Below are 71,937 nucleotides of genomic sequence, written 5' to 3'. Positions count from 1 at the left end.
CGGGAAGCGAGAACGACTTCTATTTTGGGACAGAGGGGGTATAGTATGGATTTAGTTAGTTGATTAATTTTCTCCTTAGACTCCTAGGCAAGCTAATCATCCCCCCACCAATTCTTATAAAAGGTAATCTCCCTGAAGAATTGTTTTGTTAATTACACCAGCTATTAATTAAACTTCGCATATTCTTTGCCCAAAGACATATATAATAGTTTAAGATCAATACGGTTTTCTATAGAACTGAATCTTCATTCTAACTGAATCCAAATTAATGTAGGCAACAATTTTTTTTTGACGAATCTGGAGGGGCCAAGGCCCCTACAGTGATTTATTAAGGAGACAAAAAGTACAGATTATAGGAAACCCAAAAAAAAAACAAAGCACACAAGGTACCCAAGCAGACAGTCTAGGAAACAAAGAAAGAAACGAAGAAAATGGAGGCTAAAACGCTGATCATTCTAGGCTCTGAATCCATGAGAAAAACTGAATCTGTTGACTTACTCTTATCCTGTGCTTGAGAAGCTTTAGCTCGCTGAAAAGAGCTCTTCTACAATCAGCAAGGTTTAGTCTGTTTCCCCTGAAAATGAGTTCATTTCTTGCCGACCAAATGGTCCAACACGTTATGATGATAGCTTCCATAAAGAATTGGGTATTCAATTGTATCTTGATCTGGGAAGATAACTCAGGGAAGCTGCCAGACAGTGGAATATCCACATTTAAAATATCCCAACACATTCTCGCAAAGGAGCAATCAACAAAGAGATGGTGGACTGATTCCTCAATCACCTGATTGCCCAGAGCACAATTGTAGGAATCAAGATGCTTATTTCTTCTTCTTAAAAGGTTTCTAGTGCTCAGTCTATCTTTTATGAGGAGCCAAAAAATATTTTATGTTTAGGCTGGCATTGGCTTTTCCAGAGCCATTTATATGAGGAATGAACTTCTTCATGACCCACTTGGCATTTGCAGTAATTTTATTTGATCAATATATTTGGATATTATTGTTTCTTGGGAATTGGTGATGATAGTATCTAATTTTGTATACGATAGTAATTTAGCGCCGACCAATTATTTGTGCTCAGTGAGACCATTACATTAAAAAACCATTATCACTAGCTAGTTAATAGTAATAATCAATCATAACACATTTTTCTAGCTATTGCTCGAATCTATTTATGATATTTGCTATATATGCTTTGAACTATTCAGTGCAGTTTCTTAGCATGATGTCAGTCCAGGGTTGTACCGCCAAAAATGAGAAAGAAGAAACAAAATGTTAAAACCTGAATATCCACAAAAAGCTCATTTTGTAAATAGTCCAGTGCACTTCTGCAAGAAGCAAACGAGAGCATTTTCACAAGCCTTTCCACTCTCCCACAGTTGCTTTTTCCTAAAGTGCTAGTCATTGGATCTGAAGAGGAAAAAGTGCTTGCAAAGCTGGTCCTAAGATGACTTTTTGTTTGTGTGTCTGGTCCCCTTCCAGTCTAGCCTTTATCTAATCAACCAAATTCAATCCCCTAATATATACCATGTAGTTTCTCTCATTACAATAAGTTATCTGGCTATAGCTAGAATATCATTTAACTTTTAGGATAATTTTTTTCATTTAGTGACATAAATATGATATTTGTGTGTCTGTTATTTATTTATTTAATTTAAGGAAGGTATAACATATATCAGATGATATATATACTAATATAAGCTTAAGGATCAACCAGTACATTTCATGTGGGTCCTGTATATTGGCTCTTGTGCCCCCGTGCATTAGAGATAATGACGTGCATCCTAAGAGTAGGGCTAATAATACAGCGGGATGCTGCCTGTATGAATCTTTGCAGTTTACCTTTCAGTCCATCTATATAGTAGTTACGGTCTTCACTATTAATACATGATTCACTTGTATATCTCACAAAGTTTCTTAGTTCCTGTGTCAAGCCGGTTGTAAGCTTATAGCACGCTTCTTCTCTCTCCTTCCTTCTCTCCTCTCCATGAGTATTTTGCAACTCTTTATTATACCTGCTCTAACAAGTAGTAGTAGCAGTAGTAGGTTGAATACTCGTTGCACCATCTAACCCACTAACGTCCACTCGTCCATGCCTAGTACTGTAGCTAGGCAACAGCGACTGCAAGTATGGAAATTACATTTTGTTGAGAGTGCAAGTACATTTAAATAAAAAAAATATTTATTGCAGTTATTCTAAAAATAAATCACTTGTTGCTTAGGAGTAGACACGTAGTTATAGTCAGCCCGTGTTTAGTTCCAAAAATTTTTCTCAAAAAGTGCTACAGTACCCATCACATCGAATCTTATGATACGTGCATGGAGCATTAAATGTAGACGAAAAAAAAACTAATTGCACAGTTTGATTGAAAGTTACGAGACGAACGTTTTGAGCCTAATTAGTCCATGATTAAACACTAATTGTTAAATAAAAACGAAAGTGCTACAGTAGCCTAAATTCCAAAATTCAGCCAACTAAACACGCGCTCACAAGTAGTAGTTGGAAGTTAGTCACAAGAAGTAGAGATGACATGGCAATATATATGACATGATCTATCTCTTCTCCGTGACCAGAACGACCCAGCTGATCCAAATGATGAAACCACCACGTACACGTACCTAGAAGCGTGTGTCGTGTGTATGCGTGTGAATCCGATCGATCCCTGAATGGCTATCATGGCAGGCAACGCCAAGCATTGACCCACCCAGCACCCACACGCTGCAGCAGACATGAGCCCAGCATCCAGTCCAATCTGATTAGCCATCTGCAATGATATGCCACTAAGGCATGTTTAGTTTCCAAATTTTTTTGCGTAGTACCCGTTACATCGAATCTTGCGGCATATGCATAGAGTACTAAATGTAGACAAAAAAAAAACTAATTGCATAGTTGGGTGAGAAATCGCGAGACGAAACTTTCAAACCTAATTAGTCCATAATTAGACACTAATTACCAAATACAAACAAATGGGCTACAGTACCTAAAACCAAAAAATTTTGGCTTCTAAACGGGGCCTAAGAAATATAACCCTCCTCCCCTACCTCTGGTGTCTGAATCACACCATACCCATGCCCTTTTCTTCCAATCAGTTGGCTAATCTTGGCAATCATCCATCTTTTCCTCTTTTTATTATTGTTTTTTTTAAGAATACTTACCGAGAGCAAAGCAACTAATCAAAAAAGAGCATACATAAACATAAATAATGGATTACGACACACCGTAAAATTGTGAAATAATATATAACCTGTAGTTTTTTTTACAAAAAAGGAAAATGTTACCATCTATATTAATTAGGGTATGTTTGGAACGTAGGAATTACACAGAAATCAGTTCAATTTTACGGGAAAAATAGAGAAAAAATCCCGCATTCCAAAGAGACCCTTAATTAGTTTCTCCCATGTGGGATGGGATATGTATCTGCTTTGAAGTTTGAAGTGGCTGGCCGTTCTTGGTAGGAGAGAATCTTTACTGTTTGGTAAAGGGCAAGATGATGATGAAAAGGTGGGTTTGAGCTTTGCAAATTGGGCCCAAGTTTTTTTTTTGTTCTTGTAATTATTACCGCATCTTTATCAATCTACTACTATGGCCCTTAGGCTGAGTGAAATGATGCTACCTGGGTATGTAGCCCCAGAATATTATTATTACTCACTCAGTATCTCTACATTTTCCTTGTTGATGTGTCAGGCCATGATTGAGATTTCCAATCGGTGTACTTTTACCACCCACTAGTACTACATAGGAGTACCTCTGTATTATATTGCTAGTTATTACATAATGACAATTAGATAGATACTAGTAAAAGTGGTAAGTGCAAATTAAAATATAGAGCAGTACTAGCTAGTTGTAGAGTTGTGGTAGTGAACAAACTATTAACACGACTAGTCTACAGTCTACACTAGCCTGTCTACTGTCGTTGTGCCGTGTCCCATGTGTATAGCAAAGTTAACAGTGCTCAAAGCAAATATCCATGAGAGCTCCTTTTTCACTCTTTCAACCATGGTTAGGTTAGGTCAATTATACTATCTACTACGGTCCGGTTCGCTTGTCTTAAAAATGGCTTGTTCGGCTTCTTTTTTCAGTTAGAACAGTGTTTTTCTCTCACAACAATTCACAACAATTCAGCCGGAACAGTGTTTTTCAGTCAGTTTCAGCCAAGTTTCAGACCAGCGAACGGGGCCTACATGTCCAGAATTTTCCAATATCAAAAATCATGGTGATGATAAGAGATAAATTGGCCTAATAATAGAGCTACGCCTAGGCTGAGGCTCAAGTCTGCTTGGCAGGGAACCAAACAGCCCTCTCACGTCATTAGCAGCAAAATAAACGACTAATCAACCACCGTACCATCAGTTGATCTATCTATATAAATGTATAATTGATGCACCGTTCCATCAGTTGATCTATCTATATAAATGTATAATTGATTTGCATCTATTTTACTAAAGTGACTAGCTACTATACAAGAGAGATGTATAACCTGAATTAATTAGTGGCGATCGATATATATTTACGATGTGATGCATGCAGGAGCTACTACCGGTGCACGCAGGACAACTGCCGGGTGAAGAAGCGGGTGGAGCGGCTAGCTGAGGACCCCCGCATGGTCATCACCACATACGAGGGTCGCCACGTCCACTCCCCGTCCCGCGACGATGAAGACGACGCCGCGCGCGCCAACGCCGAGATGAACTTCATCTGGTAGCCCGCAGATCCGGCCGGCCATCTCAACGTCGTCGTCGTCGCCGTCGCCGTCGTCGGTCAAGTCATTTCGCCAGCCACTAGCAGACGCTGAATCCTGAATTATATTTATCATGCACTACCCTAGATCTGGACATAACTGCCGGCTCAAAAACCCACTTCACTGTCGGATTTTGAACCGACAGTGGCATACCGACAGTAATGGAGGTTGACATCACTGCCGGTCCTTAAAAACCGACACTGATCTATAGGAAACAGTGTCGGTTCCTGGCTCCGCCCGACAGTGTCCAGTTGAAAAACACTGCCGGTTTGTAGTGTCAACTGACAGTGGCGGTTGCTTTAAGAGTGTCGGTTCTTGGCTCAAGTCAGCAGTGTTGAGCAAGCCTGCACTGTCGGTTCATGGATCAAACCGGCAGTGTTGTAGTAAATATCAGTGTCGGTTCATGGATCAAACCGACAATGTTCTTGTAACTATCAGTGTCGGTTCATGGTTCAAGCCGGTAGTGTTGAGCAAGACAATACTGTCGGTTTGTTTCTAACCGGCAGTGATGGTTACGACAACACTGCCGATTTATTACTAACCGACGGTGATGGCCCGTTCGTATTTTATTATTTTATAATTTATTTTAATTTATATACATTACAAATGTTACGATTATAATTCAAATGTTCTTATCCACATCTCGATCCTTCAAAATAAAAAAAAATATTCTTGGACTTCACACATGCTTCTCGGACTTCTTACAATAATCTGACGAGCCGCTCTGGGCCATACTGGTCCTTGTACTTCACGAATTATGCAATGGAAAATACTTCATATTTTTCCAATACCTCGGCTAAGATGAATTTTGCCAGCCCCGATCGTAGCGCGACGATCTCCATGTCTAGCAGCCTTTTGTGCTTATATTTCTTGCACTATCGTTCAAAAAAGATGATATCTAAAGAGGAACAGTAAATCATTTTGTTGAATTATTAACATACATAAATAAAATGGGGATTATACACACCAATTTATCGGCTTCTTCCGATTTCCCGCCGATGTAGCGAAGCATTATCCGCATTACATAAAACCCGCATTCATTGTTTCCCGCCGACTGTGATAGGTACTTCCCCTCCATTTCGATAACCTTGAATGGGACCGACGTCCCACCGATATGTCTTCTTCGGACACTGAGCAACATTAAAAAAGAGAAATATTAGAAAGCGGTATGTATGATTAGAAAATAATAGTTATTAGGATCGTTTACTAATTCAGCACTGCCACCAATGCATCGAGATGATGAAATGGTTTTTTCTTCGAGTCCCACACCTCGAGCAGATTTTTAGTAAGATTAACACAAATAAAGACGAAATGGTTGCTGCAATCATAGAATCCTAATTATCGAATAATCTTAACAAAAAAAGAAGCATAAAATTAAAAGCCGAGAACACATACTCGCAGTTGTAGGCTAGAAGTATGTGGGTTTTCTTTTTTATCGTGAATTCGTCGAAAACAATAATCAATCTCTGTTTCAGGTCTTCCATGTCACATCCATAGAGGCCTAGACATGTCCTCTCATTAACTCGCATGGACCATAGTAGGCCGGTTGCCTATGGTTTGCAAGGTAGGCTGGATGACTATAATAGGTTCTCAAAGCTTCAGCTTCTGTGTTGTATTTTTTGTGCAAATTACTAGGGTAGCGATTGACTTGAGCATAACAATCTTCTCAGGTTCGATAAATCCCAGGCATGTGACCAACATGCACCACATACTATGTCATGGTTGCCTATATATTTAAGTAAATTAGGCATGTGGTAAGTGATAATGGTAACTCACTGAACAAGAGTTATTATTCAAGTTATATGGCCAAACTAAATCTATTTAATGTTTTTTATCCTTGACATGATAAAAAAATAACCTTAATAATTGGACAGTCTATTCTTCGGAGATCAATGTGGTTTAGTAATCATACTTGCTGCTGCTGTCGAGCCAATTTTAAAAGTTATTTTTAACTTTGTTTTTTCTAGAACAAACATCTATAGATGCCTTTTTAAGCATGCTATACATTTCATCAAAATCAATTAACACTCTACCTATAGCGATTATATATGTACACATTTGACAAGAATCCATCGATTAACACTCTACCTATAGCTAAACCAAAGAGTAACAGCATGTAACTCAATCGAATAGGAATCGGCTGCTATTGGGAAGACAATAACTATGGGGCATTTCATCGAACACTTAGCGGGTAGTGAGCCACGCACTCACCGTGGGGGTGGGAAAGTAGCTGTCCGCGCACGCTCCTAAAGGCCTCGGTGGTGCTCTGGCGTCTGGCGGTGGACGGCGTGGGGAGTGCTTCGGCGTGGGGCGGTGCACGGGCGTCGACGTCGAAGAAGAGGAGCGCGGGGCTAGGAACGGCGGCGTGGGGGCGGTGGACGGTTGCTCTGGTGTGGGGCGGTGCACGGGCCTCGACGTTGAAGAAGAGGAGCGTGGGGCTGGGAACGGTGGCGCGGGGGCGATGGACGGGTGCTCCGGCTTAGGGCGGTGCACGGGCGTCGGCGTCGAAGAAGAGGAGCGCGGGGTTACGAACGGTTGGCGCGGGGTTGAAATTTTTCAACCCAAGGCAACCTTTTATACCATACCTCATCACTTCCGGTTCTAGTTAGAAACCGACAGTGATGGGGGTACATCACTACCGGTTGTAAGTAGAAACCGACAGTGATGGGGGTACATCACTGCCGGGCCATTCTTTAAACCGACAGTGATTGCCGTGTAGCGGTTACAGCATAAGTAACTTATCTTTTCCACACTTTTCGAATACCTCCTACTGGCTCAACGGTTAAAACCCCACAACTCAACCCCCGATACCCGTGTTCAAATCCTGGGCGGTCCAATTTTTTTGGTTTAATTTTATAATTTATTAAGCATATATATTCCTATGTCGAAATGGCTTGAAATTTTTTTAGTTAAGTGTATGAACTCTATAGCCCGAGAACCGAGCTCAAACCCGAGGGCTAGCACAATTTTTTTTAATTTTTTATATATCACTGTCGATTTTTAAAATAAACCAACAGTGATAACAAGCATCACTGTCGGTTTCTTCTCATCACTGTCGGGTTTTTTAAACCGACAATGATGTTTATATATATTAAAAAAATTCTTTTATATACTGAATAAATAGACGCATATGTATTCCTATGTCGAAATAGCTTGAATTTTTTTTGGCAAGCTTGTACACCCAAATTAAGATCTCACATAGGATCTTAGGTTTTTCTAATTATTTTTTTATTAATTATATTTTTTTATGTGCTGAATGAGACAAAAGATGGTGAATTTCATCTTAGACCCAATAGATTTTTTTATCCACCTCCACAAAATTCTTATCCCTAGGGCACATTAGAACCTATGTAAAAGTTTAGCATCATTCCGGATCTTTTCGTGGGTAGACTCAGTTCAACCTATAATTAAACTGTCTCATCACGTGGAAATTCAATTAAACCTCAGAAAGTAGCAAACCATCTCTAGAAAATCCCAAACTTGGTGTTTCATTCACACGTGGCACGTGCAATCCTAAGAAAAAGTTTGAGACCACTACAACACCAGAATGCCTATGAACCACAGAAACCTTGATAACCTATGCGTATAGTCATGGTTCGATAAAAGGGCACATGTACCTCTATGAAGCAGTAAACTCCGCCTATGTCAAAATGGCTTGAAATTTTTTGGCAAGCATGTACACCAAAATTAAGACCCCACACAGGATCTTAGGTTTTTCTGATCATTTTTTTATTTATTATATTTTTCTCTGTGCCAAATAAGATAAAAGAGGATGAATTTCATCTTGGATACAATAGATTTTTTCATCCACCTCCATAAAATTCTTATCCCTAGGGCATATTAGAGCATATGTAAAAGTTTGGCACCATTTTAGATCTTTTCGTGGGTAGACTCAGTTCAACCTATAATTAAACGGTCTCGTCGTGCGAAAATTCAATTAAACCTCAGAAAGTAGCAAACCATCTTCGGAAAATCTCAAACTTGGTGTTTCCTTCACATGTGGCATGTGCAAGCCTGAGAATAATTTTGAGACCAATACGACATCGGAATATGTATTTCTAATTGTCCAACAAATGTTACACGAATTACATGCATGACAATAATTAAACACACAAAGCCGTACATATTAAAATTAGAACCTAATTAAACTACGACCTTGAAGACCTAGCTAAATAAACATTAATTACTATCGGAATCGATCGGGCCACGCACACTAACATGCCTCTGTAGCCATATATGGTAGTTGATGTCACTGATTATGTATCCGCTTGTATCGATAAAGTCCAATGCCCGTATGAGTGCACTCTCTTGTGCCTCACAATACCGAAAGAATGGTCGGCCATAGATGTAACCTACTGAACGACCACTGCCCCTGTTAGTAATCCTTATGCAGTACCGGTGTCCTTCTATAGTGAACTGGCTGAGGTTTCCATTGCAGAAGTCTCAATCGTACCCGAGTTGCTCTGTAGCTTAGTCTAGAACGGCCCACAAGCCACAGCAGCATAGGTAAGGTCCTGTGGCGCAATCTGCATGCGGAGAAAAAGAAAAAAATTAGAGAATGTTATTACAATAATAAACAATAAATAACCATGATTCAGGTATAAGTGACTATTTTACCACATCCGCATGGTTATAGCTTGCAAACCATTCGCTTGCTTGCGGGACGGGGATATCACCAGCATTCAAAGCAAGTGCCTTGAAGTACGAGAAATCAGGCACATCAGGCACATCATAGCAAATACGTCAAAGTGCCTCTAAACAGATGCACACATCACTTAATTGGACGTTTATCACGTACGGGCTCTATATTCCCGTTCCATGGATATGGTTCCGATGATTTGAACCCCTCATAAAGATGAAAAAACTGAGTTCACGCGTCCATAGCCGACCACTTGCATTAGATGTCGTGTTCTCGACGATGTCCGAGATAAAGAACCAGCTAAGTGTTGTTCGTAGCCAATCTATTGGGGATATAGTCTGCGACATATATGCATGCAATAATGATATTAAACTAATTACACTTATTTGTTAGCATCAAAAAAATAAAAGATGTTGGAAAATATTTAATACAATAGTTGGAACAAAGAATCGTGGAATGACCATATTAGGAGCGAATGGCTCATCGCTAGGGTGGAAACCTGGTTCTTGTGGTGGGGGAGGTCCGTTGTTCATACCACCTGATCGATAAAATGCAAAAAAAATATGAACATAAAATATATGCACAAAAAAATTCTTCCAAGTAAAATGTGGTAACATAATTAAATATTGATCGAATGCAAGGAATAAGAATATATATAAATATAGAATGCAAAGAAACATGAATATAAATATAGATCAAATGAATAAGATACAATATTGGAGAAGACAACATATCAATACCATTGAAAAATGCAGGAGCCATGACCAAATCACGTAGAGAGAGAGTGGATGTCTTAAGAAGTGAGAGTGAAACATGAGAAACGAGACTAAGAGAGTTCGTGGGTGGGTGGGATCGATGTATGTGGCCGGTAGTTTGTTTTATATAGGGGGGCATTGACATTACTACTGGTTTTTAAATAGAACCGACAGTGAAGGTGGTAATCACTGTCGGTTTCTAAATAGAACCGACAGTGAAGGTGGCTATCACTGTCGGTTTCTAAATAGAACCGACAGTGAAGGTGCATATATGTAAATGATATATTTATTTAGATACTACAATGGGAAAGTTTTAACAAGAATGATATATTTATTTAGATAGTAGTGAAATACATCAAAAAATTACAAAAAATTGTGTAGGAACCTATGGTATCCCATATAAACTATCTTTGAGTTATTTGGCAGATTTACCGAATCGATGTCGTCCAAGCACTCGACACATCCAGTATAGCCTTTTGTCTTCTCTCCGGACAACGAACCTCGACCTGACAGGTCGGTGATTGTAGCGATAAGTACTCCCTTGATCGTGACATGTTCCTTTTTGTACTCGTCCCAAACATCTGGCACACCCTTTTCAAACATCTCCACTAGTTCATCGATCACTGGTTCCAGAAACACATCGATGTCATTCCCAGGAATAATTAGCTAGGAATTAAAAATTGTAGTAAAAAACAATTATTGCATAATATTGAAGAACAACTATTCTATTCTACTTCTAAGAACTAATTATAGCATCACATACTAACAATGATGATCTTGACCACCATGGAATAATTAGCTAGGAATTTAAATGTGTTCATAGACACCAACCTTTTGGATGATGGATTCACCACAATTTGAGCCTAGCACAAATGTCCAATTGGAAAAGTACTCTCTAGAATGGAGAAAGAACTAGAATGAGAATCACACTACTACATAAATCAATTTACGCAGCGTGGCCAAAATGAGCTCCGTGGCGGGCACCTCTTTTGCCCGCCATGGTTAACCGATGGCCAGCCAGCGAGGCCGGCCACCGAGGCACCCGCTGCGGGAAAAGGGTTTACCGCGGCAGGCCACCTTACTTGCCCGCCGCAGAAAATCGTTATTTACTGTGGCGGGCGCCTTAAGGCGCCCGCCACGGTAAATCGATTTACCGCGGCGGGCATCATTTAAGGCCCGCCATGGAAAATCAGAGGCCCAATAGGCCCAAAGCGAGGCCCACTATTTCCGTCGTCATATATATACACAGACTAGGGTTTCACTCGCACTCCTAGCAGCCGTGTCTCCCTCTCTCATCTCACTCTCTACGCCGTGACTCCCTCCCCTCCCCGACTCCCTCTCTCTCTCCACCTCCCCACTCTCTACGTCGCGAGGCTCTCATCTCATTCTCCCCCTCCGCGCCTCCCTCCCCGCTCTCCACATCGTGAGGCAGAGCGCGGCATGTGACAAGATGATGAGAGGTGGCATGCGCGGCGATGCACTGGGCGATGGTGTGCGTGGGGCAATGGTGGCGCGCTGGGCGATGGCACGTGCGGAGCAACGGCGGCGCGCGGGGAGACGGCGCGTGCGGGATGATGGCATGCGGGTCGACGGCGTGGGGCTAGGGTTTCAGATCCGATGGGCCAGCGACGCGGAGGACGTCGATCCGAGGTAGGTGAGTGCATCTCCCTCTTCCTCTCCATCTCCCTCTTCTTCTCTCCATCTCCCTCACTCCTCCCTCTTCCTCTCTCTAGATCCAGCGGTGGCAACTTCATCCTCCATGGATCGTGGGACGGCAACGACGAGCCCATCCTGAGGCAGATCTGGCCGGTGGCGGCGCGAGGTGACCGGATCCGGCCGGTGACAACGTCCCGAGGCGGATCTAGCCAGTGGCGGCGCGTGGTGACCAGATCCGGTAGGTGACGGCGTCCCAAGGTGGATCTGGTCGGTGGTAGCGCACGGTGGCTGGATCCAGCGGGCGAGGATGGTTCGGCGCGGCGGCCTCCCTCCACCACAGTAGGATCTCCACCACAGTGGGAAGCCTGGATCCGTCGCCAGTGGGCTCAAGAACGGGCTCGCCGACAGGCTCCTAGTTTTTTTTTGTTTTTTTAATGATTAACCGCAGTGGGCATCCTAACGTGCCTACCATGGTAAAAGTATATTTACCGTGGCAGGCATGTTACACTGCCCGCCATGGTAAATCGGTTAACCGCGGCGGGCAAGGCCGCCGGCCACGGTTAAGCCATGATTTACCGTGGCCTCTAGGCCGCGGCGGACGGCTTTGCCCGCCGCAGAAAACCAAAAACGCCCGCCTCCAGTAAAGTTTGTGTAGTAGTGTCAAGCAATGTAGCCATCAAAACAAAGCTAATTAAGCAACAAAATCAAAGGAGTCGATGTTTGTTACTGAAAGTGCATTTGTCCCCTATGTAGGTTTTGGTGTATTAATGATAACTAAATTAAGGACTAATGTGATCTTAATGAGATATGTCGTAGCTATTAGTCCCATGAAAGACTCAAAGAGTTGATAAAGATGAAATGATATCCCTCAATTCTTGAAGCTATAAAGGCGGACGAACTCAAAACGCTCTCCAAAGGTTTTAATTTTGTTTTTGTGTTTAGGATCTGCCGTACTATAAAGAGGGATGTAACCTTAGTTGGTCTGAGGAAGATAGAGTGCTCATGCATTAAAATCAAATCAAAAGAGAGACACTCTAGCACTTCACGAGCACATAGAATAATTTTCTGTGACTGTCGATGTCGAAAGTCTCGACGTAAGCTGAAACTCCCGATAGTCAGAAGTCACGACTCTCGTCGAAAGTTCGTACTCCCAGTCACTTAGTCTACGCGGTGACTATGGATGTCGGAAGTCCCGATGTGAGTCAGAACTCCCGACTGTCGAAAGTCCCAACCCAAGCCAGGAGTCTCGGCATCGGTGGTTCTACTGGCCTATTGTCTGTGCTCGTCAGAACTCCCGACGTACTTCGGAAGTTCCGATCATCAAAAATTCTGACCGTCAGAAGTCCCGACCCATGTCGGGAGTCCTAATACTTATTGCGGGTTGGTCGAGTGTTTAACTGTGCACGTCGGAAGTCTCGATGTTCGTTGAAAGTTCCAACCATCGGAAGTCCTGATGTTTGCTAGGAGTTCTGACACTGACCTACACACGTGATCTTCTGACTCTTTATGAATAGTTTTTCTGTTAACGTCAGAAGTCTCGAGTTCTGCATTGGAATTTCTGACGTAGATCTGAATGGTTAGATTTTTACTTGGAGTATAAATACCCCTCTCTTCAATTCTAACCATTACGGACTCATTAACAGCTGACCCACTTTGTGCTCAATAGCTCCCAAGCAACTAAAGCACCCCTCACATTTCCCCTTTGCTCCAATCTTTGATTCCCTTAGGGTTTGAGTGAAAGAAGAGTGGATTAAGTGAGAGCATCACTTTGGATAGCTTGAGCACTTTATTTCTTCATGAAGCCAGTTGATTTTGCATTTATTACTCTTGGGGCTTTGCCCCTAGCCAGCTAGGCGTTGCCCAAGAGCTTCCATCTTGTGGAAGAGCCTTAGGAAGTTTGTATCATCCTTTGATTTCTTAGTGGAAAGCTCAAGTGACCTTTGTGGTCGCTTTGAGAGAGGCAAGGAGGTGGAAAAGACTCCGACCTTGGTGGTCACCTCAACAACGAGGACGTAGGAGCTCCTTAATGGGGTTGCTGAACCTCAGGATAAATTCTTGTGTCCCATGTGCTTGTTGTTGTGATTGTTAGAAATTACTTGTATGTGTTTGTCTCCTTGTCTCCCAACTTTCTATTTTAGGGTTTGGATTCGATCTATGGTTTGGAGGCATTACGGCGTCAAGGGAGTGACCCAACATCTTCACCAAACCACTAGGAAGTGAGGTTGTAAGATCATTTATCCACAAAGTTAAATTTAGCACTTCTTTTGTAGTTCACGTAGGCATCGGAACTGCTGATGTTTGCGCCAAAACTTCTGACAACGTCGGGAGTTCCAACCCAAACGTTGGGACATCTGACAGTGACTGACAGATTTGAACTTAGCATTTGTAGTAAATTTTTAGATACGCCTATTCACCCCCCCTTCTAGGCATTGTTAGATCCTTTCAGTTACTAACCTTAAAGTAAAAAGATCAAGCCATTCTTCAAAATTCAAGCACTATCTTCATGGTGAATAGCAGCCGCAACAATGGAGGGAAGGGTCCAAACACACACCTCTGTTCTCGGGATGGAAGAGAGGAGGAAGAAGAGGACGGCTGTAGCCTTTTTGTGTTGTAGGCTTATCACCATCGGTTCTTGGCTAGAACAGAGAGTGATAGAGCCCAATCACTGTCGGCTCTTGGCTTAAACCGGCAGTGATGAGTGACAGCCCAAACACTACCGGTTCAAGTTATAAATCGGCAGTGATGTGGTCCTTCACTGCCAGCCCCAATCATTTTTTTCATTTTCAAGCTCATAACTGGTAGTGAAGGTACATCATTGTCGGTTCTCACAAATCCGGCAGTGATGATGCTGGCAGTGATGTGCAAATCTGGCGTAGTGATGCATCGATGAACTCATCGTGTGTGTCTCTAGGCATTGCAATATCCGATCGATCTTTATATATACATGAATGATGTCCGTCGCTGGTATGTAGGATATGTGAATAGCATGCTCCTACTGTTGTAGTTAATTAGCTAAGTAGTGTGCATCTAGGTTATATGGACTAAATAATATACTATATAGCTAGCTGAAACATGTTCTAGAATTAGCAATGTTTATTGCACTTCCTAGTAATACTTGGTACTTTAAATTAAAAAGGTTAATAAATTTGTTGACGATACGATGCTAGGTTGTTCTTCCACCTCCACTAGCTAGCTTAAGGTGTCATCAGTAGATAGGGGTATGTCTGTTGTGAGCAACTTGTGGAATCTTCTGTGTAGAGGATATGGACCTCTTTGATCATATATAATGATGTGTATGAATGTATATAATGCCATGATGTAACATCCTTTTTTACCTTCGATCTGATATGCATATGTAATTCTTTGGAATTTGGCAAATAATATATTATTAGTTTGTGTGTTTTTGATAATTTAGTGGTGAGGATGATGATCTTCTATGGGGGTTTTTATTCAATTTATCTAACTAGCATCCACAACTGATTTTCATGCACAACCTAGGAAAAGCTAGCTATGGGTTTTTTATGTTTGGTTGTTTGTATTAGCCTGTATTCATGTTTATGTAGTTCAATTTACTCATGTTTTAGTTGTGCACATAGGCTCCTATACTGTTTAAAGCAAGCCCAGTACAATACTAGTTAGTTAATATACCATATTTAGTCATATTAGATAATATAGATTTGCATAGTCATATTAGATAATACAGATTTGCACAAGCCGGGCACGCAAAAATGAAAACTTCTCACTTCCCTCACCTCTACTAGAATATGTGACCTCTACTAGAATATGGAGGTGGCTAAATGAAACACAATAAAAACAACCAAACCAAATGCAACTTGTATAATGCAGGACAACCAAATATCAAGACATTGCATATATGATGGGCTAGTAGCCACTTCAACAAGAGGCGGAAGGGGCATGGAGCGAAGACCTGCCTTCTGGCAGGCTCCCCAGCGCAACCACTGCTGTAGACGTCGGCCGCCTCCTAGGCGCCGGCACCCGCCGCTCCCTTGCCAGCTCCCCCTCCCCTTCCCCATCCCCTCCTCCTTCTCCCATGCGACCCTCCTTCACTCAGCCATCCATGGGATGCCTCGCATCCCCGTCGATGGCACCACCGACGGCGGTTGCCACGCCGTCTCCCCCACCGATGGGTGTAGCAGCGCCAATGGCTTTGGCCTCTAGCATCTTATGCCTGCCCCCACAACCTCCGGTGATGTGGAAGTCAGCCTAGATCTAGGGTTGTGCCACCACTGCCAGAGCCTGTCACCATCCAGGCACCGAAGACAGTTGTCCTAGCTACAGATGCGTCGAAGATGATGGCTTTAACGCCCGGCTCACCACCAGTGCACACCCGTCGCCCATAGGTCTCCACCACCACCCCATCCTCACTAACAACGATGCCAGGCTACGCTGTAGTGGCCACCACCGGTGTCGGTCTCACCCACGTGGGGTCCATGGCGTCAGGCACTCCATCGCCTCCGTGGGACCTCGGACGCCTGGTGTTGGGGACCAATACTAGGGTACCCGAAGAGGAGGAGCTAATGACTATCAACATTGACTCATACGAGCAATCAAGAGCATGACTACAGCTCCAACCGACCCCCCCAGTGTGCAAGCTCTGCTTCGTCCGGCCTCTAGGTCTGCGCTCCGCCTCATCTGACCTTTGGGTCTACGCTCCACCTCACCCGACCCTTGGGTTTGCACTCTACCTTGCCTGGCCTCTGGGGGAGGACTCTGCCTCGCTTGACCCTTGGGTCTACACAACACCTCGCCCGAACCTTGGGTCTATGCTCTGACTCGCTTAACCCCAAGGTCACGGGCCCTGCCTCGCCCGACCCTGAGGTCGTGGGCTCCACTTGGCCCAACCTCAAGGCCACGGGCTCTGCCTCGCCCGGCCTCTGGGAGAGGACTCCACCTCACCCGACCCTTGGGTCCACGCTCTGCCTCGCCTGACCCTTGGGTTTGCACTCCACCTTGCCTAGCCTCTAGGGGAGGACTCTGTCTCGCTCGATAGAGACCCATACCACCGCCAACCACTCTAGGTCCAAGCGTATAGGCCTGAGTCAAAGCTTTGACACTAGGGAAGAGACTAGCATGCCTCGATATAACCCATGGCCTTGATAGGCCATATCAGAGGATTCACGTCAAGAATAGCATTGGGCGTACCGGTGCTATTTTGCCTAACCCCCATACGAACACTGACGGGCGTGTTAGTTCACCATGACATTCGCTAGGACAGAGTTGAGCGCCATGACCAGATTATGATGCTTATGCATGGCGCCAGTGATGGACAGGATCGTAATGCGAAGCCATCCCTATTGACATCTACAGGGTCGACAGGACCCACATGAAGGCCCCGACGATCCTAAAGGCCTTTGGCTCTCTCTCGATCTTCTTTTTCCTCTGTTGTAACCCATGCTTTCCCTTGGCCTAGAAAAGAGAAAGCAAGGCATCCCATAAGGGGCATCACAACACATCATATCGATTCAGGCTAGATCCGATTGAACCATCATGAACCCATCAAACTCTGAACACACGGCCGAGTAGCAACCGAGCTCTCTCAGCACCCGTTCACTCCTTTCACCAGAGACTTGGGACATGTCCCTCTCTCACCCATTTGTAACCCCTACTATGAACTTTCAATACCAGTAACATGAGCAATAGTAGCAAACTAGACATAGGGATATTCTGCTTGAACCAGTATAAACCTTGTGTCCTATAAGCACACCATCCGAGCTAGATGCACAATATTAGAAATTTACTTATCGGTGGCAACTCAAAACACCGACACCGGGAGCCACCACCGTGACCACCACCGTCTGTAGTAGCAGCCCCATGCCTATCCCCATGGGATCCGAAGCTCTAACCCCTCCATGGCCCTCCATGCCACTACCAACGCCGAGGCCAAGCTAGCTCCGCCATCGCCCTATCCCCGCCAGCGACGACATCGGCCCTCACTGTCATGGGCAACACCAATGTTGACCCCATCCATGTGGGAGGATCTCTATAGATCCCTTCCCCATCCCCAATGCTGCCTACACTAGGATCCACACTCTCACCGACTGTGGTTCCATTCTACCCATCTTTGGGAGGACGTGTGAAGCGCCATTGGTGGGCAGACGATGATGGCGAGGAGTCCGACGATGATCACCCTACAACATACCTCGATGCTATCCGTCAACCAATTTTGTCCCCGTTGCACACCCAAATTCATTCAATCGTGGTTCTAGGACATGGTAGAGCGGACGCCGAACAATAGGAACATGGGCGACGCCGATAGAATCACAGACGACCGTGGCCCTAGTTGGTGCATGGCCTACCAACTTGGCTAATGGAGGGACATGTCCTAGCCAACCAACATCTTGGCTGGTGCGGATGGGTCTCCTCTCCCAACGCAGATGGGTGGCGACAGATCCTCCCTTGACTAGGACGCGACCTGTGGCCGCCTTGGTGGAGCCTCACCAAGAGCAGCTCATGCTGGCCTAGAGGATCCCCATAGAGCTTCACGATAGATGTTTCAACTGTCTCTCCTACTTGCACATAGCAGTGACTTGCTGGTTGCCATGGCGCTGTCTGCGTTGCCACGGCTTCGGTCACCTTGTTAGGGACTACAAGTGGATCAGTTATGTCACGATGATGAAGGTGAAGGGTGGCATTGCTCGTGGAGATGAGCCACCGCCCCCAGCACACGCCCCACTGAAAGGTCCTAAATGGCTAGAAGGGGATGAATAACCTATAAAAATTCTCTACAAATTCACTAGAGCAAGTGGTTAGTAAACTAAATGGTGAAATGCACTTTTGCTCTAGCTCTACAAGGGTTGCAAGCCACCTATACCAACAATTCTAGTGGATATGATCTCTAGGTTCACACAAAGGCTAAGTCATAACTCTCTAAGCTAGTGAGCTCTCAAAGACTAACTAAAGAGCCTCACTAACCAAACTAAGAAGCTCTCAAAGACTAACTACACTAAAGAGATTGACTAGGCAAGAATGCAAATAATGTAAATACAAGAGAGTGTGTTGGAAGATTATACCGCCGTGGCAATAAAGATTAACCAATCAATGAATGCCCAATCCATCACGAGGAGAAATCCAAGAGACAAGTGACACACAATTTTTCTCTCGAAGTTCATGTGCTTACTAGCACGCTAGTCCTCGTTGTGTCGACAAACACTTGGTGGTTTGGTGGCTAATAGGTATCACACACCTAGCCAACACTTGGCGCCGTAAGAACCTACCCACAAGTGAGGTAACTCAATAACACGAGCAATTTACTAGAGTTACCTTTTGGCTCTCCGCTGGAGAAGGTACAAGACCTCTCACAATCACCAAGAGATGGCTATGAACAATCACCAACTCATGCCAATGCTCCTCCACTGCTCCAAGCCATCTAGGTGACGGCAACCACCAAGAGTAACAAAAAACCCACAACCACAACGATCCTCAAGTGCCACTAGATGCAATCACTCAAGCAAATGCACTAGGAATCACTCCCAATCTCACTATGATGATGAATTAATGATGTAGATAAGTGTGAGGTGTTTGTTTAGGATCAAAAGGATGTAAAGTGTGTCAAAGTGCCAAGAGAGTGAGCACCAAGCTGGCCAAGAGCCTTAAATAGGTGCCCTAAGAAAATAGAACCATTGCTCAGTTGGGGGCCGACCGAACTCGTATGACCGGACATACCCCAGCGTCCGATCACCAGCGTCCAGTCAATAGATGGCGTCCACGTGGCTCCCATTTGAATCTCATACGTTAGATCTCAATGGTAAAAAAATGTTTCACTCGCGTAGTCAAAGAATGACCAGATGTATAGCTAGAATGACTAGATGCACAACCATGTGGTGTTTGATCATTTCTAGTAAGCATTCAGAGAGCGTTTATCATGAACAGACGCGTCAGGTCACAAGTGATCAGACATGCCCCAGAGTCCGGTCCTCACAAACCTCACACATAGAGGTTACGTCAGTGACAACCTGATGCACCCCCTGCGCATCTAGTCTCACACCGCCGCCACGCATGACACCATCTCTAGATAGCATGACCAGATGCATGACCTACGTCTGATGCAGCATCCGGCTAGGCCACCCATGCGGACTGAGAGCAAGGGTTTAGCACCGGACGCGACCGATCATCCTGAGACCAGCGTCCGGTCATCACCCTTCGCCTCCTTTTCTTTTTCTAACTCCTCTAACACTTCACCCTTGCTTCCTAGTTGCTAACCATAAAGTGTAGAACTTGTGTGCTTGTGTGTTAGCATTTTTTCAAGTATTTTTCAAGGGTCAATTGTTAGCACACTACGTCCCTAAATGCATATGCAAGAATCATGTCACCTAGTGGCACTCAATAACCGCTTAGCCAAAGATTTCTCATTTGATGACATAGGTTAGTACTTAGGTTTCATCAATTATCCAAAACCAAACTAGGACTTTCAATCTCCCCCTTTTTGGTAACTGATGATAACTATTTCACAAAGATATTTAATGAAATCTTTTTAGATTCATGTTGCTTGCCTAAGGATTTTACCATATGTAAAGGATATGAACAAGTTTCATAAACCAGAATTGGTAGCATTAGCTCCCCCCTACATATGTGCTAAGAGTTTGGATTTGAAAGCTTGCACATATGCATGAATTTGGAAGAGTGGGGAAGTAATGTCTACCAAATGATGATAAGGTGTAAAGAAAGGACCTTTGAAGCGTGATACCAATCGGAGTTGCCATTTGAACACCCCATTGGGAGGAAGATGTGGGCGGGTAGGCATCCATGAAGTTGCTCTGAACCCCTAAGATCTGGTTTCATTTGATTGATAGGGTACGCATCTACTTATCCATGAGCTCACGAATGCCCACAGTCTATATGCATTCATGAAGTTGCTCTGAACCCCTGAGATCCAGTGAAGTCGGGCAAGTGCAACATGATCTCTAGCCATGAGGTGACTGCGGAAAACAAGTAGAAAGCAACATTATTTAGTTATACATACAAGCATGTACAAATGAAACTGCCAACAACACTCACAGATGTGCACCGAACCAGATAAAAGGTAAAATATGTCTAGTGTAAGCCAGAATTTATTTGCATTTTTTGCACTCCATAACTGTAGAAAAGAAAATTCCAAGATGCCATTTAAAACACTAACAAGTTATCCAATCACACACTCTACCACAAACTTATATACGCCTGAAGGAACCAACTCTCATGTACACAAGCAATTGCACCTTTTACATAGAATTTGCTAATTAACGCACCAAAGAAAAATCTACAGGTGTTTCAAAAAAATTCAGGTAGCTAGCACCCGTTTCTGCATAGGAACAATGTAATGGTATTGATTTTGAAAATAGAAAAAAATAATATTTTACAGCTCGCATGGCACTAATTCAACAACAACCATGACAATGCTATAGGTGATTGCACACATTTGTTTTGCATAGAGTAGGGCATGTTTCTTACACCAAACAAATAGTCGAACACAAACCAAGAAAATATATAATTTACCAAAGTTCAATATAGGGCAAACCAAAAAAATATAGAACGAGATAAAAGTTCCCTAGTCTTATCATCCCTGTATAAAATATATAAGAAAAATAAGGGTCGGTGAACTTGAGGCAACGGTTAGATATATCTATATTTATCAAAGTAAACCAAAGAGCAAATGTCATGCTATTTAAACTATAAACTTTTGCTCTGCAGCGGTCTGCAAGCTTGTGTTTCACATCACTACATCAACATCAGACAACAAAGAGCACACGTTACCCAATGTAGCATGGTGAAAGGTCGAGATGGCGAACTAGAGGGGGAGGTGAATAGTCCTTTCTAAATTTAATCGCGTCGGCTAACCGAAATAAATACAGAATTAAAACAATCGGTCTCGCCAAAACTATACCCCTCTATCGAAGTTCACGAGCACCTTGTAAACACCCTAATTAGGCAACAAACGTGCCGGACTGTAACACCCTCGGTGTTACACTGTATAGTCTTTTGCTAAAATATTGCATGAGCATCATATTCATGTGTGAGTGTATGAAATATAGGGTGTAAAGCAATATACATAACTTGAAACGTTCATTAGAAATGTGAAACGAATGTTATATTTCATATCGCGTTATGTCACTTAGGGTTCCAAATGAATTTTTATTGAACGAGAATGCTATAGAATGCCTATACAAAACTTTAGTAAAGTTTGTAGTACAAACTTCGTAGGTGACAATGAAATACTTGCGGTCGAGAACGGGATTCACTAGCTAGTGTATCGAATAGCTTGGAAATCAAATTCGACGCGAAACCGATCAAGGCTTGGTCAAATTTCTTAAGTTAGAAAACGGTGTGACGAGGCAAAGTTTAGGATTTTTTATAGGAGAATCGGGTTCGGTAGTGGTATGGTCTTAGGGCTTGTTTTAGTGGCCTAACATGCCATCTCGAGTGTTAAATAGTTGCCTTAGCAATTGAAGCATTGAGATGGGTTTTTGGGATGCTTTAAAAAACGTGCAAGACACGTTTCCAAACAGTTGCAACGTCTGGTCGCGGTCACCGTGACTTTGCCGGTGTCGTCGCAAGCAAACGTGCACTGCCACCTAGGCCGCACCACCGTTGTCGCGCCCTGGCACGCAACTCGTGCGCACACGCGCATGCTGGGGCCCAGCGAGCCTGGCCACTCTGCCCGTCCTCACGTCCGCCTGAGCCACTCTGCTCGCCTGAGCCGTCGCGTCCCCGGTCGCGCTGCGCTCCTATAACACCCTAAAATTTCAATTTCTATAAATGGACCTAAAAATATTTTATTTGGAATTTTTGTGCACATGAAATATAGGGAAATAAAAAAAATCATTAAATTAAAATTCACCATAAGGCAACAACATGTTTGAGTATGCATGCCGTTGCATTTGATTTATTTGGTTGAGTGGTTTTGATTGAAAAATCAAAATGGTTAAAATTGCTTTTGCAGATGAAATTAAAAATAGCTTTGAAATATAAAAAAGAAAATTAGAAAATAAAAGAATTTAAAAGTTGATTGCACACATTTGTTTTGCATAGAGTAGGGCATGTTTCTTACACCAAACGAACAGTCGAACACAAACCAAAAAAATATATAATTTACCAAAGTTCAATATAGGGCAAACCAAAAATATATAGAACGACATAAAAGTTCCCTAGTCTTATCATCCCTGTATAAAATATATAAGAAAAATAAGGGCCGGTGAACTTGAGGCAACTGTTAGATATATCTATATTTACCAAAGTAAACCAAAGAACAAATATCATGCTATTTAAACTACAAACTTTTGCTCTGCAGCGGTATGCGAGCTTGTGTTTCACATCACTACATCAGCATCAGGCAACAAAGAGCACATGTTACCCAATGTAGCATGGTGAAAGGTCGAGATAGCAAACTAGAGGGGGAGGTGAATAGTCCTTTCTAAATTTAATCACGCCAACTAACCGAAATAAATGCAGAATTAAAACAATCGGTCTAGCCAAAACTACATCCCTCTATCGAAGTTCACAAGCACCTTGTAAAGATCCTAATTAGGCAACAAAGGTACCAGGCTGTAACACCATCAGTGTTACACTGTACAGTCTTTTGCTAAAACATTGCATGAGCATCATATTCATATGTGAGTGTATGAAATATAGGGTGTAAAGCAATATAAGTAACTTAAAATGTTCATTAGAAACGCAAAACGAATGTTATATTTCATGTCGCGTTATGTCACTTAGGGTTCCAAATGAATTTTTATTGAACGAGAATGCTATAGAATGCTTATACGAAACTTTAGTAAAGTTTATAGTACAAACTTCGTAGGTGACAATGAAATACTTGCGGTTGAGAATGGGATTCGCTAGCTAGTGTATCGAATAACTTGGAAATCAAATTCGACGCGAAACCGATCAAGGCTTGGTCAAATTTCTTAAGTTAGAAAACGGTGTGACGAGGCAAAGTTTAGGAATTTTTATAGGAGAATCGTGTTTGGTAGTGGTATGGTCTTAGGGCTTGTTTTAGTGGCCTAACATGCCATCTCGAGTGTTAAATAGTTGCTTTAGCAATTGAAGCATTGAGATGGGTTTTTGGGACGCTTTAAAAAGCGTGCAAGACATGTTTCGAACAGTTGCAACGTCTGGCCGTGGTCACGGTGACTTCGCCGGCGTCGCCGCAAGCAAACGTGCACCGCCGCCTAGGCCGCACCACCGTTGTCACGCCCTGGCACGTGACTCGCACACACATGCGCATGCTGGGGCCCAGCGAGCCTGGCCACTCTACCCGCCGTCGCGTCCGCCTGAGCCACTCTGCTCGCCTGAGCCGTCGCGTCGAGCTACGTCCCCGGTCGCGCTGCGCTCCTATAACACCCTAAAATTTGAATTTCTATAAATGGGCCTAAAAATATTTTATTTGGAATTTTTGTGGACACGAAATATAGGGAAATAAAAAATTTTCATTAAATTAAAAGTCATCATAAAGTAGCAACATGTTTAAGCATGCATGCCGTTGCATTTGATTTATTTGGTTGAGTGGTTTTGATTGAAAAATCAAAATGGTTAAAATTGCTTTTGCAGATGAAATAAAAAATGGCTTTGAAATAAAAGAAAATTAGAAAATAAAAGAATTTAAAAAGTTATTCTCGGAAGACTTACCCAAAATGTGCTCATTTATGTTTGAATTAAAAAGTGTATTTTAAATCATATTTATACTAGATTCGGTTCATATTTGAATTTGTTTTAAATTAGGAAATAGAAAAGGATTTGGAAAAAATAAAAAGAAGAAATAAACCTCCTCTCTCTCATTTTGGCTCGAAGGCCCACGTTTCCTCTCTGGACAGCCTGCTCCTTTCCTCCTCACCGTGGCCCAGCCTCTTCTTCCTTCTCTTCCCAGCTTCGGCCCACTCGGTGGCCCGCTCCTCCCTCCCACGCTGGGCTGCTAGCGGCCCAGTCCTACGCGCCTCCTTCCCCTCCTCCTGTGCATGGCCTTCCCGCCCACCACCCATAGTGCCCGCGCGCATCCTCTCCCTTCTCCCTCTCGCTGCGCCACTAGCCCCACCCATCAGTGCCCGCATGCTCCTTTCCATTCTTTTCCTCGACGCTCCCTTCCTTCTTCGTCGCCTGCCGATGGTGCTGCTAGGTTTGGCAGGTCGCCGCCATCCCGCATGCAAGGAAGACGGACAATCCCACTTGAGCGCCCCACGTCCCCTTCCTTCCACCGCAGCGCATGCCGCCTACAAAACCCAAGCCAGACCCCCTCCCTCTCTCCTTTTCTCTATTTGCCGCTCAAAGCTCACCACCGTTGCCCCATAGCCACTGCTTTGGTGCCTAATCGACGATGTCAACACCACCCCGAGCTTTGCCATATTCCCCCACGCCCGTAGGTACCATCAATTTGGGGTTTTGGTCACGGTTTGATCGGATTCATCCTCACCCACGCCAAGCTTCTCTCTCCAGCCACTGCTGCCATCGACTGCGCCTTTGGAGCCCTTCCCAAACGCTGCGCTCCATTCCTTTGACTTTGCGGTGAGCTCCTTCGCCTTCCCGTGCCCCTAGTTTGTCAAATAGCGCACTAGAATGCCGTATCGTAGAACACCCATCACCGTCAGCCATGGCGCCGCCGTGGAACCAACACTCCGGCGCATTCCCCACTGTAGTTTTGCTCTCCCTTGAGTTCACGAGGTCCTGTGCTTCACGACAGTGGGTTCGGATTGGGTTGGGATGGCCGAAATCGCTGTACCGGGATCCGGCGCCGAGCTCAGCTCGTTGCCGGCAATGGAGGGCTCATCAGAGGTGTTGTGCTGCTGCTGGAGGTTGACCCGTTCACCTGCGCCATCGGATCTGCTTTGAGCAATCGAGATTGGATCTTACTGGTTGGATGTGTTTTCCTCATGGCGGTCCGCCATGCCTGTCGAGGCGGGTGCTCAGCCAGGGCATCGCTCCATGCTTCGTTGTTTCAATTGAGCAGTGCTTTTGTGTTATGTTGACTTGGTTGCCTCACCCGTGTAGTGGTTTCACCGGTGGAGCAGCAGGTTGCCGGGGACGCTGTCGCTGTGCTTGCCGTGAACCAGAGCACTTCCGCACATGTGGTCAACCACCTTACCGAGCCTCACAACCACGTCCAGTCTGCCCTGCACATCTTTGGTGAGGCCCTCTTGCTCCTAGGGTAGGTGGTTGAACCAATTGGGGTCTAGGTCGCCCGGGACGCGTTCGCTGTTGCTGGTGAACTGGATTGGATGTCGTTCTCGTGTCTAGCACGGTTGGGTGTAGTAGCGGTTCAAATAGGGCTTCTATCTTGTTGCCCGTAGTTTGTAGATGGATAAAGGGTGGTGGTAGAGGCATTGGGCTAGGTGATTTTGCCGGCGCCGGTGTTGCCACGACCAGACCCCGCTATGGCGCATGGCCACATCTACGTGCTACACTATTTTTAGTGTTTGACACCTCGATCGATTGTGCTTCGCTCGTAGAGTGCTATGGAGGTGATGGTTGAGGCCGAGGAGGTCCGTGCTCGTCGGCGTTAGGCTGGAGGGGCTGTGGCCTCTGTTAAGTTCTGACCAGGGACTTTGAAATGTGAATTCAAAGCAAGCCAGAGGGGTTAGTGAGAGCGTTGTGAGAGAGGGAAATAGTAGAAAGGACTATGGGTTCATTTGATTGAAAGTCGAGGGCTCTTTTGCATAAATGTTGGCGCGCGCACGGGTCTTCCCTTCGTGGGCCGAGCCACATTGGGCCATGCTAGTGCATTGCATGCACGCGCATGCTGCGCCGGAGTGGGCCGAGCCGCTCACGCTTTGGGCCGCGTGGTAGATTTAGGTTTTCTATTTTCCAGTAAGGTAATAAATGTTTATTCAATTTAGTTTTGAGCTGAACTTTGAAAAACTATAGTAAATTCTATAGATGTCCAAAAATAGTGAAACAAAATTTGTTAGGTTCACAAAAATGTTATCTATCTGTTGGTATAGTTAGTTTACAGTTAGCTATGATAATGATAGACTCATAAAATCACTTTAGAAAGCTTAGTATTATCTAGCTTAATATTTATAGGAATTTTTGTGGCAAATTGGTGATAGCTTTAGCCATAAAATTTTTATAGTAGATTCATTAGATTATTAGGTGCTTACTATAATTTTTGTAGCCCTAGAGTAGGTTGATAAATAGAGTAGCTAGTACTCCATGTTTTATCATATGTAGAGCAAACCGGTATTAAGTAAGAATGCCTTTACTTGCTAAGTTAATATAGGAAATGTTTCATACTTGTTAGTGGTAATAGTAGGTAACTTAACACCTTAGTCAGTAGAACTCACTTAGTAGCTTGATAGATGTATTTTTATTTTAAGAGTTGTTGTTGCTGTATTACTAAGTGTTGCATCATCATTTCATGCATATAGATCACGAGTTGGTAGAGTTCATGCCTGCGGACGAATAGGACTATGAGGAGATTATTAAGGAGTACGAGGAGGAGGTTCTCATATAGGAGGGAGCCCCAGAGCCATTCGTTGCTGACTTTGTTGACACACTGCCTGCCCAAGGCAAGCCACGGTGCATAACCCCTATTTTTGAATGATCCATGAATATATATATGATGTGCATTTATGTTACAGGTATTTTATGGAAACTACATGCATAAATATATCTACCTATGAGTCCTACTAGTATAGGTCGAGTAGCTGCTATGCTCAGGATTTCGGTAGCGTGAGTAACCTATCGTTACTCACAAATAGGTGGTAATTATGATTCTCATGATAAAATGGTGGAAAGGAAAAATGGTGACTAGGCAGGGATACGGTTTGGGTATTAGTGGGCGTAAGAGGTTGTGTCCTACGGCCAACAGGGCATAGCTTGGTTACACTTTTTCCCTATCCATGTCAGTTAAGGACCCACCGTTGTATTGGCTCTAGGCAAGTCACAGATTTATTATCCCGAGCACATACTTGGGTATGGGTGTAGGAAAGACTTGTTGCTCTCTTATTGTGGGTTCTGGCTCTTTTTAGACTGACTGATTGGAGACGGAGATGGTGGAGGTCCTTGCACCGCACTAAGTCCAGGACTTAGGAACGAGGGCTTGGAGTCCAAGTTTGGACGGGGACCTAGACCCCATGATAGAAGAGTGATGGGTTGGTCCTGCTTGTGCCTAGGGTATAAGTGGGGTGTGTGTTTTCAGGGTACCCAGCTGGGGGCATTGATTCGCGAGTCACTAGGCGATCCGGTACAGCTTGTCTACGGTCTAGCACCGTAGTAAGAACTGAAAGATAAAAGGCAAAGAAATGGAACTGATTGCTCAACCCTTACTTGAAAGTAGAACAGGTGCTTACATAGAATGGCTAGATGATGAATTAATCATGACTGCTAATAATAACTTAAATAAGGATTCACTATTAGTATTACTTTCTACAAAAAGAAACCTAGCAAACCATAAAGCTTATCATATCCATTGGAGTCGGGAAAGTATTCTCACTAGTCGGATAAGTCTTGCGAGTACATTGTATACTCAGGGTTTATTTACCCTTGTTGTAGGTACTGCTTGAGACGTTCCTATTGTGTGAAGGATTCTTCTGGTCGGCATAGATGGATCCTTGTCCATTATCGATAGATGTTTATTATCATTCCACTATTTAATATTCCGCACTCTGACTTTGGTACTGTAATAATATATTTTTGAGGACTCTAGGTGTATGAAATGAATTAAGTATTGTAACTCGTTCTCATTATTGGATCCTTGGGGAAAATGTGAATCTTTCGGGCTCTCCCTTGGGGTGTGCCTGACGGATACCACCCGTTGTAGCTTGCTTTTCGGGGTGCTTAGTGTCTTGTGGAAGACGAGCGCCTCCATAAGTGTGTTATTTTAAACGGTTCTGCCACACGGGCTAGCTAGAGCTCACCTATCTAATTCTAGGAACAAGGTCACACAAACCTATGCCACTAGCATATGCACAATGGAGAGCTCCTATATAATTCTAGTAAGCAAAAGCACAAAGCTCCTAAGCCCACTAGCAATGCTCAATAACAAAGGCAACCAATGCCAAATTAGATAGTGCAAATACTTAGCTACACAAACTAAGTAATGTGACTAACAAGGTTACACAAACCAAATTAGCCATGTAAGGGAGCTACTTCTATGCTACACAAGCAAGAAGGTAATAATGCTCTAGTGTGCTCCGGTACTGGCCCAAGGCCGACCAATGCTTGGTTTTATAGCCCCCAAGAAAATAGAGCCATTGTACCCCTTCATTGGGCACAGCTCGGGGTGACCGGACGCGCCGGTCGGATTAACCGGACTCACCCGGCCAGCGTCCGGTCAACGGATGCACGCCACATGTCGCCCCCATTCAACCATAGTCGCTTGATCTCAACAGTCAGCTACCGCGTGCCAACGGTCAAGTGATGATCGGACGCACCTCTATGTTAAGACCGGACACGCGAGCCTTAGAGTCCGGTCATTTCCAGAGAGCTCCCCGAACCTCTATTTAACGACTAGATGTGTCCGGTCCCTGGTGACTGAACTCACCTCTACGTTTGATCCCCTCTAGATCAACTCAGCGTGCTACGTCAGTGTATGTCACCCTGACCAGACGTTGCCGCTGTACGTCAGGTCACCTCCTCACCCAGCATCCGGTCACTTGACCGACGCCTACATGCTCTCTGCTACCACTGACCGGACGCGCTGGTCCTATCGAGGCCAATGTCCGATCACTCACAGTGATACCTTCTCGCCTCCATTTCATCACCGCGTTGATCCTCATCAACTCCAACTTCTTCTCCTTTGCAAATGTGCCAACACCACTAAGTGTACACCACCATATGTATGTGTGTTAGCTTTTCACAAACATTTTTCAAAGGATTAGCCACTCAACTTGCCATGCCACTTGATCCTAGCGACGATGCAAAGTTAGATCACTCGAGTGCCACTAGATGACCGATATGCAAATAAGTTTACCCCTCTTAATTGTACGGCCATCTATCCTAAACTCAGTCATCAACTTCTCTACACACCTATGACCGATGAAATGAAATGCCCTAGGTTATACCTTTGCCTTGCGCATTCCATTCCATCTCCTCCAATGTTGTTGCAACACATGCACCAACATGATCAACAATGATATGATCCACTTCATATCATCATATGATCATATTGGTTCATCGATCTTGACTTCACTTACTTTTCACTGTTGCCTTTGTCCATTGGCGCCAAGTCTTGCTCAAGCTTTACCGCCACACGGTCCATCGCTCTAAAGCCTCCAACTTGCCCTTCACGCTTGCAACCGGTCCATCAAGCCAAGTCATGTCTTGATCTTCTCCACCTTGATCACATGACTCAATGTCATGTCTCATGTGCAATGAGCTCCTTCATCATCACATGTGTGAGCTTTGCAACATCTCCGAGCCATTTTTACCTTCATGGCATATGTTGCTCACACACATGTACCTGTGGACTAATCTCATGTGTATCTCACATCAAATACAATTAGTCCACCTAAATTGTCACTCAATTACCAAAACTAAACAAGAACCTTTCACATGGTTCCTAAGGCTCTGTTTATTTCCCATCTTTTGCCAAAACTTTAGTACTTTTAGCCCATCTTTTGACAAAATGGATCTAAATAGCAAGGGCAAAAAAGAGTAAAACCTGGGCTGCAAAACTTTTGCTACTTGGGACCTGAGAGGCCCAAAACTGGGCAAAAATGTCTGGGGCGTGAGCTGGACGCCCAGTACCCCCACACCCACCCACCCCGCGCTCGGTACCCTATCCATTCCCCTGCACTCACCCCCGCCGCTCTCGCTCTCTCCCTCTGCGCAAACCCTAGCTTCGCCCGCCGCTCTCGCTCTCTCCCGATCCACCAACCCTAGCTCTGCCCGACCACCACCGCCAGATCTAGCTCCTCCTCCTCGGCCCCCAGATCTAGATCCTCCTCCTTGGCGCGTAGCTGCATCTTGTCCTTCCCGCCGCCAGATCTAGATCTGCACATCACAGATGAATGGCTACAACGGCGACGGCCTCTCAGCCACGCACTCGTCAACCGCCGGCAAGAGATGAATCTGCAATCATGAATGGTTTCTGTGACCAAATAGCCCTTGGTTTGTTAAATAGATCATGACAATTTGAATGGTGTACTTCAATTGTAACGCGTGTGATTGATTTGTATAGTTGAGGACAATTAAATTATATACTTGAACTATTGAATAATTGTGCAATAAAGTGTAACTTTTCATTGTTTGCAAACACTGTCGGGCATGGCAACAACGTCGGCATGCAACAGGCACCGGCGAGCAGCAGCTAGGCACCCAACAACTCGGTAAACAACAGCAACGGCAAGCAGCAGCTAGGCGCCCAGCATGTAGCATGCATGGTTGTGCATGGCTGACAATTAATGAAGCAAATCGGTCATTAAATGAAGGCAAATTAGTCTTTGTTTGGTATAGTGCTAAAGTTTTGCTATGCATCTAAACACCGAGATGTAAAGTTTGAATGCCTAAAGATTTGCAGCAAAAGATTAGGGTAAAAATTTTTGCTACTCCAAGTGCATCTAAACAGGCACTAAGGTCAAATATAGGTTTTTTCAACCGGCGAGGCGGCCTTACGATTCTCTCTTGATGTAAACGAGGGACTCAATGTCATCCCAAGGCCATGCCTTTATGACACCCCTTCAGACCAAATTTCACAGGTTTCCAAGAGATTAAATAAAACCATAAATTTAGATATTTTTTAGCCCTTCTAAATCTGAATCTATGTTAACACATCTATAAAACATCGGAGATGAATAGACTTGAACAATAAAGATCTAGATTCCATTGACAGATAGTACTCAAGGATTATGATAGTTAAAGGTTCCACAATGTGTTGATATACTATTGTATTAAAAAATACTTCCAGCCGGGTGGCTAGTTGGCCAGCTCCAAGACAATCATCCACCTTATCCGCTTGTGCTATTCAATCGACTTTAATTTATATAAATTAGTTATAAAATAGTATTTTTTTTTTCTCGCCACGAATCAACTATACAAATTAGTAGAAGCTAATTTAATATCAGTCGTACGGGCCGCCTTTGCCGAGCAAGAAGATACGGAGCAGTACGCGCGCGGTGCCGGCCCCACGCCGCGACAGCGCCCTCCTGGTCCGTCACCTACTCGACACGCACACCCCCAGCGGGGCCCGCACACCGGTCGGCCATCGCCGTCGCGTTACCAAACCGCGCCACGGCCCAAGCAGGCACCCAGCACGGGGTCAACTGGGGGGTCTCGTGTCTGCCCGCGGGCCGTCCAGCGCTGAACGTGGCCCGCGACGGAGTCCACGCGCTGATCGGACGAATCCGGTTACGGCAGAAGTGTAGTAGTAGTGCGAGGAAGAAGAAGATATGCTAGCTGGATGGTTCTAGACACTTCGCTCGGGACCAGAAAGCTGCTTTTGGATATTTTTTTGTACCGGAGAGGAGATTCTTGCGACGGCGACGCGTAACGTAATGCAGTCTTAGGCCCTTAGTGTACGTAACTTGGTTTAATTTGATATACTATATGCTCCATTATTTATTTCCCTTCCGATAGCTACCGACTTTACGGTGTACTACTCCGTGCTATACTTTCCCTTACTGTACGTGCTACATGCTTTGCAAAACGTGTGTGGCGACAATTGGCCGGGATTCATCTGCTGATTGGCATGTGTGCCAAGTACGCCAGGTGTTCTGAAAATTTCTGAGCCTAATGAAACTAATATTCATTGGCAGGCACGGAGGTCCAAATAAGTACCGTTCGTCCGTTCTTACTGTACATAACTCGTTAGCTTCATATATGGCATGCATGCGCAGCATCTACTTGTACAAAACTACAAACGACGGGGTTTATGATATGCCTCTACTAAAAGCTAGTTAGAGTACATGTTCAAAGCATTTGGAACGCAAGAATTTCACAAGATCCATGTATAAATTTATAGGAGCCATAGTTCATCATTTTCACAGTTAAAATGTTAGAAAAACAGAAGGAAAAAATCTGCATTTCAAAGAGGACATATTTTTTTAATCCCATGTTTAATTGTTTATACTATGCTCTAGCTAGTTAGGCCACGCAAACTCCGGTGGAGCTTGCCAGATCATGGTCTTCAATTCACATTAGATAGATTGGCTGAGATAGCCATGATTGGATACCGCACGCAGGTGCTCCCAAGCAAACACGGTTCCCACGGCCCTGTTCGCTTACCTTATCATCCGTATTATTTAGTTTTTTTTAGTTAGAATAATATTTTTCTTTCACAATAAATCAGCCGAAAACAATGTTTTGGTTTGTTTTTTCAGTGAAGCGAACGAGGCCCATAGAGTACTACTATTGTTGTTTTATTTTAATTGAAGAGACGTCAGTACTTCCCTCCTACTACTAGTTGTTTTCCTTTTCCTTAATGGTGTAATATTGTTTCAGCTAATTCACCTATTAAGGGCCTGTTTGGAACAAAGGTTTTTCGTAGGAAAAATGAAGGAAACGAAAATGGAGGAAAGGAAGATAATGAGACCGTTTGGAACGAAGGAAATGAGCGGACCCTTTCCTCCAGAAGCCTGTAGCAACAACACGGTTTCACAGGAAAAAAACATTTGCTCTTACCTCTGGTTTCGTTTTCCTTCGCGCTTGCCCGAGGAAAATCAAATTAGTATATATTATCATTTCATTAAGCACTAATAATGACTATAGCATTCACAGTCTTATGATTCCTGTGCTATGTATTCCTGCGTTCCAAACGCTCATTCTTAGTTATTTCCTACGTTTTTTCTTTCCTCTGTTTTACCACTACATATTCATCTTATTTCTGTATTTTTTCCTATTCCTATGTTTTTAATTCCTGTGTTCCAAACAGGTCCTAAGCTTATGAGCTGTTCGGCTGGGATTAATTGTATACTGCAGCAGCTGAAAAATACTATAGCAGTTGATTTTTTATGAGAGAAAAACACTGCTCCGGCTAAAAAAAACTGACCAGCCAGCCGATTATGGCTAGCCGAACAAGCTTAGCTTTTCCTTGCCTCTATCTATGCATGATTGCACGTGAAAATAGTCCATGGATAGGTCCATCCGCCCATTGCATTTCTCACACAGTAGTGTGTAAGTGTAACCACTAACCACCATATGCACCGGCCCTCGGAAAGCAAGAGCATGCAAACAACAATCAGCTGTTCATGCCTTTCTTAAGCATCAAAGAGTCCAAGGCAGACCTAATAATCACGGATCTAATCTAAGCACAAATTAGCCAAAGGCAGCAGGGCCGGGCCCCACCATGATAGTGGACGAATAATTAAAAAGCCGTAATGGGCACATCGCACCACCACCGTCCAATGATCACCGCTCGTCATCGACAAATCGTTCCAACTTGCCTTGCCGCCCCCTGATGTCTTCCGCGCCATCTTCAAATTCTTCACCGGGTGAATGAAAGACAGCGGAGTGGACGACGACGTCCATTGTCAAAGCACGCTTCTAACACTGGCAATCGGATTGGTGTCGATCTCCACGCATCGGACGGCCAGTAGCCCAGCAAAGTCCAGTCTTATGTTGGCTTATCGTGTAGGAAATTTATCCTTCTCTTTTGCTGGTTCGCCCTGGGCAAAGAATCGAAATTTATCTACCCCCGTCCAAAAAGAAAATGCTTACGCGCCGGAAAGTTTATGTTATTATGTTGTCTCACGGTCTCGGTATGTAGCACGTGCACCATGCTCCATGCATGGTACTAACTTCCAAGTTCAAAAAATAGCACCACTACTTCAAAAAATCATTTAGTTTGTTTATTTAGGACTATCTTAATTATGTTTTTATAGGCCTTAGTGCTTGTTCGACTAATCCCTTCTTTTACCTAATAATCCTCATTCCATAAAAGTTACAAAATCATTTAGTTCGAAAACATTTACTTAAGCTATACATGTATAATTATATTAAAAAATATTTCCAAAATTGCATAAACTCTAATGACTTTAGTTCAGAATATAATTTTTCAAAAACTTCCGACCAAAGATAAGCATAAAACACAAAACAAGAGAATTATTTTTGATCCCGTGGAGTATCATCGGATATTTGTTATAAAAAAATCAAGAAACTATCTATTCTATGCGCCTCCACCAAATCACAAGTCGTAACACTAACACACCTCCACCAAATCACAAGTCGTAACACTAACACCCCCATTAGTGTTGAACCACTGAAAAAGCAGGCACCGGACACAGGGGCCTATTAAAATTTAACTCCCAAACGGAGGTGGAAATCGCAATTTCAGGGGGCATGCTATGATGGATGGATGATGCATGTCATGGTGGTCCTGCACCCATGCCATGCCGGCCCCGAAAATATCAAGGCCATGTCAGCAGCGCCAGGAGGCGATTTCCCACCCCAGCCCACAGCCCAGCCCGAGCCATTCCCGAATAAGTATCTCCCCTCCCCCGCACCCGCACCCGCACCCGCACCCACCCGCCGACGCGTGGGCCCGGACGTATTCTGCGTCCACCTGTCGGTGACTGTAGTGACACGTGGGCCTCCACTCGTGGCGCGCGGGTGAAATAACGCGGCCGCACCACCAACACCCCCCGCATCGCGAAAAAAATCTTTTTCTCGCCTCTCCTCGCTCCCCGCCATTTCTCTCTCCTCCCCTCCGCCTCACCCGCCGCCCCGCCGCGAAATCTGCGCACGGACGCCGCCGGCTGCCCGCGGAGAGCCTCGGATTAGAGCGCGCCCCGTCGAGGTAATGCTCCTGATTTTTCCCGGATTTTTTTCTGTGCGGGTTTCGTGTTTCCGGCGCTGTATTTAGTATTTTCTGCGGTTTTGTCCGTTGATTTACGGCTATCCGTTCGCGGCTACTGGTGCCAACTGGCCGGCTGGATTTGTAGATATTTTTTAGGAGCAGGTGGTTTTATCGGGGTTCTGGTGATAGATTTACTAGAGACGCGGAGGATTGGACGACGAAGAGTTTAAATTTTGGCGGTGAGGTTGAGCTGATTGTAGTTACCAATTTACCATATTTTGTTTTGTCTAGCCTCGGCGGGTCGATGCGTGGCGGATGCACTTGACTACGAATTTCTGTAGGTTTTTATTTCGGCTACTAGATTCTTAGCTCGTTGATTGCAAATAGTGGATTTGAGTTGGGCCTCGCTATTTACGGTGTCATACCACTTTGTAGAATTATGTTCCTGAAAAAAAATCCGTAGTTACGGTTGTGGAAAAGAGGGTGGGGATAATCATTTGGAATTGTATCTATAAAGGTTGTTAATCCTTTATTTAACATGTCTGCTTCGGTTATCCTGTTTGTTTGACTGTATCTTTTTTGACGAGGAACTATAGCAGACAAACCTGAACTTGTACTAGAAATATGCAAGTTGAGCAGAAATATTTTACCTTCAACTTCCGTACCAGTCATCCTATTCCTACGAATTGTTCATCAGTACAGGAAATTAGGTGATAAGTTGAGTCCTCGAAATTGCTGAACCTTAATGGACAACTTTTTAGATGTAGGCACCTGTATGAACTTTCTAAAGGGTAACTAGCTGATTCCCAAATCACCTTCCCCTTGCGGGCAGTTTCGGGAAAAAAAAACATCACCTTGAATATTTTAAAATGCTCTTTTACCAAATTGATTGATTCTTCATTTATGTGATCCACAAATGTAGTTTTAAGTGTCCATTTTGGATTGTGGCGATGAAATGTTAGATAAGTACTGCCTTAAAAATTACTGCCTATATTTGTTGTTAAGTGAAAATTACTGCCTTAAAAAGATAAGTGAAAAATTCTCATCCCCTATTTTGGTAATAATTTTGTTTGATCATGCATTAATTGTATCTTAAAAAATTTAAAAGATCTATCAGCAGATCGTACACATTTTTTGTTTTAGCTCCATCTCATTTCTTTTGTTAGTTCCTATATTTGTTGTTTAGTTGCTTCATTCTTAAATATTAATTCTCAGTATTATTCATTTCCCCCTATTCTTCTTTTGTTATATATTTCTAATGCAGAGGTTTTCAAGCAACTTTGTTTGGGATTGGTTGATATGATACTTGTTCATGTTGGGGGATGCAGACCCCCCCCCTCTGTGGGGGTTGATTGAAGAAGTTAACAGTACACTTAGGAGAACTTGTGTCTTACTGAAAGTTTCTTGGTTTTGAGGCAAGTAGCATTACTAAGAGTAGGAATTTGGTGGCATAGATGGATGAACCGACTGGCAACTTCAACACGGTGTTGATTACAGGTGCTCTTATTGGTTATTGGATCAACGTGTGTAATTTATTTCTTTCCCTTAAGCCTTTCTAGTTTCTTGGGCAGGCTCTTGAGCTACCAAGCATGTCAGATTCAAATGTGAAGTGGATCGATGGGCTCCAGTTCTCATCATTGTACTGGCCTCCACCCCAGGATGTGGAGCAGAAGAAGGTATCTTTCTTGCTTCTTGAGTTTTGTTGTCTATGCTATAATTTTCACGATACTTGATGTAGATCGCAAACACCTTTGGTCTTTTCTTGTTTGAAGGCACAAATTTTGGCCTATGTCGAGTACTTTGGCCAGTTTACAGCTGACAGCGAGCAATTCCCTGAAGATATAGCTCAGGTACCTCATCTCCTACAACAGTTTAGTATTTGCTGTGGCAAAATGTATGCCAGATGTGTTTACCTTACCCTTTTTTTTTTGCTTCTGTGCAGCTCATTCAAAGTTCCTATCCATCAAAAGAAAGTCGCTTGGTAGATGAAGTGTTGGGTAATACAAACTCCTTATGGACAATTGCCAGGAAATCCAAGAAAGAATTTGACATATTGCTTTTACTTGCATTGTACAGCAACTTTTGTTCTTCATCATCCGGAGCATGGTCATGCAGTTGTACATCCAATTCTTTCACACATCATAGATGGGACGCTGTGCTATGATAGGCATGGTCCCCCATTCAGCTCCTTCATCTCTTTATTTAGCCATACTTCTGAGGTGAGGCCATTACTATCGTGGTTAGTTTCAGTTCTCTTTGTGTTGACTTTGAGTTTCACAATTCTATACTGTTTCTCATTAACAATTTTCACCGCAGCAAGAGTACTCAGAGCAGTGGGCCTTGGCCTGTGGAGAAATTCTTAGAGTCTTGACTCACTACAATAGGCCAATATTCAAAGTTGAGCGCCAACATAGTGAAGCTGAATGTAGCAGCACATCTGATCAGGCAACATCTAGTGATTCCACATATAAGAAATCTAATAATTCTCCAGGCAACGAATCTGACCGGAAGCCATTGAGGCCACTAACCCCGTGGATCACTGACATATTGCTAGCTGCACCTTTGGGCATTCGAAGTGACTATTTTCGATGGTGAGTAATATTATTTGTATTTGACCTTTTTTTGTTTATTGAATTTCCTTAAAGCTCCAGATTATGTATTTTTATCAACAATGTGTATATCATGGACAATGTATACACGGAATTCAACAAACAGCTAGCCATGATAATACAGGAGTAAGGGAAGGAATTCATTATCCAGTCCATACTGCAGCCATGTCTGCAATTTACTGATTTCAAGCATGCCGCTAGGAATAGTATGAGGACACATAGTTCAGAAATAACTGGTTACTGTGAAATGATGCAGATACACAAATGGAATTGTTTGTTCTCTGCTGTGAGATGCTTTTCAGCTTGTTGGAATATATTAATTTGCTGCTCAAAGTTAATTGTTTGCTTGAATACACTTCTACTTTGTAACAGAGGCTAAGCACTTCGTTTTTATTTCACATTTATCAGGTGTGGGGGTGTAATGGGAAAATATGCTGCTGGTGGAGAATTGAAGCCTCCAACTACTGGTCGGTAAAATCAACCAGCAAATAATTGTATATTTGCAGCATTACAGTAATATTAAATGTCTCATTTTCCTATATGTAGAGATATCATACTCCCTCTGTCCCTTATTAACTGTCGCCATGGGAAGCGTGCTGGTCAAACTTTCTTAAGTCTGACTACGTTTATAGAAAATATTAGCAACATTTGTATCTCCAAATAAGTTTATTATGAAAATAGATTCAATGATCTATCTAATCTCGAGCCTGGAGTTTGGAGGACTGTTTTCTCATATAATCCTTCATCCCTTAATAGCTACCTCTAGGTTTGTCCTAAGTCAAACTGTGTTAGTTTTGACCAAATTTATAGGAGAAAATATTAATATCTAGGACACCAAATTAGTATCATTAGACCAACTATGAAATGATTTTCACCATGCAGTTATTTGGTGTTCTATATTTTAATTATTTTTTCTATAAACTTGGTCTTACTTAGGACAAACCCAGAAGTATCTATATTTTGGGATGTGGGTAGTACTTGATAATGTTTGTTGTGTATGGAAAAAAATTGTAACATATCCCTGGGTGATTTAGCTTGCAGCCGAGGATCTGGGAAGCACCCACAGCTTATGCCTTCCACCCCCAGATGGGCTGTTGCCAACGGAGCTGGAGTTATATTAAGTGTCTGTGATGAGGAGGTAGCTCGTTATGAGACAGCAAATTTAACAGCAGCAGCTGTTCCTGCGCTTCTGCTACCTCCACCGACAACACCCTTGGATGAGCATTTGGTGGCTGGCCTGCCCCCTCTTGAACCATATGCTCGCTTGTTCCATAGGTAAGCTCCAGTTCACTGCTGTGCTTAATCCACTTCCAGATAGTATTTTTAATGGGTTATTTTCTTTTCAGATACTATGCAATTGCTACACCAAGTGCTACACAGAGGTTGCTTTTTGGTCTTCTCGAAGCACCACCATCATGGGCTCCAGATGCACTTGATGCAGCAGTACAGCTAGTTGAGCTACTTAGAGCAGCTGAAGATTATGCTTCTGGCATGCGGGTATGACATACTTCACAGATTATCCTCTGAGTGCAAAATTATCTTCTGACATGCGGGTATGACATACTTCACAGATTATCCTCTGAGTGCAAAATTATCAAGTTGCCCTATGCAGCATGGATACGGATACGTGTATCGGTATCGGAAGGATACGGATACGTGGATACGGCAATTTCCTAAAAAGCCCGATACGTGGATACGTTTTACTATTTTTTAAATAAAAATAGATAATAGCGCATATTAAAATTGTGAAAGACTGAAAGTTGTAAATTACCTTGCAATAGCAATTGCCAGCCAAAGCAAAGACCGGAACTTCGGAAGCATCTCCATTCTTCAATTGTCCATTCTCGAGTTCTCCAAGACTCCAGGTCCAGAATTTGCACAGAAAAACCAACTATCAATCAATTTATTACTAAAACTTGAGTATTCAGTAATCAGTAGTAGTTCAGTACATCACCTTCTACTACTAGTGTACTGGAGTCTGAACTCTGAAGTAGACAGGAGAGGAGAGGACAAAGGAGTACTGTTATTTAAAGCTGATAACAATAAAACATTGCAATTAACCACTTAAGTGTACTATTATTACAACACAGCAAGTTCCTATTCCTCATTTGTTTCATTGTCATCCACAACATGAACCTGCAGATCATCCAAACCATAAGACACAGCTTGCAATTCAGGTTCATCAAGGGACAGGTCAGCCACTTCAAGAATGCCAATACCACCAAGTGAATCAAAAGAATCCCCTCCTACATCCCACATCCTTGTCTCTTCTGTCTTGTATGCATCAGTTCTTGTGGACAGATGCCTCAGGTTTGAGTGCACAAAGACCAAATCTTCAGCACGCTCTGGAGTTAAGGCTTTTCTCTTGACACTATGGACAAAACTATAGGTGCTCCAATTTCTTTCACAACAAGAAGATGAGGCTGGTTGGCTAAGCAATTTCATGGCCAAACTCATCAATAAGGGAGCAGATTGTCCATGATTTGTCCACCAAGTCATAGGGGAAACAACCCATCTATCATGGATTGAGTCAGGATCATTAAATTCTTCTAAACAACTAGAGAACCTTGAGTACTCTTCTTTTACTTTAGCCAATTCTTCTGGCATGGGAAAGAACTTCTTAAAGCAAACCATCCTCATTTTCGATACCTCTTTATCCTTGTGGGGTGGTTCACGGCCAACACCTTCGTCAAGCCACTTTTTGCTATAATATCTGCAATTTGGCATTTTGATTTTAGTGAATGGAAAAAATCTGAATGACACAAGTGAATGGAAAAAATCTGAATGGCAGTTTGTAGTTTTGTACCTTGGATTAAGTGAATGAGCTAAACAATGAAGTGGATTATTTCCTTTTGTCCACCTAGCAATCAATATGTCATAAATAACCGAGTACAGACTTGACTCCTCATCTTCTTGCTTGCCCTCATATCGATATATGACTTTCTTCCAATGCCCAAGCTTTTTCCAATGCAGAAACAGGCCCCCTCTTGTTCCTCTTGTTGCTGTCAGCAGTATTGCTTGAGGAAGGAGCAATAGGCAAAGACACAGTTCTTGACTTGGATCTTTCCACCAGATTCTTGCACCTTTCAATTTCCTTCCTCATTTCACTAAGCATTTCATATGTAACATTAGGACATTTACCTATTCCCCTTCCTCCCTTCTGCAGCAAATGAGCTTCAACTCTAGTTTAACTACTCAGTTTTTGCATTGGACAGTACTTGCAGCACCACATAGCATTTCCTCCACCAGTTTTAGGCTTCTCCAGAATGGTTACATGATCCCAAAGTGGAGCCTTGATGTCTGTTGTGTTTGTGGCTGCAGATCCTATGCTACCACTAGCACTTGCACTAGCACTGCTCATATTTGGAGACGCCATCTACTGCATACAAGCAACAAGAACTCACTAACTGCACTGCAGAAATAGAAGACGAAGGGAGGAAGGGGAAGACGAAGTGGGGATGTGGCGTGGGGAGCAAAGAAATCAAGCAACAACCGGCTACGAACTGAAGAAGAAGAGGAGATCGAGAACAGGAAAGGGGATTAACTCACGGGATCCACGTCGCAGGGCGGAAACTCGTCACTGGCGGCCGGCGAGTAGGGACAGAGGCTCCTCGCCGGCGAGCGGAGGCTCATCGCCGGTGGCTGGCGACTGGCGAGCGGGGTTGCGGCTTCACTGTGTGGGGATGCGGCGCTCGTCGCAGGCGCAGCCGTGCGGGACTGCGGACATCGAACGCTAGGGCGTCGGGGCAGAGGGATAAGGTTCTGTCTGCCTGGGCTTCTTACTGGGCTGGGCCGTATCGGCAGGCCAGATACGTGTCGGATGGCGTATCCAATTTGCACGAAAATAATAAAAAAGCGGATACTCCGAGGATACGTATCCTGGGCGTATCGGACACGTATCCGGATACGCGATACGCGGCTTCAGGGACATATCCGTGTAACATAGAAGTTGCCTATGATACAAAATTGTCCAACCACATCTTTTTGTGTAATTTTTCATTAACTATGATACTTTATTTTTTTGTAGCTTCCAAAGAATTGGATGCATCTGCATTTCTTGCGTGCAATTGGAACTGCAATGTCAATGAGAGCTGGTATTGCTGCTGATACAGCTGCTGCTTTGCTTTTCCGAATACTTTCCCAACCAACGCTGCTTTTTCCACCATTGAGACATGCCGAAGGAGTTGAAGTACATCATGAACTACTAGGTGGCTATGTATCATCATATAAGAAGCAGGTATGCAATAATTTTTCTCAAAATCAATTTAAAAGCTTTCTAAAGAAGCTATGGGTACGATGATAATTCAGACACTAACTACTCTCTAGTGAAAGCACAGCTAATCTTTTCTCTACACAACATTTTAGCCAGTTTTATCACTGTCAAACTAAGTTCAGGGCAGAGGAAAGCTAAGTTCAGGGCAGAAGACAGCTTAATATGACTATTTAGGGTATTTGATCAGCCAAAACATTGCAGTGAATTGATATAATGTCTACACTTAATCTGTATGTGTATTGAATAAAGAATTTTCACATTTATACGTGCTGATATAGTATGGTACCTCAGTTCCGTAAAAAAAGGTGTTTTTTTTATGATCTATGATGTTCTTTGAGCCATATATTCTTTGATATAACCCTTTACAATATTCAGCTACTTTGATGTTATAGCAACCCAAAGTAGGAAATTAGCTTCCCCTTGATTTATTGCTGACTTGTGTTTGCATTGATCATTTTTCTGTCTGCACCTTTAACTACTGGAAGTTGGAAGTTCCTGCATCTGAGGCCACTATCGATGCCACTGCACAAGGCATTGCTTCTTTGTTGTGTGCTCATGGCCCTGATGTTGAGTGGAGAATATGTACCATCTGGGAAGCTGCCTATGGTTTGCTACCGCTAAGTTCATCAGCAGTTGATTTACCTGAAATTGTTGTAGCTGCCCCGCTGCAGCCACCTACACTGTCATGGAGCCTGTACTTACCATTATTAAAAGTATTCGAGTATCTACCTCGTGGAAGTCCATCTGAAGCATGCCTGATGAGGATATTTGTGGCAACAGTTGAAGCTATACTTAGGAGAGCTTTTCCTTCTGAAACATCAGAGCAATCTAGAAAGCCAAGAAGTCAATCTAAGAACCTTGCTGTTGCTGAACTTCACACAATGATACATTCACTCTTTGTTGAATCCTGTGCCTCAATGGACCTTGCCTCCCGGTTGCTATTTGTGGTGTTAACTGTTTGTGTCAGTCATCAAGCTTTGCCAGGAGGCAGCAAAAGACCAACTGGTAGTGATAACCATTCCCACGAGGAAGCCACTGAGCATTCAAGATTAACAAATGTAAGAAGCAGATGTAAGAAGAGACAAGGCCCTGTTGCTACGTTTGATTCATATGTTCTAGCTGCAGTTGTTGCCTTATCTTGCGAGCTCGACCTGTTCCCTTGCATTTCTAAGAATGGATTGCATTCAAATTTAAATGATTCCATGAAGATTAACATACCTGGAAAAAACAATGGGATCAATAATGAGCCACGCAGTAGCATCAGCTCAGCAATTCTTCATACTCGCAGAATTCTTGGCATCTTGGAAGCCCTTTTCTCCCTGAAGCCATCATCAGTTGGTACCTCATGGAGCTATAGCTCAAATGAAATAGTTGCAGCAGCTATGGTTGCCGCTCACGTTTCTGAGTTATTTCGTCGGTCTAGGCCGTGCCTTACTTCACTCTCTGCAATGATGAGATGCAAGCGGGATCCTGAGATTTCTACCAGGGCATCATCCCTCTACCATTTGATTGACTTGCATGGTAAAACAGTGTCCTCCATTGTGAACAAAGCTGAGCCTCTTGAAGCTCACCTGACCCTTACACCAGTAAAGAAGGATAATCAACATCACTGTGAGGAAAACAATACCAGCTCATCGGATAGTGTCAAGCTGGAAAACAAGAATGGTTCAACATCACATAAGAAAAATGGTTTCTCAAGACCACTCTTGAAATGTGCAGAAGAGGTTCTACTGAATGGCGATGTTGCAAGTACATCTGGGAAATCCATTGCAAGCTTACAGGTGGAAGCATCTGATTTGGCAAACTTCCTTACCATGGATCGGAATGGGGGGTACCGAGGTTCACAAACTCTCCTAAGATCTGTATTATCAGAGAAACAAGAGCTATGCTTCTCTGTTGTCTCATTGCTCTGGCAGAAGCTCATAGCTTCTCCCGAAATGCAGATGTCTGCAGAAAGTACATCAGCTCACCAAGGATGGAGGAAGGTATATTTATGTGTTCTTATAAGCCTGAGTGGTGGTATGAAGTCATCAATATTGTTGTTAACATTCTTATGGCTAAATGACAATCCTTGCTTTCTCATGTGTAGGTTGTGGATGCACTTTGTGATGTCGTTTCAGCATCACCAACCAAGGCCTCAACTGTTATCGTTCTCCAGGTCATGATATTGCTATATTCACATGTTTGGTCAAAACTAATTTTGGTTTAAATTTTGTTTGATTTACTTCAAACAAATTCATTTTCCTTTTCTGATTAATTTATTTCAAAACAGACATTCTCTTTTTTTTTGGTTTCTGACAAATCTATTTCAAAACACATTTTAACTGCAATGCCTACGTGAATATGCACCCGTTTCCTAGTCATCTTTCTTGACGCTTATTTTTTTCGCAGGCCGAGAAGGACTTGCAGCCTTGGATTGCTAGAGACGACGAACAAGGTCAGAAGATGTGGAGAGTCAACCAACGTATAGTGAAGCTTATAGCTGAGCTTATGAGGAACCATGACAGCCCTGAAGCTTTGGTGATACTTGCTAGTGCCTCTGACCTTCTACTTCGTGCTACTGATGGAATGCTTGTTGATGGTGAAGCTTGTACTTTGCCACAACTTGAGGTGACATTTCTTTCATTCATCAGATTTCATAACAGGAGAATACCTTTAACAAAAATCGTCTGTTCTGTTCCATTATGTTCTGCTGTCATTAAACATGACCAACTTATCATTTCCATGCACTACAAACTTAGCATGATATATATGCCTGCTGACTGTCGTTTTGTCTGGTGGATACATGCAGCTTCTCGAAGTAACTGCTCGAGCAGTCCATCTTATTATTGAATGGGGAGATTCAGGTTTATCAGTTGCTGATGGCCTTTGTAATCTGCTAAAGGCATGCCCTCTTTATCTACTCTCGTTCTCATTCATTAAAATGCCAACCATGCATCCTTCATAGCTCAGCAGGTTAACTGAATATGATTTGCAGTGCCGTCTATCAACCACCATCCGCTGCCTTTCTCACCCAAGTGCACACGTGCGTGCGCTCAGCATGTCCGTCCTCCGTGACATCCTGAACAACGGATCGATGAACCCCAACAAGATCATCCAAGGGGAACAACAGCGGAATGGCATCCAGAACCCGTCCTACCGGTGCCTGGCCTGCAGGCATCATCAACTGGCAAGCGGACGTTGAAAGGTGCATAGAATGGGAAGCCCACAGCCGCCGTGCCACCGGGCTGACGCTCGCCTTCCTCAGTGCGGCGGCGAAGGAGCTCGGCTGCCCTCTCCCATGCTGACAAGTGCAGTCCCGGATCTGACATCAGCTGCCACTTGACGGCCAGAGCTGGCAGCTGCTGCATGCAGGGCCGGCGAGTAGGACGCTAATCTCTCGACTCGCCGGTTTGTTCTCACGATATGTGATTAAACTGATATTAGATGTGTTTCCAAAGCATATACGGGGCTTGCTCCCATGATGCGATTTTATTTCAACCTGACGTCAGATGTTGTACAAGCATATTTAACTGCTTGAGTTGTACGTAATCTGTATGCTTGTAACTTTGTTAAATATGGTTACTGAAGAAGCAGAACATACCTTTTTCTATTTATATACTTGCTATATATATGAACGGTAAATATGAACGACAGAACGAGGACACGCCTTATAGACATACGTTCTGATTGAATCTGCAAGTCACTGGTTGTGGGCAGTTCCGAATGGAAAGCTGAATGCTGTAAGTTGCTGACCTTCTGCAGTTAGAAGACGGATCATCCATTAAATTCCTGCAAAACCACAGTTAAAAGTTGGAGATTGTGGGCGTTCATACGTTCCTTGTGTAAAGATACAGATCACATGAACGTCTTTGGACAATGCTAAATGATATGTCTTGTGCGCATTTGGACTAGTGCCAAATGATATGTCTGATCGTGGGGTTTAATCTTTGCGGTGCGATTGGTACTGCATGAGAAGGGGCATGAGAATTAATCATGGAAGTTGATGGAGGGAATTATATGACAAGTCATGATAAATGGTGATGATGCACCCATCTTTCATTAAAAACACAATTCCTATCCAATTACCACCTCCCCCCTGGAGAATTGATTAGTAGAAGTTTGGTCTCTGAACTCTCGTTCCCTTTCCCATCAAAATTCCCACTCCCAAGAATAAGTAAAAGATTTCTAAACTCTCAATCCCTTCCCTCCTTTCAATTACTTCCAACCAAATGTGTCGCTGATCACCTGTTCTTATAATTAGAAATGCCATCTTCGTGTATCACAAAACTACCTAGCACTGTCAACGTTCTGTTAGATAATTCAGAAACGTCTAACTTGACAATCTACAGTGATATTAGAATCATGCAAAGAACTTTGCAACCATGAGTCTGCTGTGTTCACAGTTCTCGAGAAACGCCCATTCCAGATTCTAGTTCTGGGTTAGATATTCATAAAAAAATATGTTTGAACTTCTACACTTCAATGCCACTTTGAAAACAAATGTTACAAGACTTCCTGGTCAAATTATGGAGTAGGAAAAAAAAGATGAAACACTGCAACTGCGAATGCATCTTTTACAAAGAATGACAGAATGCAGCAAGCAAATTCCTTAAGAAGAAACCACCACCACAAAGTGCTCATAAACAGAGCATAGCTTTGCACTTGCCACACAAGGAAAAGACTGGTGCTGAAAGCGGCAGTAAAACCAACCATTATACTGCTTCCAAGTTCCAACCTTCGCAATCAACATATTTGTCTCCCAAGAGGGCTTCTGTGTGCCATGCACATTCTGTTAGTAAGGGTTGATAATGTCTACAAATCAATATCGCTGGAGCTCTGCACGAGCCACATGGAGACATAGCTGGTGGCAAACACATCATCTCTAACCGATGGGCTTCTCGTTCTTGGTCAACAAATATTGAGATTTTTTTAGGTTTCAGCCAGTGAAGATCACATCTTGATGCCTTGAACAAACCAAGATAATTGCTTCCGATTTTCATATGGATTCTCAAGTTCAAGGACCATCACAATGCATATCCATGTAGGGCTCAGTTAAATTGCAATTCACAGAGTCCTGATTTTGTGGCGACCGGTTGTTCCGAGGCCCATTTCCGTTGGGACATGAGTTGATGGGACCATACCCTGAAGACTGAATCAAATGATTTGAGTAGGAAATTTTGCCGTAAAGGGTCAGGAAGAGAATTTGGGACGCCAGAATTGCTTGTCTGGTCTGTTTCATCCATCCGGAAGTCAAGCGCAGCAGCTATGTTCCCAAACGAGAAGGGGCTTGCATTGAACATTTGCAGAAGGGGTGCTATGTGTTTGCTGTTGGCTTGGATGCTGCGGAGATGCTACAGGATCCTCTCGGCAGTGCTCAATCTCATTCTGCGTACAGAAGAGAAAGCATCAAGGACTTGGGACATATGGATACTGCTGAAGCAGTAGCAGGAACTACACTAAAAAGGCAACAATTTTGTCTCCAAATGAGGTCTCAAGGCCAAGATGGTTTCAATGGAAACAGGCAACAGCTTTAACATTTCACTTGACAAATTATTGCTTTCTGGTGTATGTACTGATATATGAGTCTCAATTAGACAGCATTGAGCTTACGTGTAGCGTAGCTATCATTTTACAACAGTTTCATAGTTTAGTCTCAGTAGCACTTTGAAGCTTAACAAGGCACTAGCTATCATTTTACAACAGTTTCATAGTTTACTCTCAGTAGCACTTTGGAGCTTAACAAGGCACAATAAAATCCAAGTCATATTGTAGAAGATTGTGTTAGAATCACGTCTGCAGACAGATTTATTGTAACATTATGTTCTCTCTTACTAGATTCACAGATTACATTCGTAAACAGTACCTCTTATTATGCAATGCACATATTTCAGTTCTAGCAAGTTCAACTATTGAATTCCTATCATCAGGTCAAAAGCCTAAAGTGAAAAGCTGTGACAACATACAAGATCTCTCAACACTTAATACTAGATTGGTCTGTGGTCCTTGCATATGACATATGTCATCAACTTAGTTTATCAATAAGGTTTTATAAGTGTTAGAAAAATTGGCGGAGACAAGATGTTCACATAACCTGCAAGTATGCAAGCACAGCAGCAACAGGCACCTCTGAAGCTTCTTCAAGCCGACTGGACAGCCATTGATGTACATTTTCCTGTCAAAGCTCCATGAAGAGGATTGATTAGTCAACGACACGTTCAACAGAAGTACTATTAGACAAATCCCGAACAATTATGCTACTTTGTATCAATTTAAGTTTCAGAATTCAGACAGAGGCATTTGCAGAACATCTACAAGGCCCCAGCCCCTTTATTGTTCAAGGACAACCAGCCCACAAGTCTTGATTAGCTTGTGTTCTTCACTCCTAACCCATTTCAAAACTCAAAAAGAAAAAATGTACATCAATTTATCACGTTTTCCCTACTCTGCACACACCACCCAAAGATTGACACCTACTTTGGCCCCAGATTGCCTCTTTATTGTGCAGATATCGCTGGAGAAATTGTTGAGAGCAATCTATTGATATGCAATTCGGTAACTCAACATCTCCAAAACTATTGCGCTATAACCCCGTTTCATTTCGGACTAACCAGCTACAGCATGTAAACTTGACAAACAGGTGGCACGTTCCGCCTAAATTCTACTATCCCATACTGAATTCTCCGCAAGAATTCAGCAAGAGCAGCAAATTCCCCCCGTCCTATAACACCATCAACCCCGGAAAAACCGAAGCAAGATCTCATCTCCCTCTAGTCCTCTACCCTCCGCGTAATCAGACACCAGCCCGACCGCCAAGAACAACTCGCGATCGCAGCTTCCGCACGACGCGGGCTGCCGATCGGAGGGGAAACGGGAAACGAACAGTCAGAGGGAAGGGAACGCACCATGGCCCGGCGCTCGCCCGCGACGAACGACGCCTTCTGGTGCGCGACGGCATGCGCGTACACCTGGGACAGCGCGTTCGCGGCGCCCCGGAACGCCAGGTGCACCTCCTCCTCGCCTCCTCCTCCGGCCTCCGCTTCTTTGCCGCGTGCGCCGCCATCTGACAAGGCCCTCCCTCTCCCCCGCTGAGCCCGGGAGAAGCCGTCGGCAGCGGCGAGTCGGCGACGGCGAGGAGGCGGTGGAGCAATCGCGTGGCGAAAGGTGTCGCGAGTGGCGCTGGTCTACGCCAGCTCCGTGGACCGGGTGCTGGTACACCGCGCCGGCGGAGGCATTTTAACCGCCCGTCCACGTGGGCACGGCCACGCGCCACTGGCTCCCAAATCTGGGCCGGCCCAATAGGCCACTGGTTTCGTTTGATGGGCCCTTACACAGACCTACTCCCTCCGTAGAGTGTCCCGGCCCATCACGTGTCGACGCGTACACGTTTCTATCTACGTATATACAATCCGAATACATACATACACCAAGAGAAAATTTGGCGCTGATAAGACGAGTGGAGGCGGCAAGCGAGGCCACCAGTGTTCACTTCAAAATCTCTGAAAATTTCCACGTCTCCCTCCCTCCCTCCCTCCCTCTGTCGCGTCCTCCCCATTCCATCCGCGCGCTCGCGCCGGCGGCCTCGCTGAATCTGCCAGCTCCCTCCGGCGGTAACGGACTAACGAGTCCTGCGGCGGCGCTCCTCTCCGGTTCCCCTCCGCCCTCTGCGTCTTGCTCTGTGGCGGCCGAGGCCGACGCTCCGTCGGTGTCTCGTCGGGCGGAGCGGGCGGAGCTAGGGTTTCGCTGCTTCAGCCTCAGGATCGGCGAGATCTAGGGTTTCAACCTCTGGTATGCCTCCTCTGTCCCCCTCGAATTCTAGGGTGCCGGGTTGATGCGGGTTGGGACTTGATTCGTGCGGTTTCGGGGTTCTGAACCGCTGGATGTTGAGTAGTACTCAGGGATCAGTATACCTAGGTTTATGATTGGGCTCACGTATTTGTGCCCTACTGCTTTGGATTGGGGAAGGAACCAAAGGTTTCGCGCGTTCACGCCCCCTTCCTTTGTTCTCTGGATCCAGGAATGAAATATTTTGTTAGTGTAGAAGTGAAATCGCTGGAAAATAAACTCTTGGAGATTGTATTCCGTTGATATCATAGTGCATGGAAGAGCTCGATTGTTTGAAATCATAACTTCTGATCAATTGGGTGGCTTTGTGCAAGAAAATTCAGAAGCTGTTTTCAACATTGATCAGGAAATCTTAGTACTGTAGGAAACATTCGATTGATAATATCACAGTGCATTGAGGAGCTAGAATATTGGAAATCATAATTTCTAATCAACTGCTTTGTTTTGTACAATAAAAAAACATAAATTGTGTTAAACAGTGGTACAAAATTTTAGTACTGTAGGAGTGGACATTTTATTTCATGGACTTGTTGTTTATGAATTATGCTTAGCAGTGCTTTTCATAACATGGGATAGAAATCAGTTTCAGTTGTTTGGATTTTAGTATGGTCAGTGTTGTGTTAGTTTTCTTTTTTTCTGGTTTGAGATTGTCAGCCAGTGCATATTCTGGCCTCTTAGTGAAAAGGCTCCTCTCCTGAGTCATGGCCATGAAGCCAAACCCTTGAAATGAAAGAAAATATAAACTTCTAAAAACAGTGACTACATTGAGTAAATGATTTTGCAACTTGCTATCTACAGGAGAAGTGTTTCGAATTTTGAAGATGGGAGATTGTACTGGAAGCTGCTGCTAATATTGCAAAACAATGAAAGCTCATCGTCAGCAAAGTAATGCATCTGGCACAGGAGCAAATACCAAATCTGGTTGTGATAAGATGCAAAGCCTGAAAGCTAGTGCACATATCAACAAATCATCAGGTGATGTGTTGGCACTATCAGTTTTCAGTCTTCTTTGGCACGTCCAATTATCTACTGAAATCTTAATCTAACACAGACCAAAGCCAAAGTATGAAATGAGTGCATGGTAGATGCAACTGAATTGAAACAATTGCACAAACTGTTAAGTTTGTAGAAATATGTCATAATGACATCATTGATTTTCTAAACTTATCAAGAGCATCATTTGCAGGCAATATGGCTGCAAAGCGCAGAAAGGGAGCCGATTTCTCTCCTTTTGAATCACATACCGAAAGCAAGATAGCATCAAAGGCTGGCGGTCTTATGGAAGCACCATCCAGGGATGCTAAGATGTTATCTGCTCGGCCACCTAATCACTCTGGAAAGATCAAACTTCAACTTTTCCCAATAGATGAGACCATTCAAGAGATTATGCAGAAAGTGAGTACCTCTGCACCTCAAATTTTTTTTTGGTAGAGCCTCATATAAGCACCATGCCACCATATACAGTCTTGTTTGAAGGTTCTCTCTCTTACATTTGCATTGCTTATTACCATTCAATCTGACAGGAAAAACACAACCCTTACCTTGAATTGACTTTGGCTCCTCGAAAGAAGATGTCCTCGATTGTACAGCATCTGAATACAAAATGGGGCAGTTCTCAGTGTGCAAAAGGCGAGCTCATGCTCTTCCCTAATGATACTAGACTGGACACTGTAGGTGGCAGTGCAAAATGGATTCTTGAGGATTCTTGCACAGCCGCTGATGTGCATGTTACAGTTGGCTCCCCTTCAACATTTCGTTTAAGGTTCAATTTGTTTTCTATAAATAGTTATTTTTGTTTGGAGCAAAATGCATTGGCAGTTCATGAACTTGTCCTACGATGTATTTAGGTCCCTATATTCTTAAAACGCACATGTAGGTCCCCGCTTGTTAAGTGTGTCACTTGTCCAAATCACCCTAATCTGCAAGTAATTACATATGTCACACATAAGCGTGGAGCTCAAGATCAGATGCCGCATGCTCTATTATGTGCTCCTGGCTGCCACCGCTATCATGTATACTACAATTTAGGTGCTGTATTTGTGTGACACACATGCAAGCTTTTTCTGATTTGGGTGATTTGGATCTTGAATGACATACTTAACAAGTTTAGAGCCCCAGATGTGCACTTTTAGGAATTTACAGGGATCTAGATGACATTGTGAGACAAGTTTAAGGAATGCTGGTGTATTTCATTTCTGTGTCTGTATCCATGCACATCAATGTGAAAGTTGATGTTTATATATTTCTTATTTATTATGAAGGTATGGTTGGTTTGGGCCTGAATTGAAGCAACAAAGTAGCGAATCATCCTTGGCATCAGCGCACTCTACAGACAAGACTATTGGCAGCAAGCCTCCTGATCTTGTTTTCAATGAACAGAAACATATGGCTGGTTCGGGTGAATTTCCTAATAATTTTGTGACACCCTCTGTTGTGAATAATACAAATACATCACAAGTGGCGGTGAGTATCAAATACTATCGTTTGTTGAAAACATACCATTATATGTACTTCGATGCTGATACTCTTTATGATTCCAAAATAGGATAATCCAAGCAAGGTGGCACCACTTTCATGGCTTGACTCCATATCTAACATTAGTTTTGGAGCACTGTTATCTGAAGCTGCACCTTCTCAAGACAGCAAGCAACCACCTTCACAAAATAACACATGTCTCCAGCAGATCCCCGTCACATGTGATTCATTTGATGCTGCTATTGCTTCGCTGATTGCGCGTCAGCAACCAAGTAACCAGCCAAAGGTGTTAAATCCATCCCTTTGGGAAGCTGAAGAAACTTGCCATGCATTTCCCTTCCAGAATCAAACTTCACAAGCATCAAGTTCAGTTCCTGGCAACAGCATTGCTACTATGTCCTCATCTGTCTTGTGTGCAATTCCAGAAACTGGCACGGATGATCAGGTACACCTGCTCTTGTAATATTTTGTCTCATCACAAACCTTTCTTGTTGCTTACGAGCTTTTTGTTTCTGCAGCAATGCGCTACTGATGGTAGGAAGGAGGAACTAAACGGTCAAACATCAGTACTGGGCGATGATATTAATGCAAAGCCAGATATCTCAATGGTACCGATTATGACCCTAACAACATTGATATGTTTTAGGATGCTTAAGCTTCTTTGGTTTTCTGATTACTGATGTAATTCTTATGTATATTGTGATATTTCTTTCAGCATGAGTCAGTTGGGGACCCAGAGCCTGGAGCATCTTGCCCCAGACTCTTGAGTGGAACCGACAGTATAGGACTAAGCTCTTTGCTCACCGATAGCCTGGATGCATTCCAGAAATTCTCTGTTTTCTGAAGCTCATACGCCCATAAAGAAAAACTACGGGTTTATACTATATAGTCATATGGACTAAGTGAAGGTATGTTTCTGCTTCATGAACAGAGCTAATAATTTTGGGCTTCCTGAAGCTACTTCTGTAAATAAATCCCCCATGTGAACTTTTTTCTTATTTCTAGTTCACCACTTGGAATAAATATGTATTCTGGAATTGAAATTTCCTTGACTTTATCTTAAGATAATAAGTACCTGACCCTATAGGGAGCACGGAGGTAGTCTCTCAACTGAAGGCTCTACCAACCGAGGTGTCACATAGTTATATTTTCCATTGCATCTTGCTGTTTGTTAAGCACACATTTGTTCTTAGGAACATTGATCTTCTGAGCTGTTATAGGGCAATAACAATTAACAAGTGGTAATATGGCTGTTTTGCTGTAATGTGAGTTGTTGGGCGTTGCGTCCTTTTTTTTTAGTCAAAAGGAGCAACCAAAACACGCTCAAACTTGAGCCCACCATTTTAGCAGCTCGACCTGGGTCTGGGGGCCGGGCATGGCCTGTTGGATAAATCTATTCTCGCGTGCTGTTCCTCAGTTGTGCAGAGGTCGCTGTCCTGACCACGTTAAAATTTCTACTTGCTGTCGATGTCGCAATCATTCCTTGTTGGATACCTGTATGATTGTATCGTTGGGAGGTGCCCCTTTTAAAAGGGAAAAAATAATTGAAACAGTACTGAAAGATCACCACAACCGATGCGTCAAAATCATCGCATTGTATTGCTAGGTCTTGTGAGCGTCAAATCTGAATACTTCAAACTGTTAAAGAAAATATTTGGATCGCATTGTATTGCTAGATCTTGTGAGTACAGCCGGGCTGCATATTCGTCTTAGACGAAATTCAGGTTTATGCCTAGCCTACAACAGCAGGCCCTTATGGTCTGACCTGTTCTGGTCTGATTTATTGGGGACAATTCTTGGGACAAAGACGTCTGAACAGCGCCCAGCCCACCTCCCTCTCGTGAAATGGAAGCAAAGGCATGACTCGGCTCGAGCGATCTGGAGTCAAACAAGTTTGAAAGAATTTGGTTGCAACTTGCCACGAATCTTGCCTGCTTCGTTTGACCATCATTGAATACGCCCACGGGCCACGTACAAACGTGCCTGGAGATCTGCATGCGACGCAGCAACACATGCTTGGAGATGTCGCTAGTCAAATTTGGGGCTCTGAAGTCTGAACTGAACACCAGCCGCTTCTCCTTTTTTCTGTTCGTTTCAATCTATTTTTCTTCAGTTCTGATGCCGCTGCTGCAACGCCCATCCCGGATGCCGCGTGAGCACGATCCGGTTCCGGCCATCGCAAACTGACTGAAACAAACCATGACAACTGGTAGTTTTGCAACTTTTTTTTTTAATAAAAAAGCAATGGCGAGCATGTTTCTAGTTCATCAAACTCTCCTAGAAAGAGAGATTTTATTAGGGTGACAGGACCATGTAACTGCCGTCTCCCTTCCTCTCAACTGAATCGTTGTCATGTCATTCATAAACCCAGACAGTATGGGTCCAGCTCGTTTCGTTTTCATACAAAAGTATCATCCTCCAAATAATAAGCATGATTGGCTAAGCTGGACCTGCCAGTGCCAAACGGCAGGCCTAACTGAAGGTCTTTATGCTGCACCAGTTGCAAGAGAAGGACTAGCTAGCTTGGTGTACTATATAGACTGCCAAATAATAGAAATGATGGCTAAATAAAGATGCGTAGAGCAGAGAAGACACCCACATAAAAACGAGCATGTGTGTTCAAGGAAATGAGCAAAAGCACATTCGATCATTCAGTATAATTGGATTTGGTGGTAGCTAGCTAGCTAGCTACAGCTGGCAATCATGAACTGAGCAGTCTCTTGCATTGGTTCCAAAGTGATCCAGTACTCAATGGGTAATGATGTGCACTGAGAGAGCACGCATCAAGACAAAACCACCAATCTAGTCTGAACTGAACTACGCCGGAGAGGAGACTTGCCAAACAAGCCCTCTAACAAAGTCGCATCATATCTATGTTTTGTGACTACACAGACGGTAAGTGGACATTGTGCCAAATTACTCATGTTTGATCGAGGCGGAACCTGCATGTGGCCGAGAAGCTGTGCCGCGGGGGCTTATGCGCGTTCGAGGCGGAACACTCGAGGAGGGCGTCGAGTTCGTGCTTTGCATCCTTGACGCCACCGATGGCAAGTCGTTCGCCGCCCGCGTGGCGGCGTAGTTCGCGGGCTTCTTTCAGCAGCTACGACAGCCTCGGCAAGCTGGTTTACCTGCCTTTCACAACTGCGTCGCCGGAATGCGATGCTCCACCTGTACCCCGCCGATCGCCATGCCTTCGGTCAGCACGTCCGACCTCTGCCGGTCTGATGCAATGCAAATATGGCTGCTGGGTCATCAGCGTGCCCTGGCCCAGCTGTCCGTACAGCACGGAGTCCGATGATTGCCTCCTCCTCGGAGTATCAGTTGTTATGTGACATTTATTATGGGACAAATATTTAGTTATGCCATATATAAGACGAGAATTTTAATAAATCTGATTTTTTTTGTTTTATACCCATGCAAAATATAGGTTTTTTAGACTGAAGAAATACTATTTGGATTTGCATGGTTAATTATTAGCCGGCTAATTTTTAGCTCTAGTCCATTCAAACATAAGGTTATTTTTTTTAGCCAAGAGTACAACTAGTTGTTAGTCAACTAACTAACAAGCTAACTCCAGCTAGTTTGGATTAATTTTTAGCCTTAGCTAGTAACTAGTCCTAACTGATCCAATGGCCTGTTTGGATCCACCCCAACTAAATTTTAGCTAGCTAATTGCTAGAGCTAAAATTTAGGTCCTGTTTGGATCCATAGAACTAACAGCTAATTGACTAATTTTTAGTTTCTAAGTATCCAAATGGGCAGATTAATTCTTAGTCCATTAGTCATGGACTAGTTGTTAGTTCACTCATAGGAGTTAATAGGACTGGTTGTTAGTCCTAGTCCATCCAAATAGCCCAGCCAACTGCTCCCTCTATCCAAAATTATAAGTCATTCCAAGAATATTGGAGAGTCAAAGCATCTCAAGTTTGACCAAATTTATATGATAAGATAATAACATTAATGATGGCAACTAAGTATCAATAGATTCTTCATCAATTATTTTTCATAGTATTTCTATTTGATGTTATAAATCTTTATAATTCTCTATAATTTTGGTCAAACTTAAGATGCTTTGACTCTCCAAGATTCTTGAAATGACTTATAATTTGTAACGGAGGAAGTAATGATTAGTTAGCTAAACTTTAGCTAGGGGTGTTTGGATCTTCTAGCTAATTAAAAACCTTGACCATGCTACCTCTCATTATTTCCATTGTTTAGCTAACTAAACTTTAGCTGGGGTGTTTGAATCCTCTAGCTAGATTTTAGTTAGGGGCAGTTTGGTCATTGAGGCCTTTTAGCTGGGTTTAGTTGTATGCTATTTGGATTCACTACAACTAAATTTAGCCAGTTAAAGTTTACTTAGTGGATATAGGTCCTAATTACTGGTAATGCGAGTTGTTTTGCCAGAATAACATCTTAGTCACTAAGTATATATAAGCAAGAAAATATCACATAGAGAACACATTGATTAAAGTTGTAGGGAGTGCATATCTGCAATGAGCTATTACTATTTATTCTAATAAAAAACAATCAAATACTTTATTACATTGAGAGAGAAAGATACTCGTACTAACTTGCTAGCTGTAGCACGAAGTATGTAGGAAAACCTTTGGGTCGTCCAAGCAAATGCATCCATTCCATTTCCATGGAAACAAACGTGGCATAGGTTGTGATTCCTATGGCGAGCCAAAATGGATGTATCAAAATTTGTCATTAGCCAACCATGAAGAACCTATTCAACGCATGAACTGAGAGCCCTAAAAAATTGATTTTGATCCCAAATCCCCAAAACCACCCACCGCCCACACCAGTCTCCCTCTCCCATATATACACGCACGGCGCGGCCACTCCGGCCCTCCCGCCTCCACTTCGCAGTCCCGCCGCAGTCATCTCTCCTCGCCCCGCAGTCTCGCAGGCCGCAGCCGCGCTCATCGTCGCCATGGACGGCGGCGGCTACAGCCCGCGGTTCCAGCGCCAGGCCTCCTGCTCCTGCGCCCCCTCCATCTCGCGGCGGGGGTTCGTCCGCGCGGGCTTCGACCTCGACGGCGACGACGACTACTACGACGACGACGTCGCCTTCCACTCCTCGTCATCCTCCTCCTCCTCCAAGGTCGGCGGTCCGGGGGCGCCCTACTACTCCGCGGGGGCCCCGCGGCCGTCCGCGCGTGCGAGGCTGAGGGCGCTGTGGCGCCGCATCATGCGGGAGAAGAAGCGGATCCTGCTCTGCTCCACCGGCTGCGTGCCGGCGCACGCGCCGGCGCCGCACCGGGAGCCCTACGACGCCTACAGCTACGCGCAGAACTTCGACGACGGAGAGGCGTGGGTGGAGCCCGACAACCTCTCGCGATCCTTCTCCGCTCGCTTCGCCGTCCCCTCCAGGGTGTTCCAGAGGGTCGCCGTGTAGCGACCGCCGGCCCCCGGCGGCAAGATTTTTTTTTAATCTTTTCCCCCAATTTTGGTGCCGCGAATTGTGAAAACAGAAGCATCCATCCCCATCTGTACATGCATTCATATTTTTCGGATCACTGATGAATATCTCCAACAAATCTTCATTGGTTTTGGTCAAACTCTGTACTTTGCCAGCAATCAAATACCACCACACATACAAACACATTTACGCCCACAGCAAAATCACAGAAACATGTGAATACTACGTTCCACAGCCCCCGGATTTGATTTGTTGCTAACTAATGGTGTGATGAATAATTAGTTTGTTCTGGACATTATACCTTGACTTGATGAAAAGAATGGTTTGTTTTGAATGTTACCGGAAAAAATGCTTGTCAGTTTTAGGAATCTTTTGGGATAAGATCAGATCTAAAAGACTACAAATTGATAGTGTCTAATGTATTATATAATTGTCTAATCTAATTGTGCACAATGGAATCGCTTGGTCAAACATGTTTCTTGGACATTAGGCAAGTGCGTCGCTGCATGTGAAGTTGATCGGAGCCTGTACACACCGCTTTTTCAATGCACCAAACGCTTGCAAATTTGACCAAACTAAGAAACTTATTGACTCATAAAAGTATGCTGCCTGAATCTGACCATTCACAGGAAAAATCCACACGCCTACCTTCAATCAGAGGGATGCGAGTAGCTCGCTTTTTTCGCAGTGTAGAGTGGAAAAAATGCAAAAGGGACAGGAAATGTTTTCATCCTAAATCCTAATCTAACCTCTTGAAAATTTCCATGTGTATGTGGCGTGCCAGGCTGATGTGATGTGAGGTTAGCGTCACACCATTGTTGCTGCTTAACCAATTGTCCCTCTCTCTTTGAAAGCGAGAGGTCACAGACTATATTCTAGAAGAAGCAATCTTGGTGTGCCCATCTTCTTAAAAGACAAACGCGCCGTGAGAAGGAATCTTGCTGCATTCTTTTCGTAAGCACTTCATCTTGGTGCACTTCTTTTATACTACGCTGGGTTTTGTTGAACAGCATATTCATATCACCTCAAAACCGGCACTATCTTGCATTCCCCGTTACTGCACATTTATGATGCAACGATATGCTTGGGATATGGCCATAGCCCATATGGGTACACTGATATGGATATGGCATCATGGCGATATGGATACGCCGGTATGGCTACACATACATATACTTAATTATATATGTATATATGTATGTCAGTGGATTTTCTCCTTCCACCTCAGTTATTTGATTATTTCACTTTGAAGCTATTGAAGCACAACACAGCAACACAGGTATCAAGAACTATGGCAAAATTATCGAGATTAATTAAATTGATTCAGTTTTGAACTGTATTTTCCCAATAGATACTTTCCTGCTGTCGTTTTTGGATCCATCAAGCCATATCGAAACGTGTCGGACGGGTACGGCAACTTGAGTATCAGGGTATCGTACACGTTACCGGCCAAGGAGTGAGGGATACACGCACACATCTGAATTCTGAAGTGCTAACATTTGCAGCTTCAGTCAGTGCCTTTTTTTATTAGCTGTATATATTATTAATTCCTGATCTCAGTTATATTAGCATTAGCAGGTTCATTGGATTCTCCTCTGTTCCAAACTCAAGTTTGTTGGTGCCTTGGACACCGTCATGAACCCTGTACAGTGAACCAACAGGAGACATGCATTGTACTGTATTTTGCACAATGCATGATTCATTGTACAGTTCCGAATTGCGATCCCGACATATACGAGGGATCTTGTATAAGATGTAAATTCTAGCTACAGTCTTCAGTTTTGGTGATCCGTAGCTGGAATTAACTATAAAATCATTGTTAAAATGATAAATACTTGTTAACCTGCCTTGAAATGAACTAGCTGGCATTAATTTGTCCTGGGAGGAGAGAGAAAATAGAAACCTACATTTAGCCAAAATAGAAGTTGCTAGGAAGCTTAGTGATATACCAGTGGCTATCTTGGCAATTGCCATCATGGATGATTTGCAGTGCAAGTACCTGTGTGCCACACTGGTGTGCATGTGACCATGCGTATGCCCATGCATGCATAAATAAACCTTTCTGCGTCATTATTCGTCATTGCAAGGAAATAAATCGATTGGAGAAGACGACGATCCGCGTGATTAGTTGAGCGCAGGTGGTCATCAGGCAGCTGTCACATGGGACCAGGACTGTTCTGTGTTGAACGCTGATTGCGTGCATCAGCAATTAGCGTGGCGCCATCCATGATTACCAATAAGGAAACATCCATGCCATTTCCAACTTTCTTCCCCTGCCCGGCCCCTTTTGCTTTTCATCCTCAGCTAGCTATCCAGAAAATAATAGAATGTGATCCTATTTTTAAGACCACGCAAACTTCAGGTTCTTGTTGGCCTTTTAGGTCCGGTTTGGATCCATTGAGCTGCTACTCGTTAAGTTCTAAATTTTAAGACATTTTAGTTTTTCTGGGTATGTAGTTTTTGCCATGCATTTAGATACCCATTATGTCTAAATACATAATAAAAATAATTGTCGGGGACCAATACTAGGGTATCCGAAGAGGAGAGGCTAATGATCGTTATACGTTAATCCATCCAGGCAGTCAAAGGTGCGACTACAGCTCCAACCAACACCGAGGCCGCGGGCTCCGCCTCGCCCAACCCCCGAGGGCGGGCTCCGCCTCGCCCAACCCCCGAGGGCGGGCTCCGCCTCGCCCGACGTCTGATGGCTGGCTCCGACTCGCCCGACGTCTGCAGGCTGACTCCGCCTCGCCCGACCCCCTGGGCACGGCTTCTAACGGAAGCTCACGCCGCCGCCAACCACTATGGGCCAGAAGGTACAACCCAAGGTCAAACTTCTGGCATCGTGCAGGGAGCGGTCACGTCTCAACACGACCCGTCCTCGCGACATGTCATTCCAGGGGACTCACATCGCCCACAGTGACGGACGCGTGGTCACTATGCTGCCTACTCCCCGTACAGCCGCTGATCAGCACGCTGGGTCGCCGCGCCTCCCGCCGGGGCGGGATGGGACGTCACGACCCGCTGACAACGGCAGGGCATGGCATCATCAGGCAGACAGGCGCCCCGCGTGGGGCTGTCCCTGTCACCACCGTCCATGTCAGCGGGGCCCGCACAAAGGAAATGAAAGGCCCGGCAACCTTGAAGGACTTCCTCTCTCTCTCGTTCTTATCTTTTCTCCCATTGTAACCCGTGCTTTTTCTTGGCCTATAAAAGGGAAAGCAGGGCGTCCCTTAGAGGGGATCAAGCTCGCATTGCACGAGAACTCACCGCACCACATCAGATCAGATCAGAACCACTAGCATCGAGCCTCGAACACACAGTCGAGTAGCGACGAAGCTCTCGACACCCATTCGTTCTTTCCATTAGAGACTTGGGACATGTCCCTCTCTCGCCCGTTTGTAACCCCTACTATAAACTTTTCAGTGCTAGTAACACGAGCAGCAGCAACGAACTGGACGTAAGGACATTCTTCCTGAACCAGTATAAACCTCGTGTCCTCTTAGCACCACCATCCGAGCCAGACGCGCAATAATACAAATTTACTCGTTGGTGTTTACTCGAAACACCGACAATAATGTATCTAAAATATCAACACTTCTTATAATTGGGAGTGGATTGAGTAATAATGAGCTCATTTGGTTCCAAACGAGTCCAGATAATAATATAGCTAATTAATAGCTAATATCCAACTAACAACTATCTCACTATTTAGACCAAATTAAACTAGCTAGCTAATAGCACTTAATAGTTAGCTAGCTAATATGAGCTATTAGCTAGATCTTGCATGAATAAGAAAATGCTCCTGTATGAGGTTACTACTTGCTGGCTTGTCCGAGTGATCTCATCCCATGCATGTGATCATGTGACCGGGTGCAGTGCTGTAGTACTGATGAATCTGCTTCGTGCCCGGCGCTGCCTCTTTGGATTGGATACCTTAAAGAAACTCGCTGGACCTGGACGGCTTGTGGGACAACGATTCGGCCGCTGCCTGCACACCGGCATGATTCAGAGTCTGTTTGATATAAAGGCTGATCGATAGCTAAAAATTAGTCAAAATTAGTCCTAATCTATTGAAACTGGGTCGTAGTCAAAATTAGTCCTAGCCTATTCAAATAGGGTCTAGTAGTTGGTGTTAACCTTAGTTAATTTGAGCTAAATTTTAACTCTAGCTGATAACTATCTCTAACTGATCCAAGCATGCCTTCATTCCACTTCCACCGCATCTTAGTCGTCCTCAGCCTTAATTATCAGCATTCTTTTCTGACCAAACAAAGTGACCCGCTGTGACTGCTAAATCGTGAGTGGTTTGGATGAGTTCTCGGTCATGCATGCAAACTGTAGGTTTTAGTTTATGTGCACTGATCTTCAGACCGTACGAGTTCAGATGTACGACAGTTTCGTCTTTGGGCGAAGGGCCTGAAAACCAGGAGACATGTTGCCGTTCCGTTTTCTCTCTGTTATTGAAGAATGATGAGCATGTACGTAGTAGATCGATCGACTAAAAGATGCTCCGAATTGATGAACTTTTGAACTGCAATGAAAGTCATGTTTCTGAAAGCAACAGTTGGCGAAATTAGCAGCTCGTCAAAGCTGTCAGGCGGAATCGATCGGTCCCGACGAGTAAGCTGCGCTGGTTTTTGTCATGCTCGGAACTCTGAAATCGACAATACTCTTAATTTTTTTATTGTTTTCCCTTTCCTTCAAAGATTGGAGTCAGAGGTACAGCTCATGGAGGAGACCTGTAAACAGACTCAAACAGACACAACAGATGTGGCGGCAGCCAAGCCAGCTAGATCCTGTGCTTGCAGTGGGTGTCCGCTGACTCAGTGTGCAGTACTAGCAGGTGCATTTAGGTCGTGTTTAAATTTAGGGATATTACATCGGGTGTCATATGGAAATATTCGGATAGTAATAATTATTAGATATAGATGTATATGTGTCTGTGTACTTTTCTCTTTATGTAAAGACTTCTATGCATATATGCCCATATATATGTTTGGGCTGAAGCCTGCCGAATAAATAGAGTTCGTTCTCTCGTAACATAGCCAAGATTGTATGTTGGATGTGGGATGCACGAAGATATATTGTGGATCCTTAAGTATGTCTTCTTTTGGGCTGTGCTGCTCATCTCCAAGCTTGCGTTCAGTTTCTATGTTGAGATATCACCATTGATTGATCCAACTAAGTTCATTCTAGACCAATAAGTTGGGAACTACGAATGGCATCAAATCTTCCCTAATTTGACCATGCAGCTTATTTCCGCTGGCCAGCTCACTGATCATGGTTGTCGTGTTATTTTTTATTCTGACTCTTGTCGTGTCCAGGATCTCAGCACGGGTCTCCTGGTTGGTACTGTCCCTCGCCGCCGTGATTCTTAGCGTCTTTGAGAACTTGACTGGCTTCGTCTTCCTCCCGCTGCCTCTGCCAGTCTTGTGGGCTCTGCTTCTCCTGCATCATCTTCTTCATCTTTTGCTCAGTGGCATCATCGATCGGGACATTTATGTGGTTCCCGGTTATCCACTCTTGTCCGTCGTGGTCTTTTGGGAAATGTCTCTGGTGATGTTTCTTTAGATCAGTGTCAGAGTTGTAAGCTTGGCAAACAGCTCCAACTTCCATATCCCTCTAGTGGGTCAGTGTCACAGCGTCCCTTTGACCTTGTTCATTCTGATGTATGGGGTCCCACACCCTTCGTTTCAAAAGGGGGTCATCAATATTATGTCATATTTATCGATGATTTCTCTCGCTTCACATGGGTGTATTTCATGAAACATCCTAATGAGGTGTTATCCATATATAAGATATTTGCTCAGATGATTCGTACTCAATTTGACACTTATGTTCGTGTTTTTCATGCTGACTCTGCTGGGGAGTATCTCTCGGGCGCTTTTCGCTAATTTCTTTTTGAGTAGGGCATTCTTTCTCAGTTTTCTTGTCCTGGTGCGCACGCTTAGAATGGTGTTGCTAAGCGTAAGCATCGCCACCTTCTTGAAACTGCTCGTGCCCTTATGATTGCTTCCTTTGTTCCACCTCATTTCTAGGCTGATGCGATATCTATTGCCACTTATTTAACTAACATTCAGCCTTCATCTGCTCTTCAAGGTGGAATCCCATATGAGCTCCTCTGTGGCAAGCCACCAGATTACTCCTGTCGGTTCAGAAACTAACCAACACGTAAATATTTATAGTTTTGCCGTACGTTGTGATCGGAGGTGGCCTAGCACTTAATGACACAGGGTTTATACTGGTTCAGGCAACGTGTCCTACGTCCAGTTTGAGTCGGTCGATGACTTTATTCCTGAGCCCAGGTGCTCGAAGTTTGCAGTGGGTTACAAACGAGAAGGAGAAAGATGGGGTACAAGAGGTCCGGTCGGACTCTGGTTGGAAGGGCTGAGAGTGATGGGAGCCCCGCTATGAGCTAAGTGTTCAAGCGTGTGCTCGTAGTTTGAACCTGATGGTTCTGCTGTTGTGTTCTAGTGAACTTGATCGATCTAAATGAATCTACCTGTTGGGAGGGAGCGCATCCCCTTTTATAGATGAAGGGGATGGCCTTACAAGTGAGAGGGAGAGAGTACATATGCTACTAAGCCTTGTTGCCCATGCCGACGGGTACAGGATGACGGTAGGTGCCCACAATACTGTCGAATATCAGATGCACGTGGGAGGTCATGTTGTCTTCTTCGGGTATGGCAGACGTCGGCGCCTGCCATACTATTGATACCCGGAGGTGTGCAAGGGGCTTTACCATGTTCGCCTAGTACGGTAAATGCCGGCGCCCACAATACTGTCGATGCCCAGAGGCATGTGGGGGGAGCCTTACCGTATGGGAGTTAATGGCGCCCACAATACTGTAGGGGAAAATGTCGGCGCCTACAACACTACTTGCGTTCTGTCATGTTAGGGAGGTCGTAGGGTACTGTTTCTATAGGTGCACAGGGTATGGTCCTTGGTATTGCGGTTGACTTGGGTGCCCTGCCTTGATTTCTCTGTCTGTTTCCTGGTCCTTACAGAGCGGGCGTCCCCGGTCGGTTTGGTCCCAGTCAGCTCTGATTGCGCCAGCCAGAGAGGAGTTGTAAGTCAGGGTTCGGCGCATCCCCGGTCGGAGACGCGGGTCAGAGTCGGAAGTGGTGTTTGGCCAGGCCTTCTGGTTGGAGAGGACGTCTGGAGGCGGGTTGGAGACCGAAGCGAGCGCTCCGGTCGGAGAGGCGGGCCGAAGTCGAAAGCGGGCGTTGTTCCTCCTCGGCCAGACCTTCCGGTCGGAGATTGGATCGCCCTTCTAGCCTATCATTTAGGCTCTTGGGCCAGCCCAAGAGCTATGGGTTCATTCGTAGCGTTCGTCTGCTGGGCCGAACCTTTGTAGGGAAGCTGGTCCAAGTGGGACCCTCGGTTTATGAACTCGATAGGAGCCCTCGATCCCCCGAGCGATTTGGGTAGAATCATCTGAGGGATTTTTGTCTTGACGACAGGTGCACGTGAGCGCACCCATGAGTGTTGCCCCTGAGCCCCCGGGCGATTCAGGCAGAATCGTCTAGGATGTTTTTCGTGTTTGCCAGTGGGGGAAGTTTTTGTTTCGTCAGCGGGTGCCATGGCCTCTCCTTTGGCGTTAGGCAATGTCATCGAGCGGCCACAGTAGTATTTGGAGTAGAAGTAGTTTAGAAAAATGTAATAGTTGAGTTCGTGGGTGAGCCCCCATGTGAATAGTTTTTGTATCAATGAATACATTAGTTCTGTTTTTTATAGAACCGCTATCCGTTCCTTGTTTTTTATCCTAGCATAGCTTTTGTTTTTATCCTTTCTTTTTTGCACCTGCCCGTTAGTTCCGTAGGCTACAGCTTTGAAGAACCTGGGCATGGCCCACAGGGCTCGACTGCTCGTAACCGTAGGTCGTGGCGGGGTGTGTTCGGTTAGAAGTAAGAACAAAGTCATGTAGGGCAATCAAAGGAATGAAATGCACTTCCATTCAGGGATGAAGTTGTTACCATATGATAGTAAAAATAGAGGTAGTATTTAGTATTGTACCCTCATGGAGCTAGGTGGAAAGGTGGAGTCGTTGGAGCGAGACCTGGAGACGGCCAAGGCGATGTTTGGCTAGAATGCGGAGGTGCTGGCCAAGTCCCTTGAGGAGCGACGTGCTCTCGAGGGGGAACTTGACCAGATCCGTAATGTTGCCTAGCTTATGGTCTCGGAGGTCTTCGGGTCGGCGCCAAGTACTAGCGTGCCCACCATCCAGCTGGCAGAGGTTTCAAATGAGGTCCGAACCCTCATCATACACGGGTTGTTCTACAGAGCGTCGGGGGTGTTGACTTCGGTGGCAACATACCACCCGAACCTAGACTTCGCCACTATCTACAGCGGGTATGCTGATGACTTGAGCATGGAGGACATCCAATCGCTCGGGGAGAGCTTGCTGCCGTATGCAAGGTTGGTGGCAGAGCAAGTCTCTGCGCAGTGGGTGATGGATGCCCAGCGTGAGGACATGGCCGGAAGCGTGCGTCAGGGGGATGTCACCCAGCCTACGGATGGCATGGAGCTTGGGTCAGAAGTGGGCATCACCCTAATGTCATCTAGCCAGGGAGTGAGCAGCCCGTGCCTTCGTCGGTCGCACCGACAGCAGATGCCGTCGGGCAACCCCAATAGCTTGTAAAATATAAGTAGTTTAGCAGATGTAAAAAGTTTAAGTTCATGGGGGAGCCCCTATGTAAATGTTCTTGTGTACTCAATGACTACAATTGGTTTCGTTTCTTGTGATGGAGTCACTCCATTCGGGGAAGCTTGTCCCTTTCGTTCCTTAGTTTTACCTTAGCATAATTTTGTTTTTTATTCTTTCTTTTTCGTACTTGCTCGTTCGTCCCATAGGCTGCAACCTTATGAGCTCAGACATGGCCCGTGAGGCTTAGCTGCTTATAACCATAGATAGAGGCGGGGTGCGATCAGTTGGAATATTTTAAAGCAAAGCTACGTAAGGCAATTTAAAGGAACGAACTACCCTTTTGTTTGGGTAGGAAGGAGTTTTACCATATGATAGTAAATGAAAAGAGAGGTAGTAGTGCATCCTCGTGGAGCCCCTGAGCAACCCGAGCTGAAAGTGTTCGGGTCGGGGCGCTTTTATAGGAGCAAACGTTAAGTAAACAATGGTAAGACTAAATTTTAGGGGAAGAAACGACATAGCTATTCCAAGCGTTGGTGAGAATGTCATTGTTGTCGTCCTTCAGTCGGTAGGCGTTGGGTTGAATCACCTCGACCTTTAGTCATCCGGATCCTTGCCCGCTACTCCCCCTTTCTTGGTCGCTACTTCTTCGCCTTTTTCTTCCTTCAGCCCATCGGTCTGTCGTAGAAAGCGCTTGAGGAGCTCACAGTTCTTGTAGAGGTGTTTGATGAGGTAGGCGTGGTTGGTGCATGGGCTCTCCATGAGCTCATGGAAGTGGCCTAGAAGGTCCTGCTGAGACTGCTTGCCTATGTGATCAGCCGTGGCGACCAACGCGGAGCTGGCCGGTCGGTAGCGATCTTTTCTATTCTTTTCCCCCCTCTACGTGGAGAGGCCCTCGTCCTGATCCTAGTGCTTGGCCTTGCCTTTGCCTTGGCCTCCATTTGAGCGCTGTAGGAGCAATGCTCTCTAGATGCATCGGACAAAGGCCCATGGTCCCAGGCCATCCGGGCTGGGACTCCGGTTGCTGCTGCGAGCGTCTCGGTTCGGCCTGAGCTACTCGTGTATAGGCGGTCATGCAGAGCAGTTGCCAAGTGAAGATGAGGCACAGCCTCCTGTGCTATGCTCGGTGGCTGTAGCGGTGAGCAGGTGGAGCGATTCGTCTGGTGCGTCCCCACTCCCCTGGTGGGGAGAGAGGCCGTGAGTCGGTGTCGCGATGCGGAGCTCTCTGCCTATTGAACGGTGGTGGTCTCCACTAGTGCCCGGAGGTTCCAGTGGATCGCTTGTTCCTAGGGGTCGTTCGGCTCGGGAAGGCCGCGTAGAAGCATTGCCGCAGCGGCGATGTTCTGATTGGTCCGATGAAAGCTCTAGTTTGGTTTTGGTGAATTGATGAAACCCTAAGTGCTAACCTAGTTTATCAAGTGATCATGATATAGGTAGCACACTCCAAGTTGTGAAGCAAACAAAGATCATAGCATGATGAAGAGGATGCCATGGTGATGATCAAGTGCTTGGACTTGGAAATAAGAAAGAGAAAAACAAAAAGCTCAAGGCAAAGGTATAAACCATAGGAGCTATTTTGTTTTGGTGATTAAAACACTTAGAGAGTGTGATCACATTTAGGATTGATAGCCATACTATTAAGAGGAGTGAAACTCGTATTGGAATGCGATTATCAAAGTGCCACTAGATGCTCTAATTCATTGCATATGCATTTAGGATCTAGTGGAGTGCTAACACCCTTGAAAATGCTTGTGAAAATATGCTAACACATGTGCACAAGGTGATACACTTGGTGGTTGGCACATTTGATCAAGGGTGGTGAAGTTTGGGAGCAAGGGTAAGAAACTCCACCGATGGAGTGTCCGCTCGTAGAGTGCGGATAGCCCGACGGTGCCACCGGCGCCCTAGATAGAAAAGATGGAGGTCACTAGAAGTGACCGGACGCTGGCCTCGGTTGGACTGGCGCGTCCGGTCAGGTGTAGCAGCAAAGACGCTGGCGTCGATCAAACGATCGGACGCTGGATCACTCTGCGACCGGACGCTGAAGGGCAGTGTCCGGTCGTTTTGTCGGTCAGCACAGTAAGAAGTCATAGTGTGACCAAACGCTGGTAGGGTCCGGTCAAGCAAGACCAGACGCGTCTGTTCGACAAAAATTGGTTTTAGAACCTTACTGTAAACGACCAGACGCTGGGTGTTCAGTGTTCGGTCAACTTAGGTGCAGTGTCCGGTCAAGGCAGATGACCGTTGAAGTCAGGACACGTGGCTGACTACAAGCGACCGGACACTGGGGGCTCAGCGTCCAATCAACTGACCGGAGCATCCGGTCAGCCCGCGTTATGCCCAGTGAAGGGGTATAACGGCTCTATTTTGTGGGGGTTTCTATTTAAGCCCCATGGCCGGTTGAAGCTCATACCTTTGGCCATTTTCATTGACATAGCAACCTTGTGAGCTTAGCCAAAGCCCTCCTACTCATCTCCATCATAGATTCATCATCTTTGTGAGATTAGGAGAGAATCCAAGTGCATTGCTTGATTGTTTGCATCTAGAGGCACTTGGTGTTTGTGTTTTGCTATGGGTTTCGCTTGTTACTCTTGGTGGTTGCCGCCACCTAGACGGCTTGGAGCAGCGAGGATCATCGAGCGGAGGGTGGTGATTGTCTCCGGCTCTGATCGTGGTGATTATGAGGGGTTCTTGACCTTTCCCTGATAGTGCGCCAAAAGGTACTCTAGTGGATTGCTCGTGGCTTGTGTGATCCTTATCTTGTGTTGGTTGTGCGGCACACTATTGAGGGTTTGACGTGTAAAGCCAATTAGCGCGTGAACCTCCAAGTGAGTGAATTACCACAATGAGGACTAGCTTGCCGGCAAGCAAGTGAACCTCGGTAAAAAATCATTGTGTTCATCATTGATTTCGAGGTGATTGGTCTTCATTGTTATTCATCCTTGTGATTGATTGGTTCCTTCATCTACATGGCAGTATAATCTTCTTGATCACTCTCTTTACATTACCGCAAACTAGTTGTCAAGCTCTTTAGTGTAGCTAGTTGTGAGAGCTTGCTTGCTTGGTTAGTGTGGCTCTTTAGCTAGCCTTTGAGAGCATACTAACATAGGATAGTGTCATAGCTATTGTGTGAATAGATACTATCTAAACTAGAATTATGGTAGGTGGCTTGCATTTTGAGTAGGCTAGCGTAACACTTGCTTCGCCTCATAATTGTCTAACTATTTTGTTAAGTGTTATTGTAGAAATTTTTATTAGGCTATTCACCCCCCCTCTAGCCATTAGGACCTTTCACCCGAGCGAACTATGGGGGATCATTCCCCCTGTCCATGGTGTTGCGCTAGACCCAACGGGCACGACCCCGGGCGCGTTGGCGCAGTCGGTAGCTGGTTCAACCACTGTTGTCGTAGCTCCTCATCGTGCCCCCATGTGAGCGCGGGGTCTTCGCATGAGGGTCCGGAGGGTGTGAGTCTGCAAGGACTCAGTTACCACCGATGGTTGTCCCAGAGCGTCTGCCATAGCGTACTTCCTGGACGGATGGTGGCTAGGTGCCACATCATCGATGCTAAAGCTGTCACTCTCAACATCGTCATCCATGAGGTCGAGGAAACAGGTGGGAGTAAAGCTCGCCACACCCACGAATTCAGACATGAGAGGGGGGTAGCACTGGCACCCTTCGAAGCCCCCGGGCATACACATCCATGGGGGATGCGAGGCCATAGGGGACCCGATCGCATGGCGGTCGCGGTGGGGACAACCGGGTCCCTCCGGATATTCGGCGGAAGATAGAGAATAGCAAGTAAATAACAGCATGTACATTCCTCACAGCGGGGTTTGAGCAGAGAGTTTGCTCAAAATAAAGCATAGATGTCTCGTCGTTGAAGTCGTTGTGCGCCCCAGAGCCGATGGAGGGTGCCCCTCCAACTGGCGCCAGAATGAGTGCCTTCTTGTGAAGGTGTAGTACGCCGAGACGGTCGGCAACGAAGTCTAGGCTTCCAAAGAGGAAGGCCTAGGATGGCTCAAAGACAGGTGGAACCCACATTCCAATAGGTGGGAGTGTAGGAAACTCCAGTGAGCCGAAGCGAGTCGTATCGCTTGAGTTCACCATGGCGAAGGTGGCAGAAAAGTGAGCCATTCAATGACTAAAAAGTGTTGAACGTACAACGTCTTCCCCACGAACAGCGCCAACTATCGATGCAGAAAGTGACCAACACATAAATATTTGTAGTTTTGCCATACGTTGTGATCGGAGGTGGCCTAGCACTCAATGACACAGGGTTTATACTGGTTTAGGCAACGTGCCCTACGTCTAGTTTGAGTCGATCGGTGACTTTATTCCTGAGCCCAGGTGCTCGAAGTTTGTATTGGGGTTACAAACGAGAAGGAGAAAGATGAGGGGTACAAGAGGTCCGATCGGAAGGGCTGAGAGCGATGGGAGCCCCGCTATGAACTAAGTATTCAAGCGTGTGTTCATGGTTTGAACCTGGTGGTTTTGCTGTTGTGTTCTAGTGAACTTGATCGATCTGAATGAATCTACCTGTTGGAAGGGAGCGCATCCCCTTTTATAGATGAAGGGGATGACCTTACAAGTGAGAGAGAGAGAGTACGTATGCTACTAAGCCTTGTTGTCTACATCGGCGGGTACAGGATAATGGTAGGCGCCCACAATACTATCGAATGTCAGATGCACGTGGGAGGTCATGTTGTCTTCTTCGGGTATGGCAGACATCGGCTCCTGCCATACTGTTGATACCCAAAGGTGTGTAAGGGGCTTTACCATGTTCGCCTGGTACGGTAAATGCCGGTGCCCACAACACTGTCGATGCCCTGAAGCATGTGGGAGGAGCCTTACTATATAGGAGTTAATGGTGCCCACAATACTGTAGGGGAAAATATCGGTGCCTACAACACTGCTTGCGTTCTGTCATGTCAGGAAGGTCATAGGGTACTATTTCTATAGGTGCGTAGGGTATGGTCCCTGGTATTGCGGTTGACTTGGGTGCCCTGCCTTGCTTTCTCCGTCTGTTTCCTAGTCCTTACCGAGCGGACGTCCCCGGTCAGTTTGGTCCCAGTCAGCTCTAATTGCGCTAGCCAGAGAGAAGTTGTAAGCAGGGGTTCAACGCATCTCCAGTCAAAGACGCGGGTCAGTCAAAAGTGGTGTTTGGCTAGGCCTTTCGGTCAGAGAGGCCATCCGGAGGTGGGTTGGAGACCGAAGTGAGCGCTCATGTCGGAGAGGTG

At 44.6% G+C, this 71,937-nt stretch overlaps 4 protein-coding genes and 2 pseudogenes across 5 annotated transcripts in view; 4 read left to right on the top strand and 2 right to left on the bottom strand.

The window, feature by feature from the left end:
• Nucleotides 1-5,343, top strand: part of LOC136457542 (probable WRKY transcription factor 12) — a 6,705-nt gene extending 1,362 nt beyond the window's left edge. The window contains exon 3 of the mRNA XM_066457571.1: nt 4,527-5,343. Within this exon, the coding sequence (XP_066313668.1) occupies nt 4,527-4,701 (175 nt within the window). The 3' untranslated portion in view covers nt 4,702-5,343. The remainder of the gene's footprint in view (nt 1-4,526) is intronic.
• A 29,922-nt stretch (nt 5,344-35,265) lies between these two features.
• LOC136461594 (protein GIGANTEA-like) lies at nt 35,266-45,894 on the top strand (annotated as a pseudogene).
• On the bottom strand, nt 39,643-41,685 carry LOC136457264 (uncharacterized). Its single transcript, XM_066457336.1, has 4 exons — nt 41,602-41,685; nt 41,271-41,428; nt 40,859-41,146; nt 39,643-40,765 (listed from the first exon to the last, which is right to left on the bottom strand). Exons 1-4 carry the CDS (start codon nt 41,683-41,685, stop codon nt 40,150-40,152), a joined length of 1,146 nt encoding a protein of 381 aa, XP_066313433.1. The 3' UTR covers nt 39,643-40,149.
• Nucleotides 45,895-46,033: 139 nt separating the features above from the next.
• LOC136461597 (uncharacterized) lies at nt 46,034-49,670 on the bottom strand (annotated as a pseudogene).
• Nucleotides 49,671-49,842: 172 nt separating this feature from the next.
• LOC136461595 (TSL-kinase interacting protein 1-like) lies at nt 49,843-53,888 on the top strand. Of its 2 annotated transcripts, XR_010760391.1 has the most exons (9): nt 49,843-50,092; nt 50,948-51,124; nt 51,336-51,544; nt 51,673-51,911; nt 52,411-52,612; nt 52,695-53,069; nt 53,143-53,232; nt 53,340-53,532; nt 53,712-53,888. XR_010760391.1 is itself a non-coding variant. In XM_066460878.1 (8 exons), the coding sequence occupies exons 2-8, from the start codon at nt 51,013-51,015 to the stop codon at nt 53,466-53,468; spliced, it is 1,356 nt and encodes a 451-aa protein (XP_066316975.1). In that variant the 5' UTR covers nt 49,843-50,092; nt 50,948-51,012; the 3' UTR covers nt 53,469-53,888. The 2 variants fall into 2 exon arrangements, 1 of the variants encoding a protein (XP_066316975.1); XM_066460878.1 differs by having other exon boundaries at nt 53,340-53,888.
• A 3,526-nt stretch (nt 53,889-57,414) lies between these two features.
• Nucleotides 57,415-58,264, top strand: LOC136457541 (uncharacterized). The gene has a single exon (XM_066457570.1). It carries the CDS (start codon nt 57,564-57,566, stop codon nt 58,026-58,028), a length of 465 nt encoding a protein of 154 aa, XP_066313667.1. The 5' UTR covers nt 57,415-57,563; the 3' UTR covers nt 58,029-58,264.
• Nucleotides 58,265-71,937: the final 13,673 nt, after the last annotated feature.

This window comes from Miscanthus floridulus, chromosome 6, assembly GCF_019320115.1.
Source record: "Miscanthus floridulus cultivar M001 chromosome 6, ASM1932011v1, whole genome shotgun sequence".
Lineage (NCBI taxonomy): Eukaryota > Viridiplantae > Streptophyta > Magnoliopsida > Poales > Poaceae > Miscanthus > Miscanthus floridulus.
This window is presented reverse-complemented; position numbering and strand designations above follow the sequence as displayed.

Coding starts and splice junctions, on each gene's coding strand:
- LOC136457264 (XM_066457336.1), bottom strand. CDS start 41,685: ATGAGCCTCCGCTCGCCGGCGAGGAGCCTCTGTCCCTACTCGCCGGCC. Junction 41,147..41,270: donor AATGCTATGTGGTGCTGCAA/GTACTGTCCAAT, acceptor GAAATGAGGAAG/GAAATTGAAAGGTGCAAGAA. Junction 40,766..40,858: donor GCTCATTCACTTAATCCAAG/GTACAAAACTAC, acceptor GCCAAATTGCAG/ATATTATAGCAAAAAGTGGC.
- LOC136461595 (XM_066460878.1), top strand. CDS start 51,013: ATGAAAGCTCATCGTCAGCAAAGTAATGCATCTGGCACAGGAGCAAAT. Junction 52,613..52,694: donor CAAATACATCACAAGTGGCG/GTGAGTATCAAA, acceptor ATTCCAAAATAG/GATAATCCAAGCAAGGTGGC. Junction 53,233..53,339: donor CAAAGCCAGATATCTCAATG/GTACCGATTATG, acceptor TATTTCTTTCAG/CATGAGTCAGTTGGGGACCC.
- LOC136457541 (XM_066457570.1), top strand. CDS start 57,564: ATGGACGGCGGCGGCTACAGCCCGCGGTTCCAGCGCCAGGCCTCCTGC.